The sequence below is a fragment of the Lactuca serriola genome, chromosome 9, assembly GCF_051521515.1.
Source record: "Lactuca serriola cultivar US96UC23 chromosome 9, Lser_US96UC23_V15, whole genome shotgun sequence".
Classification (NCBI taxonomy): domain Eukaryota; kingdom Viridiplantae; phylum Streptophyta; class Magnoliopsida; order Asterales; family Asteraceae; genus Lactuca; species Lactuca serriola.
Genome location: NC_136416.1, coordinates 52,015,597 through 52,087,685, shown reverse-complemented (window position 1 = coordinate 52,087,685; position 72,089 = coordinate 52,015,597). Strand labels below are relative to the sequence as shown.

The window sequence follows — 72,089 nt, the reverse complement described above, 5'->3', positions numbered from 1 at the left end:
GACTTTTCTCACTTTCTTGGTCTTAACTCGTTAAGACCTTAGCTCATATCACAGATGTGGACTCCCTAGAGGCTCTTACTCCATAAAGTTTGTGACTTTAGGCGTTTGCATGGCTGATAAAGTCACAAACACTCAAAACTCTCACTCTCTTATCTTAAAATGCTCATATCTCATGCATGGGTTGATTTAAACGTCCAAGTCTCTATTTTTATGACTCTACACCACTTAAGATACTCAAAGGAGCTGCTAATAAACTCTAGAGCTCAATATCTCATAAATTCTCCAACTTTGGGACTAAAACCCTATAATACACTAAAATGATGCACAAATCAAAAGAGTGAGAAAGCTTTGAGCTTTATACCTCAACATGAAGCTTCCAACTCAGATAAGCTCAGATCCAAAGCCTGGAATCCCACTCCTTCTTCTTCAAGGCTCCTTCTTCACTCCAAAGAAACACAGGATCACTCAATAGCTCACAAAGGGCACACAAGCTCAATGGACGAGTATTTAGGGTTTGAGAGGGTTGATTGCCTGAGGATGGTAGGTAGGAAACTACTAGGTTTTTCGGGTCTGGATTTCAGGTCCGGATTTCGGACCAAGTGGCTATTTAAAAAAAAGGTTATTATTTTTGAAATACCATTAAAAAGTGGTTAGATTACTTAATTTACTTTTTATTTTACTTAGGTTGTTTTTAGAGTTTTTATTAAGAAACTACTAATCTTTTAATTATTTTATAGGTTTTATCTATTTTGATTTTTACATTTCATGAAACTTTATTTTACAATTAGTTATATTTAGTTAATAAACTTTTTATGTTTCTAGGGATATTGATTAAATTAACCATTATAAATGATATTTTTAACAAAAAAAACCAAGATTTATGTGGTTTGTGTTTTGCAAACTGACCATCTTCTCTTAAATTGGTTATTTCAGAAATATTTTTGAAATTTCAGACCGATCAAAAATATATAAAATATCTTTGTTTTTTGTATATTCTTCTAAAAAATCTATATATTCATGTCCGAAATATCCATTCCGAATTTGTAGCATCCAAATTTTCAAACCAAAATTTTGATTTTTGATTAACTAAAAACATTGTTCATAAGAACTCATCTCAAAAAAACCACAAGCATCAAATACAAATTATCATCATAATATCAGAGTGTCCTAAAATATCCGGAATCGGAAACTATATGCGTATGTGTACAGTCAAGCCTTCGCCTTCCTGCGATCAACAGAAGTACCTGAAGCACATTTAATCAACAACCATAAGCACAAAGCTTAGTTAGTTCTCAAAATACCACATACAACACAAAACAAATAAATAGTTATGAGTTACTAGCAACCCTGGAGACTACCTGAAGTCTTAGGGGGCAAACAACACGCTTTGAGAATTATTAGCAATCCTGGAGACCACCTGAAGTCTCAACATAGATAGTAACACATATCACAGTAGCAACAAGTAAACCCAGCTGGTCAACACATATATTATACCACACATCTAAGTATAGTGAGAAGACTCACCTCACATCAAAGACTGATAAAACTCACACCCGAACTGCCAGAACTAGACTCTGCCTATTAATCCCACTAAATAACCCTAATTAATAATTAAGGAAATTATCCAAACTCAAATATTCCCAAGCCCAATATAATCTACAATTTGGGCAAAATACCATTTTTCCTTTTCCAAGACCAAAACCCTCATAGTTTGACCAAAAGTTACACTCCATCAAAAAGTCAAAGGTCAACACAATTGACCTTACACATGGCGTACCAAGGCTTTACGCTTGGCGTAGAGCACAAATCCTAAAAACGAGCTCCCATCTGGCTACGCTGGGCGTAGCCAGATTTACACTTGGCGTACTCAGCCTAAACTCAAGTCTTAACTTTTAAGCTCATAATCATTAAGACACTTCACCCCAAGCTTAGATCTGACCTTAAAAGGCCTTCTAATCCATAAAGTCTCTAACTTTATGACCTTTCACGGATAAAGAGAGCTCAATCCCAAAACCCTAACTTCTAACATCACCAAAAACTCCATAACTCATGCATGGATGAAAAGAAAGGACCAAGCTTGCATGTTTATGACACCATGCACTAAAAAATGTCTGAAAGGAAAGCTCAAATGGTTTGGAGTAGTCCAAATTCACAAAGACCAAGGTTTGGGGACCAAATGAACATAAACTTAAACCCTAACAAGATCTAGCAAAGCAAGCCTCAAGGTATGGACTTTATACCTTTTGTAGATGAACAATGAGGTGTAGATTCTGGATCCAAGAGCTTGAATGCACCACGATTTCTCCAATGATCTTCCTTCACCACCAAGAGCACCAAAAATCACTTAAAAGCTTCAAAAATCACTCTTAAGGGTTAGGGTTTTGATATCGGGGCTAAGAGGGATGGAGGCTGGTCATAAAAAGGTTCAAGAGTGTAACATCCGTTTTCCAGGATGAATCGAGTTAGGGTTTCAAGGAGTCAAAAGGTCGGATTTTAGAAGGAATGAAGCCTCACGACATGAGAGATAGAGGCTCACGATGTGAGATGGGCCAAGATGAAAAACTTTGTTCAAGACTGGTGTCACGGCGTCATACATAGAGGCTCACGACATGAGAACTAATGCAGCCCAAGCCCATGATCTTTTAGGGGTTCCTTCGTATTTAAGCACCTCTAAACCCATTTTAAGGTTCATTATCATCCTTTAAACCCTCTTTCACCTTAGAAAACCCTAGTCTTCATCACTTGCTTGATCTTTGGTCATTTTGGTGCCTTTCTTGGTTTGAAGAAGAAGAAGAAAATAAGAAGAAGAAGGTGATCTTTTGTAGAGGCTTTCAAGTAATCATCATCATCATCACCTTATATTGTTTATGGACCCTTGTAAGTGTCAAAGCTTCATCATTTATTGTTATTTGAGGCTAAATCTAAGTTTTGTCCCACTTTCCTCCTTGGTTGAGCAAGTTTGAATGAATGGAAACCATAAAGTTGGAAATTTTATGGGTCATAAGGGTCTTAAGAGTGTTATAGAGTTCAGATCTAGTGAATGATTGAGTTTTGGAACCTTGCATGAAAGTTGGATGTCTTTTTCTTCAACTTTTGACCCAAATGAGATCTAGACATGTATTGGACATATACGTCTTAAAAGCATTGACTTTCTAATGTATTATGGAGTTATAAGACCTTCAAGAAAGTTAAAGTTCAAGGCTTAATGGATTAAGGACTTAAAAGTTTGACTTTTGCCTTCAGACTGTTCTTACGACGTGAGACATGAGGTCTCACAACGTGAGGAGTGAAATAAGGTTGTTCATGTCGTGAGGTCAGATCATGTGTTTTTCCTTGGCTGAGTTGGCTAGGTTGAGTCGGGATGAGTTGGAATCGAATCGAGTGAGCTCTCACGACGTAACCAAGGGCTGATCACGATGTGAGAATGGATAGTTGACATTATGGGTAGTTGACTTTGACTTTAACCGTTGACTTTTGGTCAAATTCTATTTTTATAAGGTAGACTTAGGGTTTACCTTGTGTGGATTGACAGGAGGTGTTAAGCACCCATCATTTGGCAGGAGATCAGTTAGTTGTGGTCGGCACGGTTTGAGCTGAGTGTTAGTCGACTTTGTGATTTAGGTGAGTCTCCTCACTATATTCGGGGGTCGAAGGCACCAATGTCAGTTCATTGGCTTATGTTATATAGGAAAACCAAGGGGTGTCCCTTGGCATTTTTATGAAAGACCTGGAGGTGACTCCAGGAAAATTGTATGCAAGACCAAGGATCGGACCCTAGCAGATATATGTAGTAGGCTCGTTGTCTCTGTGATACTTGCATGGAAGACTAGGAGGTGGCTCTTGGAACTTTTATGTAAGAGCTAGGGTTTTGGCCCCTGGCCTGGCAAGGAAAGACCATGATATGTCTCATGGTATAGTGGAAAGACTAGCTGGCACATAACAATCTCTATTATATGTATGGTATGTAGTATTTTAGGGAACTCACTAAGCCTTGTGCTTATGGTTTCACATTTATTGTTTCAGGTACTTCCAGTTCGAAAGGGAAGGGCCTGACATGACTGCACGACATCCCCCAGATTTTTCCACATTGGCAATTAATGATATTACTCTGATGTTTAAATAATATAATCACTCGATCAGTTTTGGAACGGCTCGTTTGTACGATTTATTATTTTAAAAATGAAAATTTTACTATAAAATTGTGGGATGTTACAATTTGGTATCAGAGCCTTGGTTTGAAGGATTCAAACACACTTTCGAGTGTATCTGAACTTAAACTGAGGAACTGATAATATTTTTAAAGAAAATGGATTTTCTAAAAAGAAATTTAAGAAGAAAAGGGTGTGATGTGTGCATTTAGTCGAGCTCAAGTAAGTGATTCCCAGAATACCCATACATGTTTATTATTATTATATGAATTACATGCTAGATTAGGGCTAATGCATTAGGATTTATGTACTATAACACTCCTATGGTGTACATACAACCCTAATGCTTTGGATCTAAGTTCTCTCTAGTTATACATGCAATATTCATTTTCCAAATCATGAAACCTAACTAGCATGAAATTTTGATGCATGAAACATAAAAAATAGTTAGAAGAATACCTTTTATTTGTATCTTGTAGTTCTTGTCCTTTTAAGAGCTTAACACCCCAAATGTGATGCCTCAAACAAGTCACAAACACCATCACCAAATGGAGGAATATGAGAGAAAGGTCATGAAGCACTAAAATCGGCTAGGGTTCAACTAGGAATCATTAGACCAATTTTAGGTGCATTAGGGGTTACATTTATAGTGTGGAATTCATAGGGTTTCAACTTGTAAACCCTAATTCACTTCCTTGGGCCTAGTATCCAATAATCCATATGATAAGCCCTTTGGACTAACTCTTAGTCCATTGTTATCAACATGGATCATTAGCTCAAACTATATGTAATACCGATTTACCTAATCAGTCCCCGTTAATTTAATTATTTTCTTTTGATAACTAAATTAATTCCAAATTAATTCTTGTTCAATACCAATTAAATAATATGATTCCTCAATTAATATATTATACTTATACTATATTAATAAATCACAAATAACATCTATCTCAAATATCCATCCTATTAGATTGTTGTAACGACCCAAAAATCACGACTAAAATTTTCGTTAAAAACATTACTAAATCATATTTATAAAAACAATATCATAAATCATAACATAATTTTCGAGTATTAATTCAAAACATATTATCATTATCAGAGTCAAACATTCCCAGGTTAACTGACTATGGTGTGTGCACTGCAATCTTCCCGAGCTCCTCCTTTGAAAAACTGAGTACCTGAAACCAAAACTGAAAACCGTAAGCACGAAGCTTAGTGAGCTCCCCTAATCTACCACATACCATGCAATAACATATAAAGCACATACTGGGCCTTGCCCACTGCATCGGACCGAGGTCCGGACTAACTGGGGCCTTACCCCCTGCATCGGACCGAAGTCTGGAAACTGACTGGGACCTTGTCCCCTGCATCGGACCGAAGTTCGGACTAACTGACTGGGACCTTGTCCCCTGCATCGGACCGAAGTCCGGACTAACTGGGGCCTTGCCCCCTGCATCGGACCGAAGTTCGGGCTAACTGACTGGGACCTTGTCCCTTGCATCGGACCGAAGTCCGGGCTAACTGACTGGGACCTTGTCCCCTGCATCGGACCGAAGTCTGGACTAACTGAACAAAACATAACATAAACATATCAACTAGCATGAACACACATATACTGCATACTACATCGGGCCGTAGCCCGAAACACATAACACATAAATCCTGTCTGAGCCACAAAGGCATCAGACATACTATCTACTGCATCAGATCAAAATCCGGAAACTACTACTAGCTAAACGAGCCGACATTGTGGCCTTAGACCCGTTCCTACTGGAAGGAAACTCACCTGAGACTGCTGAACTGATGCTGCTAATCCTTTTGCCTGATACTTGACCTCTGACTCCGAACTGCTGCTCCACTAGCTCCTCGAGCTACCAATGTCAATATAACACTTAGTCCAACTGACCTCCAAAGGTCAACTAGGTCAACTCTGGTCAAGGTCAAAATCCTGGTCAAAGTCAACCTTCCAAGTCAACCCTACTCGCCGATTCCACCTAATAAATCGCTGAGTTCACATGCTCAGGGTCTTTCTGTTCGCGACTCGACTCGCCGAGTCAGTCCATGACTCGCCGAGTCAACTATTCCCGAGTCCTGACCTGTCCAACTCGCTGAGTCTCCACCCGACTCACTGATTCGAGTTTCAACCCGAAGGGTTTGGGGTTTCGCGACCTGACTCGCCGAGTCCAAGAATAGACTCGCCGAGTCCAAGGCAATCTTCAACCAACCCGTCGAGTTGTTCTTCCAACTCGCCGAGTTCATGCCTAACTTCATCCGACTCGACGAGCTGTTCATCCCACTCGTCGAGTTCCTCCTCCTCTTCAAGTTACTCACCGAGTTCACTCGAAGGACTGGCTGAGTCTATTCAATCCTTAATCCATGCAGGGGCTTTTCGAGCCAAACAGGGCTTCTAACTCATAGATCCATACTTCTAAGGCCTATCCCCCACGTAAAGTGACAAACTTTACGTGTAGATCAAGAGATCTAGGCTTAAAACAATCCAAACTAGGGTTTAAGACAAAGAGGCTTCACTATCAACCCAAGAACAGATGCTTTATGACTTTCTAGGCCCAAATACACACAGATCTGAAGTAGCAACTTCAGATCTAGGCTTCTAACTCGAAATAGTTCTTGAGCATGGCATAAAATCCCCAAATCACATAGCCAAGGTTGATCTATTAAACAAAAGAGGGAAGGTAACGATTTATTACCTTTAAATGCTCAGAAATGCTCCACCAACTCTGGATCCAAGGCCCCCTTCTTGCTCCACAATGACTATCTTCTCTCTCAAGCTCCAAAAGCTTCACCAAGGGTAGATCTTGCTCCAAAACGAATATGGCGGCTAGGGTTTAGTGTTCTATGGTAGAGAGGCAGTAAAGGAACCCTAGGGGAGAGAATGAGACGTTTAAATAAGCTCCAAGTCCCGGATTTAGGGTTTTCCTTGCTCAGACCAGACTCGCCGAGTCACCTTGGCCGAATCGCCGAGTTGGTCGCTTACACCTCAACCCGGATCCCGCTCGGACTCGCCGAGTCCCTCCTTGGACTCGCCGAGTCTCTTCTTAAACTTGGGGTTTTCTTTCTTTTCTTGGCTTTCCAAACTTTGGGTGTTATAATTGTTCTGGTGAAGGCAACCCGAAATGGACCACGCTACTCTCGGGTCAAGTACATACCAACTATAGTTATGGGCTTAGAAACCTAATCCAACAGTCTCTCACTTGGATAAGTCTGATAACTATAATTGCAGGTATGACTTCAAAACCCGACTAGCAATCATAGATATCAAAAAGCTACTGTTGAACTCTGACGCATCCATTAGACAAGGGATCATATATTCCTCCATTCTAGATATCGTATGGAAATGAGACATGAATTATAATCATTCTCTCTGTCCATGTGTTGTTTCCCGATTTCCGATTTATGACGACTGACTAATTGAACAAATCAAATCAGTCCAGGCTTGGCCAAGCACTTAGGGTGTAATCATTAAATCATCGAGGGGCCCACTGATATCGCTTTTATCCCTCTTATGGGTAAAAGGAACGGATAAAATTCGACTCATATGATTACTCTATTTACTCATCAAATCACACACAATAATATATTTTATAACACCAAGTTACCGGTATGTTTACATAATATCAATGTGCAACCGACTTGTCAACTGCAACTATATGTCTCCGTTTCAAGAATATAAGATATTATCGTCTCACTAATCACTCGTGATAAAATCCATGAAATGATTCAGATGAGCATGGGTTTAATCCAATACTCAAATCTTATTACAGGAGTACTCATGAACACTGCAACAAACTTTGCTATGTCTAAACACTTTAGAAAATTTACAGACGGATTCATGACAGTCTTACCTCAATACCTACTTCCAAAGTGTGATCGACTGTGGATAGTTTGAATAATCTTATTATTTGGGAAGTCAAAACATGCAAAGTGAAACACAAGAATAATTTAGTCCAATATGGTTTCAAAACTTTTGAATATAAACAAAACACTTATTATTTAATCACCATATTGATTATACATTATTCATTGTATAATGTTTCGATTAATCAAATTAATACTTGAATTAAAACAGCAGTTACCACATGCTCCAAGTATGTACACTATGTTTAGCTGTGGTCCTTTCTTTGTGAAATAGATCAATAAAAGTCTTTTTCAATGAAACTCATTTCACAATTCCAAATCTTTATCATAAGTGTACGATTCTAAACTATCATGCAATGATTCCTTTTGTAATATCGAGGTACAAATGTCACAGAGACTTTGCCAATGCTATCACAAAGTATTCCTTTAAAGATTGTCACAAGAACAATTCCATGGAAGTGAAGTCTCAAATTCAAAGTACATTCGTTTGAACATCCTTTTTGCATAAAAGTTTCTAACTTTCTCATAGATTCTTAATATCCATCTCCCATTATGAAAATTTCCATATATGCCATAGGACAACTCGTTATTAATAGAATCCTGTCTATTCATAATAATGTCAATATGGTCCATCCATTACTATACTTCCAATTACAAGCGATCAATCCTTAGCGAACCTCAGATCATCCTTCACAGTTGTTTAATGTGACAACCCGAAATTTCTATTTTTTACACTTATTCAAATCAATCAAGGTTAAACTCATTTTTACTATCTTCTAGCATTGTTTAGAGTTAGTTTGAATGTTCTAAGCCTAGTATAATCAATGTACGGGGATAGGGATGAGTGTATTTGAGTTCTACACCTTTCAATTGAGCCAAACACCCCATTCATGAGGTGTGTGCGGCCGTACACCCATCCCAAATGTACACTCTCATGTATAAATGAGATTCTTAGCCTTCGTTTACCCCTTTTCACACTCATAAGCCAAGAAATCAACTTCTCTCTCAAGTATCATCCGATTTTCTTCTAGATCCTCAAGTTGTAAGTGTTTATTCCTTAGAATTGATGATTCATTACATTATCTAGTAAGGATCTATCATTTCATCCATGAAATTACTCTTTTTGTTTAGATCTTCAAGTGTTCTCCAAGAACACCAAAAACACCTACTAAGTTTTTGGACCTCAAACACCCCTAAAGGCTTATATATTGTAATTATCACTCCTTATGACTTTTACTTACTAGTTATACTCCTTAGAAAACGTCCAAACCATGATCATTAGGGAGTGTACGGCCGTACATACCCCATGTGGCCGCACACCCCTTTATTTAGTGCATAATAGCGTCAAACTCATGTTCTATGCTAACACTTGATCAAGAACACTTAGGGGATGCAGGATAGAGACTTGGAATACACTTTTGACCATATTTACATGATCATCAAGGGTGTACGACCGTACACACCCTTTTTAAGGCCCAAAATAGCATCAAACTTCCAATAAGGCTAAGTATTGGTCAAAACACACTTCCTAGATGCTTAATATGACTTAAAATCACTCAATGGCATGTCATGAGTGTGCGGCCGCACACCCATTTGGGCCATACACTCTGGCCGTACACACACATGAAACACACCATTTGGCCGTACACTCCAAGGTGTGGCCATACACCCGTTATATGCAACCCTTGGTACTTCTAGCACTTGAATATAAGTGTTTCCTATGTCCTAGGGTGTCTTTCCTTACATGATTAGTTGTTTATACACTAATTATATACATATATGTGTCATCATATGCTTATTAGGATCCGTTGTGCTTAAGTATTGACTTGACACTTAACATCCTTCAAACCGATCTTTCATTCGTATCACTCACTGCAGGTGAGTTCGTACCCCTTAACTTATCTTTTAAATGATTTTAAATGCTTTTATGGGGGGGGGGAATACAAGTTGAAACATCATAGTTATTATATCAATCACATGTGATTAATAACTATCAAACAAACATATTTGTTATATTTCAAATCTGTGATATCAAACAAACTGCTTCAAATCGTTTTATAAACTCTTTTACACGTTAGATACATTATTTGAACTCTTTTAAACTTATACTTTATCAAATCATGTCTATATAGATATAGTTATATAAGTAGGATTGAAAAGACTTAGGACTGATAAATCGCCTTATTTTTCTGTTCCTTATTTGGTTGTGGACTTAGGGTATCGGTTGTATGTCTGAAGGTCGTTTGAATCTTTAGTTAAATATTATGTGTATGTATATAGATGTTAAAGTTCTTCATTCAGTTCAATACCTTTGGGTAGAAAAGGTGTGCAAGCATGTTCATTCATACAAACAACATTACTAGTAAACTATAATAGGTATAGTTTAGGAAGTCACTACTTACTATTACTAGAACAATGAAACATACAAGAGTCGGTTTATTCATGAGTCAATACAAACATACTATTATGAGAAACAAATAGAACATACTATGATGAGAAACAAAGAGAACATACTATGATGAGAAACAAGGAGAACATACACTACACTATACAAGAAAACATACAATACACTAGTACAGAGAGAACATACAATACACTAGAACATACTATACAAACACTAGAACACTATAACATTAATGTGAGCCAATTCTTCATGGCATGGCAATCTTCTGCTGTGTCACGTTTTGCAACCAGAGTCTCCTGGAGGGAGAGCGTGAATTGGTGTATAGATCTATACATGATTGACTATCTTACACCTTGCTGCTAGATATAGTAGGACCTGCAGGTCTACGGGTGACTAATGTCATACCATTTCGATGCCTTAGAGCGTCGTGTTATACTAGTCGATCAAGTATGGTTACAATCATATCACATTTTACCTTAATTAACAAACTAGTTTAAGGTAGTTAGTACATTGGTAGTTACTTACATACAATACTACTGTACACTATTATTTTCCCATTGCATTCACATTGTGATCTTCTCACATAAACGGTAATGTAAACTATATTTTGGTAATGATAGACATACTTGGGAAAGATAAAAACTTTTACAAACAACACAATACATAGAACATTTGGGCCTTGGTAGATGGCTACTATTTTGTAGAAAATATAGGATTTTCTAGGAGATACAAACAATTACTACAAACACTTACAAACATTTACTTCAAACATTTACAAACACTTTCATACAAGCAATGACACTAAAATACTTATGAACTCACCAACTTTAATGTTGATCTACGCTTTCAAAATAACTTGTATTCTCAGGTCACCAGTAGGCAGGTACCGATGATCAGGTTTTGAGAAGATGGAGCACGTTCAAGACTCATCTCTTATTTTGATTCATATTTTCTGTGTCTTATAAACTATACAGAACACACTTGTATTAAAATTATATTATTAATGCAATGGATGGTGTTGTTGCTTGTTTACTATTATGCATTATTGTGATACTGTACATGACATCCTCCGCCTCGGAACGTTTCCGCCGTTCAGGTTTTGGGGTGCGACATTTAACCACCTTAGTCATATTCGGTTCTAGTCCTTTTCCCCTTTTAATGCCCTCAACATTTGGAGAATTAGAACACGTGAATATTATAGCATATGCAATCGATCCTATATCTGAAGCATACGGGACACAATTCATATTGTCTTACATAAAGACATGATACTTGACCAATCTTTTCCTATAATATATCCATATATAGAATTTCCAGTGTTGAAATATTTCAACATGGTATTAATATATATATATATATATATATATATATATATATATATATATATATATATATATCCATTACTAAGTTTGATTAACACTTCAATCTAAACTTTTAGATTCGAAATAAAGTATAAGTATCCTCTCCCTTACTATAGCAAAACAAATTTTCAACCTTTGCAACTTTGCAAATTAGAACTTTGTTTCCTATAAATAGTATTGCTAACTCGCAACACTTACCATAATAATTATGCTCCCACTAGCATAACAATTATGTTGTTACTAGCATAACATTTATTCTTCCACTAGCTTTGACATGTTTTCGAAAATCTGTTGGACTTCCAGAAATCAATACTTATTGAATTTCTTTCCGAAGTTCAGATTTCCGACATGTGATGCTTCGACAAGCCTTTATACCAGTTCATACACCTTTTATAAGAAAGCTCATATGTGTGTCTAAACTATTCAAAACTTACAACAATAATTTCCGAATGTTCAAACTATTTGTCATTTCTCACAATTCGAACTATGAAGAGGGATGTCGTAATCATAATCGAATTCGAGAACGCAATTAACACAACTGCTATCTCCTTAACACCTACTTAGTGAAAGTGTTTCCTCACAATCATTTTCATGAATTGGAGAGACACCTTATGTCACTTAGATTTTATGGTGTATGTGTTCCTATCCATGTGAATTTTTGTTATTTCCAACCATTATCATAGGATAAGGTCTCTGACAAACTCAACCTCACATGGACTGAACTTGTTCAATCTTAATATCTTGCCACTTGGCAGCACAAGGGCCTACCATGTCTTCCAAGTTGTTAAGCAACTCACCTATACAGATCAATGAACTTTCACTGATCAAGGTTCTTCGCCTTGTGCAAACAATTGAGAACTCATAGAACTCACATTTACAGTCAACTTTAACTAGAATGGGCATAGAAACAAGAATATGTCAACACGATAGGTTATGAACCTCAAGTCGTGTGCTAGTAATAAACAATAGGTTTATTCTTGATTAGTTATTGAAGTTATTCAAGATCTTTTAAGACTCCCACTGACCTCTTGACATATAAGAATCTCTGAGAAGAAACATTCCTTGACAAACTAATATCCAAGAGTTAGGTGTTGTTTGTTTTTTTGAAGCCAAAATGTCTGCAGTCTGCGGACCACATCTACAAGCCTCTGCGGTAAAAAAGGTGGACCAAATGTCCGCAGTCTGCAATAAGAAGACTGTTTGTTTTTAATGTCTGCAGCTGTTGAAATAAATTGAACTTTCAAACTTAATTTCATGTCATAAACATTAAAAATGCATTTTCAGCAAAAATGAAAGAAAAAGAAAAAACTGGTGGCCTATGTTTTTTTTTGTTTATGTTAAAATGAGGTGTGAAGACCTTTGAAGATAGTGGCTCATGTCTACACCAGGAAGACCTCGTGCATACCTTTTCTGATCTGCGCACTTCCAAAAAACAAACACTCTGCGAGGGCATATGTCTACGCGTTGTCTGCGCGATGCAGAAAAAAGTGGTTGCGCAGATCTTCACAAAAAAATAAACAGCCCCTTAGTGTGGATTCTTATCAAGGAAAAACACTTCATACAATTGGTCTTAGTTGGTCTTTATTTTATCCAAAACATCACAACTACCAATTTGAAATATGCAAGAATTAAAAAACATTTCTATCCCATATTTCATGATGTGTTATATACCTTCGTAAGATATGTCACTCAAGTTGCAATCTTGGAGTATGACTCTAAGACTTGATTTTGGAACGAAGTGTGACTCACCTTAATTGATTTAACCTTTTCAAGAATTCCTGGTTCCTCTTCTTAGCCATACAAGTGTACTAAGGTGTCCTTAGAGGATCAATTTTGATATGGTTTTCATAATCATTAAGATTATCATAAAACATGATACTAAAGTACTCTCCTTTCCTTTCAGATGGGAGAAACTTTTATCTTTCTGCCTAATTGATTCTTCTGATCCGTTCTGCTATACATTGAACAATTTCAATGATTCATAATTACACTTAATCTTGTAAGCATAATCATATTTACTAAACTCTTAGTAAATCATGGCGAATAGTCTTATCATTCTTTGTGGTTGACCTGATCAGTGCACAATAATTTGTACTAGATCCCCTAGTCCTTCACTTGACTCACATCTTTATGTGAACAAGGAATTAGTCTTAATTCCCAAAGATGAAGGTTCTCATTCATCATACAATACAAGTTGCATGATTCCAAGTTTCTGTCCAATTGAAACTTGGTGATGAAATCTTTCCTTATTTGGTAAATCTGGACACTACCACAAACGAAAGAATCAAATCCATATTTCTAAAAATAGAAAATACAAACATCAATTTTCACAAATATCATTACAAGAAATATAAAATAAGATAAAATCAAAATTTTCTTTATTTATAAAATTACGAAAAATCTTGTCCTTACAATGCAAGTACATATGAAAACTATGTTTCTAAATCTTTCTAAGCAATCTATCATAACTCCTAAGAAGCAGATCAAAACACTGATCATCGAATCATGCAATCGAAATCCATCTCTTCGCGATCAGACTCAACCTAATCTTTCTTTAAGCTTCCTTTTCTCTTCTTCGATCCTACAAAACATCAAAACGTGATCTCATCACATCATGTATTAAGAATCTTCAAATAGGAACTTAATAGAGTTATATAGTGGACTTACCTGAAGTAGAGTCAAACACTTTGACGTTACCATCCTTGTGATCCTTCAGGTAAATAAGGTAGCTTCGCAACCAATGCCCCTTCTCTTGGCAGTAGTAACAAACAGATTCTTTTGGAATGACATACGGGACAATCTCAGACTTAGCCTTTCTCTTTACCATTTGGTCAAACTGTTTGACCTTGGCCAATCCCTTTCCATTGGGAAGAGAAAACTGTTCTGGACTTCCAATGTTTCCATTGTCAATGTCCATGGAAGTTTGGAAAGTAGATCTTCCAATCAAGTTTTCTTGACCAGTGCGCCAAATCGTTGCTGATACAGCAACAATAAGAAAATAAGTAAGATTGATACGGGTCACGTCGTGGTCTGTCACATAGTAGTCTTTAACAACCTCACTATATGACTTAGGAAGTGAATGAAGAACCAAGTCAACAACCAGCTTCCTTGGGAACACGACACCCAACATTCCCAGCCTATCAATATGCAGCTTTATGTCCAAGACGTGAGTACATATAAACTTTCCATCTTCATGTTTGATTGCCAATAAGGCTTGAGTGATCTTGAACTTTTCAAGTCGACGAATATGTGGGTCAGTGAGAATGATTGGAGGAGGTGGAGGAATTGAAGTATGATTTCCATTTTCATGATCGAAGCGTGGAACATCATCTTCATGTGGAAAGCTTTTTCCAAAAGATCCGGGAAGACCATAGTTTTCAGAACTAGACATCTAAAAGGTAGAAATTCAAGTTAATTGATTTAAGTCCTTAATATAACACCCAAATGAAATATTAAGGCTAGGACCCAACACAATATTCTACAATTTTGAAAGAGGGATTCTGTAATCCAATTGTAAAATATTTGAAGGTGGGTAAATGACGATTTACCCATTCCACCATGAAAACGAAAATTTTTAAACGAATTAAATTTTAAATGAAACTCCTAGATCTTTTCAGATTCATTGAACTTTTCAATGACATGTTTAATCTTGATTATGCTCTTCAAGTTTGTGACTGGGATACCGAGGATCACAAACAAGGTGTGAATAACCATGCAAATTAGCTTGGTACTCTCGAAGTCATTTATCACCTAATCAATGTATCGGTTAACCACACACACTCCATTGATCTATGATTAACATCAAGCTACCCTTTGGCACACATTGTCAGTCCCAGATTAGTGTGTCGGTTAACCAAACATGCTCCACTAATGACGTAACAAGGTGCAAAGTGCAATTTCATGGGTTAGCACCAAATTCACATTTTCCTAAGTAACTAAGATTGGAAATTTATAAGTGTTTAGTTACTTAGTGTTTATCATTATACTTTTAATGAAGGGAGAATTAATGTCCTGTCCTACCCGTTCGGCTAACAACCCTCCACCAGTCAAGGAAGCGGTGGGTGAGAGTGGACAACCATTAAACTGCCATTTTATAGGCAGTAACCTTATACCCCACTTATAGAACGACTTCGTGAATGAGGCCTACTAACGGTAAGACTGACTTACTTTTATACACACACACACACACACACACATATATATATACATACATATATATATATATATATATATATATATATATATATATATATATATATATATATTAAACCTATAGTATTATAATAGTATAAAGGTTGAATTTAAAACTTTTAAACTTCTATGGGTTTAACTTGGAATTAAAGTATTCATTGGGGGGGGGGGATTTACAAACTCCAAAACTTGAGGGCAAGTTTTGAACAATTCAAAAACTTTTGGTTTCTATAACTTATGAGTTTAATATGGTTTTTATGAAAGACTTTTCAAGTTCCATAGCTTGAGGACAAGTTATGGAAGACATAAAATCATTTTATGAAAGCATTAAAATTAAGAGACTCTTCCAATTTCATAACCTATGAAACTTAATGTGCTTTTAAATGAAAAACTCTTCATTTTCCATAGCTTGAGGACAAGTTATGGAGTTCATGAAAACCATTAAGATCAAATTACCAATTAACACAATAATCATGTAATTTTTTCTATGAACAAGATCAAACTAATAAGCAAAGATAATTCACATCAACAATTTTCAAGAACTTAGCTAATCACATAAACTAAAACAAGTCGTGAACTTTGACAATTATCCTTTATTTGGATGACAATAAACATTAGCATAACATCAAAATCAAATTTTATGAACAAAAACACTTTGTGGTAATGATTCTAATCCAAAACAGGTCCAAAAAACTTGAATTTATGCTGTCAGGGGCTCCAACTCGCCGAGTGCAAGAACCAACTCGACGAGTTGGATGAGTTTAGACATGGACTCGTCGAGTCCCCTGTCCAGGCAGCAAAAAAATGTTTTTTTTCCAGCTATTTCCAGCTATTTTCAACAAGTAGCATCAAGTATAATTTGAAAACAACTCATGGCTCCGATACCACTGTTGGGTTTTGTATACTACATCCTATGGTGCACATACAACCCTAAAAACGTTGGATCTATGTTTTCACTAATTATACATGCAATGATGTTTCCAAGGTATTAAGCCTATAACTAGCATGCAGTTGACATATACCATACAAAATACTAGTTAGAGTAACATACCTTTTATGTAGCTTAAAGTCTTGATGTATTTGGCCTTGAGTGCTTAGCCCCAATAGTGTGGAAGCCTTAAATGAAGTCACAACACATCATGAACAAAGGTGGCTCTTGAGAGAGAATCTCCATGCACTAAAAACACCTCCATGAACTCTAAGTACAAGTCTAGGCATTTTTGGCTATGAATGGACATATTTATATGTAGGATTCCAAGAGTCAAGGGTATAACCCAAATCCATACCCATGGGTGTTATGATCCATGGTTCATGTGGCCCAACTCTTTATGTATCCATACATAAACTTGGTCCAACATGGATCATAAGCCCAACACATATAAATACAACTAATTACCGTAATTTGTCCCAATAGATTTAATTAGTCTCCTTTGATCACTAAATTAATTCCAAATTAATTCTTGATCAATACTAATTAAAACATATGATTTCATATTAATATATTATAACTTATAACATATTAATAAATCATAGATAACCTTCTCTCAAGAGTCAATCCTAACAAATTGTCCTGATGATATGCAACCCAAATGGACCATGCTACTCTAGGGTTGAGTACATACCAATAATAGTTATGGGCTTAGACATCTAATCCAACGTTTCCTTCTGCAAGTTTCGTGCTTGTGGAGCTCCCAAGTTCTTTGGGGAGAAGGACCCCATTGATAGTAGGAGGTGGTTAGCGAATATAGTAAACAATTTTTGGACGAGTTTTTCACCCCAAGGGGTCGATGGTCAGATTTGAATCCTATCTTCTGAAAGACAGAGCTCGAGATTGGTGGGAGGAGGTAGATTTTGCTTTGGGAGGCGAATGCATTAAGACGATGACTGGGGATGATTTTGTGACTTGGTTTATGGCAGAGTTTGCACCATCTATTGAGGTGCAGAAGTTGTCACGGGAGTTTCAGGACCTTCGCTAGACGACTAAGACTATGGCGGAGATCACTGCAAAGTTTAAGGAGAGGGCTCTTTTAGTTCCACAATATGCCGCATATGAGGAGACGAAGAAGACAAGGTACCATGATATGTTGTGAGATGATATTAGGGAGTTTGTATGTAACACTGTAAATTTTCAAACAAGTTTTTCATTTTAAAAATCACGAAATTCACATAATATAGTTCACAAAACCCCCTAAATAATAATGTTTTCAAAAACACATATTCAGAAAATGTTTTAAACACAATCCAGGATCCTCAAAATGTAACTCCACCTCGTGTGTACAATCAAGCCGAGGCCTTCCTGTGATCCTGAGAAGTACCTGAAAGACATAACACACAATACGGTAAGCACGAAGCTTAGTGAGTTCCCCAAAATACCACACATAACTCATTAGCCTCTCATGTCTATACTCAAATAAGACCCTCCGGTCAATGTGTATCAGTGGAACACTCCGATGCCACAGCTCGGGTGGACCCTCCGGTCCTAACTTAGTAAGCTCAGAATAATACACAACATAAATCACGAAGACATAATGCAGGATATCACAATACTCAATATAAGCACATAAGACCCTCCGGTCACACGAAGATTACCACTCTAGGTATGTATAGTGAGAAGACTCACCTCGTAAGCAAGCAAGGAAACCGAATACCCCTCGAATAGTCTAATCCCCACCTACATGTAATAAACATCTCTAATTAACACTTAATGATCACAACTCTATATAAAATCATGATAGTCCCTCTTTAACTCTTAGGATGGGTAAAAGACCATTTTACCCCTCCATGACCTCTATCCCTCAAGTTTGACCAACCCTAAAGTCAACAGAAGTCAACACTCAAGTTAACAATCCATGTTGACCCAACTCGTCTAGTGCATCTATGCGACTCGTCGATTCCCTTCGGTTCCTCAGAACCCTCATGAAAGTCCAACTCAACTTGCCGAGTTGACCGGTCAACTTGCCGAGTTACCGTGTGCTCAGACTCATCGGGACAACCTCCAACCGACTCGTCGAGTTCCTTAAGTCGAATTCTCATTCAGAAGTTTTTAAGGTGGAACTAATACCTCATACTCTGGATCTATCTTCCTAAGGCTCGAATATCATGTAAAGTTGCAAGCTTTACGTGCATGCATGTCATATAAGGCTCATAATGCCAATACAAGCTCCAACAAGGGTTAGATGCACAAGAGCTTGCCTCTAGATCAATAAAGCTCGGGTCTTTGGACTCATAAGGCTCCCTACAGCCTAGATATGAGGTTTTAACCTCAATCCATGCTCAAATGACTTAATGGCACAAAATGGATGGGAGAAAATCCTATAAACTCCGTAAACCAAGATCTCATAAGAAAATGATCAAGTTAGCATCTTTTTACCTCCAACTGAAGTAAATCTATAAGGAATCTCTGGATTCAAAAGCCTCCTCTTGATCAAAGCTTTGATTCTCTCCACTTCTCCTCCAAAAGATCACAAAAATGCCCAAGATTAACTCTCTCTTCTCTCTTAGCTCACTCTAGGCGATTAGGGTTTCACACAAGGGAGTTGGGTGGCTAGTGAGGCAGAAATGAGGGCTTAAGGCCCTTTAAATAGGACACAAACCTGGGGCCCATCTTTCCCTACTTCCTGAATCGGATCTCCCCTTTCCACGGGGATACCTTCAAGAGGACAAAGTCTCCAACCTGGAACCCCAGCTCGGAACGTTGTCAGTCTGCGTAGCTCTTTTGGTGACTCTGGGCTGTTAGTAACCTCTATCTGACCTGCTGAATCTACTCATTCATCCTGAGCACTATCTCAGTGCTACCCATCACCCTCTGCCCTACCTCTCCTGTAACACTCTAAAAATTCCAACCAATTTGAACTTTTCAAAGACAACCCAATTTCATTTAGTTATGACAAAAAGGTTTTCAATACAACTATTATCAGAGTATTCCTAGAACCATATCATAAAACATAAACATGAGGAGAGGTACGATCACGCCTTTGCCTTGCCACAGTCTCCTGAAGTACCTGAAACATTTAAACCACAACTGTAAGCCCGAAATCTTAGTGAGATACCAGCAAAATACCAACCACATATACCATACACATAACATGTCATATCATAATAGAACAGAACAACCATGCACTTTGGGTCTACTGTGTGACTGGTCTGCCGCACCGAGCCTACAGTCCACCTGGTCCACCCTCCGAGTCTAGCCATATACATCGAGTCTACAGTGTGATTGGTCCGCCCGCACCGGGCCTTCAATCCACCTGGTCCACTCTCTGAGTGTACAATATGTCTAGTCCGCCCGCACCGGGCCTTCAGTCGGCCTGGTCCATTCTCCGAGGCTCGGCACGTTTGGCCCACCCTCTTGGGGCCTACAGTCTACCCGGACCGCTCGCTGGGCCTTCGGGATAACCGGTCCGCCTTGGGTATGTTGGCCTACAACACAAAGCAAGACTCGCCTCAACCCAACCCCAATCCAACAACCATGTGCACATAAACATATAATCATATACCAATTCGCAACTAATCAAACCGATCTTAACAGATCACATACATAACACATCCCTACCAGGATTCCAACCTAACCGGTCACTAGCATAGCATCATCCTATAAACCAGGATACCGACCCTAACCAGGTCTCTAACAAACACCATCCTAGCTACCAGGATGCAAACACAACAAAGCAATAACATAACAAACAACTACCCGGATTTCCATCCGATAAAGGGCCGGCCTTGGTGCCTTAGACCCTGTTGATATAGTGAGGATAACTCACCTCGCAACTGCTGACTGAAAAGATAAGATCACACTACTCCAACCTCCGACACGAACTCCACCACTGATAATACCAAAAGACTGAACTCAATAAATACCAATAATTACCAAAACACCCCTGGAAGTCAACTGGCCAACTCTTGGTCAAAGTCAAAGTCCTCAGTCAAAGTCAAACTTCCTGACTGACTATACTCGCCGACTCAACCCTCTGACTCGTCGAGTCTCTATGCTATGAGAACCCCCATACCACGACTCAACTCGCCGAGTCGCCCCAAGACTCGCCGAGTTCAAGGATCTTCGAGTCCTTTCCTGTTCAAGACACTGAGTCGTCCCTAGACTCACCGATTCGCGACTTAATCAGAAGAGGTTGGGGTTTCATGTCCAGACTCACCGAGTCCAAGAACAGACTCGCCGAGTCAAAGGCAATCTTCAACGGACTCGCCGAGTTGTTCTTCCCACTCGTCGAGTTTCTACCTATATTCATCCAACTCGTCGAGTTCACCCATGGAACTCGCCGAGCCTCTTAAGTTCTCATTCCATACAGAGGCTTTCCAAGCCAATCAAGGCTCCAAACCATAGATCCACTCCTCTACAGTCTTTCCCTCACGTAAAGTGGCAAACTTTACGTGAATCCATGGAGATCCAAGCCTAAAACACTCTAGGGTTAGGCTTTGAGACAAAGGGGCTTCACCAACCACTCTTGGGCATGAACTTTATGGCTTCTTGGATCCTTACAATCCTAGATCTGAGGTAGCATCCTCAGATCTAACTCCAAACTCAAGATTCCCTCCTCCAATCTTCTTGCTCTTCAATTTCCCTCCAAGATTCCCTCCTCCAAGGCTCTAATCTCTCACAAAGGAAATCTCACACGAATCTAGGGTTTCTGGAACTCAAAGGGAAGGTAAAATGGCTGGGGAAGAGGTGTTATGTTCTTTATATAGGGCAGAACCCCCGGGATTAGGGTTTTCTCTCCTCAGCACCAACTCGCCGAGTCCCAGCTACCGACTCGGCGAGTTGGTCACTTAATCCCGTGACCAATCCCGCTCCGACTCGGCGAGTCGGAAGACCTACTCGTCAAGTCCCCGCCTTAATTTACACTTTAGCCCTTCAACTAAGCTTTTGAATTTCCGGGATGTTACAATTCTCCCCACTTAAATTAGGCTTCATCCTCGAAGCCTGCTACAACACACAATTCCAGACACTACTCCCACAATGCACCTCCCGGTATTGACCGACCCAGGTTCCTCCAATCGCTGCTAACGAACCTCTTATAAAGTCCAACTCTTCTCTCCCAGAGTTTCGACAACTGATTCAAGTCGGCCACCGGCTTCTTTCTCTGATACAACCCTCATTAACTAATGATTGCCCGATGATACTTCCATCGCCCCAAATCACAACAATCGGTTGACCCTTACACAGCTAGACATCACCCTGGACCACCGGGTCCTGACCCGGTACCAAACTGCTATCCCTTTCCTTGACTAGCATAACCTTTATCGAATTCACATCTAGGACTAATCCCTCTTCCTTTCCGAATCCAACTCTTTTCTTTTCGCGCTGACAGGATGACACATCCTTCAGCTCCTGAGCAGCTCTCATGAGCTCTCCCCAGCAATCACATACACATGCTGAACCTGCTCTAACATCCTCGGGCTGGAAAACCCGACACACTGATGATACCTCTAAGCATCCCAAGGATAAATTACCAACCATACATCACCTCCTGATCACATCCATACAGAAAATCCAAGGCCCCATCCTTGCATCTCCTCTGAACTCTTCTGGTTCTACACTACCGGAAATCCTTCCGCAACCTCAACAGACACCCAACCCGAATGTGTTCCCATACCATTGGTACCATCCCAGTACTTACTACCAATAGCTGAAGTACTGCCGATAATCCACTTACTCCACTTCCTCCTCTGCTGGAGTACCCACACTCCTTCCGGAGCTACATGCCTTTCCTTTTCAGGAAATCCACTCAACAACCCTTATTGCACCTACACGTGTCACTGAGCTATACTTCACTCTATAGTATCCATGTAGAGTAACTGCTATCCTTGCACTTCCATATACTCTGAATCTGCTCACAAGGACTCCCGGGTCCATGCATTGCTTTCCATTAACACGATCAATACCTGGGGCCAGACCATATCAATCATCATTCCCTGGCGACGCATTTCCTCATTCTCCTCATACCGATCCACTAACACATACATAGTCTTCAGCATGACTAGACCGCCCTTCCAAGCATTCAGCCTATCTGGACCACTCTCGGAACCTTCAGCATGTCTGGACCGCCCTCCTGGGCCTTCAGCATGTCTGGACCATTCTCAGAACCTTCAGCATGTCTGGATCGCCTCTCTAGGCCTTCAGCCTGTCTGGACCGTTCTCCCGAGCCTTCGACCAGACTGGTACACCTTCCGGCCTTCATTCTTCCCGGTCTGCTCAACTATCATACATCATTCCAACTACCCTTCCAGGGAATCCTCCCCGTTCATGCTATTCTAGCCCCTTAGGGGTTTCGAACTCTTGTTCCGATCTTGGAATCCTTTCCATGGCCTAAACCCAGGCCTACCATCAAACACTATCTTTCCTGAATCCATGTTCTGCTCCCTGCCCCCACTAGTCTGCCACCTACTCATACCAGCCCACACTCTTGGCTGACTGAAACACTGCTAACTCCCAAACTTCTAATCAACCTCAAATACTTGTCGATTCTATTGAGAATTTTCCAATTCTCCCACTTAGAGCACTGACTACCAACCACCGGTGATCCAACCGGCATCACTTAAACATTCTTACTCAACAAATTCTCTTATACTTGAACTGATTCTAAACGAGCAACCTCCACAAAACCACATTCCGACATCGCGCATCTCGAACTCTAAGGGAGTTCGACTCCTCGCTGAATACTTCTCAAATCGCAATTGCTATACCCGGCAACAAGACCATACAACCAAATTCTAACCATCATTCCCTTGGATGCTAACCATTACAACTCCTTACTACTATCCCTTTCAAGCAACCCATGAAACACGCAGAACGGTGTATAAAAATACAACACCACAAAATAATAAGATAATCAGACAACAACAAAATGAAAACGTACCCGTAACTGCATCCGGCTCTGCCCTGACCTCCTCTGCCATAAGTTGAAAAGCACGCCCCTGAGCCCTCGGGGGCTCTGCTCCACCCTGACCTCCACCCGTAATCCTCAAAGTGGGTAGTGTTGGAGCATGCACCAGTCCTGCAATAAGCTGTGGACAGTTGGCCTTCATGTGACCAACCTGATGGCACTGATAACAAATCCTCATATCCTGAACTGGGGCTAACTGACGACAATCCCTCGCATAATGCCCCTCTCTCCCGCACTTAAGGCATGCACCACTGGACCTAAAAACTCGGGTGTGACCCCTCCCGCACTTCCCATAAGTGCGGCTGCTCTAATCTCCCAACCTAGAATCAACGGTCTTGGACCGTTTCGGCGCCGGCTGTGTGTAACACCCAAGATTTTGAAAGCCAAGAAAGTAAAGGAAACCCTAAATTTAAGAGGGACTCGACGAGTCAAAGGAAGGACTCGGCGAGTCGGAGCGGGATCCGGGTCGATAAGAAAGTGACCAACTCGACGAGTCGGCCAAGTGGACTCGGCGAGTCTGGTCTGTGCGAGGAAAACCCTAAATCCGGGGCTTGGAGCCTATTTAAGCATCTTAATCTTCTTCCTAGGGCTCCTTTACAGCCTCTTGCACCCAGAACGCCGCACCTTAAGCCCCCATTGTGTTCATTCAAGCTTTTAGCCATTTTTGAGTGGGTTTAAGGAAGAAGAAGGAGTGGGAATCCTTGAAGCATCAGGGAGTGGCTTTGGATCTGAAGTTTGGGAAGCATTTCAGAGCATTAGAAGGTATCAATTCGTTTATCTCCTCCAGATTTTCCCTTGGTTATGAGTTTTGGGGCTTTTAAGCCATGTTTAAGACCAATCTTGAGCTTGAGGTCTAGATCTGAGGTTGCTACCTCAGATCCATGTTTATTTTGGTTTGTAATCCCAGAAAGTATCAGCCATTGGGTGGAAGTTGGAGCCTCTTGGTCCTAAACCCTAGCTATGGGTGTATTTTGCCTAGATCTCACCCTCTACACGTAAAGTTTGCAACTTTACGTGGGAAATAGGCTTGGGGAGGGTAGATCTATAGTTTGGAGCTCATGCATGACTCGGAAGTCCTCTGCATGTAAGTGGATCTAAGTGGACTCGACGAGTCCTTCGAGTGGACTCGGCGAGTAGCTTGAAGATGAGGAGGAACTCGACGAGTGGGATGAACAGCTCGTCGAGTCGGATGAAGATGGGCATGAACTCGGCGAGTTGGATGAACAACTCGTCGAGTTGGATGAAGTTTGTCGTGTGCTCGGCGAGTCTGTTCTTAGACTCGGCGAATCAGGTCGCGTGGTCCCAAACCCTTCGAGTTAAGTCTCGAGTCAGCGAGTCGAGCCAGGACTCAGTAAGTCGGACAGGACAGGAATCGGGAATCAGTAGACTCGGCGAGTCAGGGGCTGACTCGGCGAGTAGAGTCGCGAGTGGAAGGACTCTGGAATTATGAACTCGACGAGTCAGTAGGGTGACTCGACGAGTAGGGTTGACCTGGAAGGTTGACTTTGACCAGGACGTTGACTTTGACCATAGTTGACTTGGTTGACTTTTGGAGGTCAGTTAGACTAAGTGTTATGTTGATATTGGTAGCTCGGGGAGCTAGCAGAGCAGCAGTTCAGAGTTAGCGGTCAGGCAGCGGTCAAAGGGGTTAGCAGCAGCAGTTCAGCAATATCAGGTGAGTTTCCCTTTGTATGAATGGGTCTACGGCCACAATGCCGGCCCATGTAGTTATGAGTAGAAGACCCGGGGGTTAGCCCTAGGCACAGTATGCTAGTATGATATTTGGACGAGGTCCAATGACAGAGGGCGGGTGCCCAAGGAGCGGTTTATGTGATAGTCTATACTTGTTATCTGTGTGATTCTTGTATGTGCCTGGTAGGGAGGTGAGAGAGGGCGAGGTCCCGTATCTCACCAATAGCAGAGTGTGGATGGTGTTCCACACCTCAGTAGCAGCAGAGCAGGGGCGAGGCCCAAGTTAGGAAAGGAGTGAGAGTGGGCTGGGCCCGAACCTCACTATCAGCAGGAGTATGGACGAGGTTCCATGACTCATCAGTAGCAGAACTCGGGCGGGGCCCAGAGATAGGCGAGGCCTCAGAGCAAGAGTTGTTAGTATATGTTTAGTTTATGTAATGTTATGTGATATGTTTATGTGCTATTATATGTTAGAGGGCGAGGCCCTGTGACAGGCGAGGCCTAAGTGAAACAGATCTGTAGCCGAGCGGGGCTCGAAGCCAGGCGGGGCCTGGAGCGGCGGGGCCGTTGTAGCGGGCGAGGCCCGAAGTAGGGGGCGAGGCCCCGGATAGCGGGCGTGGCCCAGTATGTGCAGTATGTGGTTTTGCATGGTATGTGGTAAGGTGGGGAACTCACTAAGCTTCGTGCTTACGGTTTTCAGTTTTGTTTTCAGGTACTTCCGGTAGCGGAGGGAGGAGCTCGGGGTGATCGCATGGCACACACCATAGATTAGTCAACCTGGGAATGTTTACTCTGATAATAAACATGTGTTTTGAAATCCTATACTCAGATTATGTTTTGGAATGATGTCTTTGGTTAAAGTAATGTTTTATTAAAAAGAAATTTTTGGTCTTAAATTTTGGGATGTTACACTGTGACTGCGCCGGGGCCTGCCTCTACTCTCTCAACTGTAGCTCAATCTCCAACTCACGCCGCCGAGCGGCCTCCTGCAACTCCAGTAAGGTCTCGCACCTCTGCGTAGACATAAAGTGCCTGATGTCCCTCTTGAGCATACTTAGGTATCGGGACATCTGAGCCTGCTCCGAAGCAAACTCAGGTCAAAACATCGCCCTCTCAGTGAACATCCTGGTGATCTCTGTCACCAACTCTGAATCATGCTTCAGCTCTAGGAACTCCTGAGCCAACCTCTCTCTCTCTCTCTCTCTCTCAACTCGAGGAACATAATGAGTGTTGAACATCTCCCGAAACTGATCCCAAGAAACTGCAGGCCGCTGCACATCCGAATATGACCCGTGGTCAATCTCCACCAATCCTTCGCCCCGAGCCTCAATAGGTTCAGAGCACACCTCACCCTCTGATCAACAGGGCATGAACATGTGAAGAAACACCCCTCCACATTTTATAACCATCTCATAGCAACAATCGGGTTCTGAACTCCGTCGAAGGTAGGGGGCTTCGTATTATCAAAAGCTCGATACTTAAAACCTCTACCGGCTCCTCCCCTGCCGCTGTAGCCGCCGCGGCAGCCGTCTCTGTAAGAGTTGCATAGCGCTCATAAAAATACTCAACCATGGCGGTCTTGATCGACCCAAACAGTTCCAGAAACTCGGCCCGGAACATAGCAGCAAACTCATCATGCAGGATCTCACAAATCCTAGCATCCAACTCGTCTGTGCTCATCTGACCGATAACCTCGGGTGGTGCTGATCCACCCTGACCGCCCCCTCCTGCTCCCGATCCTGACACAGATCCGCTCCCAGCATGCCTCGTAACCACCATACTAAAATTACCGCAAAACATCAGATGCTACTCACTAACCCGGGAACCAACTCCCAACCCAACCCTAAGGGTTGTGACTTCCTTGATACGCGTATGGGTCCTGTGCTTTCAGTAGTACGGGCCCATACTACCTTCCACACCTACCCATATTTATATCAAGTATCACCACAACACCCTAGTGATGAACATGCATAACGAGCACTCAACCCTCACTCGTAGAGGAACACTGGAAATCTCATACAGAAAGAAACCCTAGGCTAGCAGGCATCATAAATCAGGCACCTCTATCATGCAATTCCCGAAGATCCCTATCCTAGTACTAGCATGCTGTTTAATCATATCTTATAAACAAATAACTTGTATGGTATTTTGGTGTTACTTACTGGCTCCGGCTGATCATACCTCCGCGTCCTCCTTTAGTCATTTTGAAAACCATTTTAAATCCTCTTTTTGAAAACTCTCCTTGATTTGAGACTGAATGTTCCTCCAATTCACTCAAACCAAGGCTCTGATACCACCTTGTAAGACTCTAAAAATTCCAACCAATTTGAACTTTTCAAAAACAACCCAATTTCATTTAGTTATTACAAAAAGGTTTTCAATACAATTATTATCAGAGTATTCCCAGAACCATATCATAAAACATAAACATGAGGAGCGGTACGATCACGCATTTGCCTTGCCACGGTCTCCTGAAGTACCTGAAACATTTAAACCACAACTGTAAGCCCGAAAGCTTAGTGAGATACCCGCAAAATACCAACCACATATACCATACACATAATATGTCATATCATAATAGAACAGAACAGCCATGCACTTTGGGTCTACTGTGTGACTGGTCTGCCGCACCGAGCCTACAGTCCACCTAGTCCACCCTCCGAGTCTAGCCATATACATCGAGTCTACAGTGTGATTGGTCTGCCCGCACCGGGCCTTCAATCCACCTGGTCCACTCTCTGAGTGTACAGTATGTCTGGTGTGCCCGCACCGGGCCTTCAGTCGGCCTGGTCCACTCTCCGAGCCTCGGCACGTCTGGCTTGCCCTATTAGGGCCTACAGTCTATCCGGACCGCTCGCTGGGCCTTCGGGATAACCTGTCCGCCCTGGGGATGTTGGCCTACAGCACAAAACAGGACCCGCCTCAACCCAACCCCAATCCAACAACCATGTGCACATAAACATATAATCATATATCAATTCGCAACTAATCAAACCGATCTTAACAGATCACATACATAACACATCCCTACCAGGATTCCGACCTAATCGGTCACTAGCATAGCATCATCCTATAAACCAGGATACCGACCCTAACCAGGTCTCTAACATACACCATCCTAGCTACCAGGATGCAAACACAACAAAGCAATAACATAACAAAAAACTACCCGGATTTCCATCCGATAAAGGGCCGGCCTTGGTGCCTTAGACCCTGTTGATATAGTGAGGATAACTCACCTTGCAACTGCCGATTGAAAAGATAAGATCACGCTGCTCCAACCTCCGACACGAACTCCACCACTGATAATACCAAAAGACTAAACTCAATAAATACCAAAACACCCCTGGAAGTCAACTGGCCAACTCTTGGTCAAAGTCAAAGTCCTCAGTCAAAGTCAAACTTCCTGACTGACTATACTCGCCGACTCAACCCTCTGACTCGTCGAGTCTCTATGCTATGAGAACCCCCATACCACGACTCAACTCGCCGAGTCACCCCAAGACTCGCCGAGTTCAAGGATCTTCGAGTCCTTTCCTGTTCAAGACACTGAGTCGTCCCTAGACTCACCGATTCGCGACTTAATCAGAAGAGGTTGGGGTTTCATGTCCAGACTCACCGAGTCCAAGAACAGACTCGCCGAGTCAAAGGCAATCTTCAACGGACTCGCCGAGTTGTTCTTCCCACTCGTCGAGTTTCTACCTATATTCATCCAACTCGTCGAGTTCACCCATGGAACTCGCCGAGTCTCGTAAGTTCTCATTCCATACAGAGGCTTTCCAAGCCATGCAGGGCTCCAAACCATAGATCCACTCCTCTACTGTCTTTCCCTCACGTAAAGTGGCAAACTTTAAGTGAATCCATGGAGATCCAAGCCTAAAACACTCTAGGGTTAGGCTTTGAGACAAAGGGGCTTCACCAACCACTCTTGGGCATGCTCCAATCTTCTTGCTCTTCAATTTCCCTCCATGATTCCCTCCTCCAAGGCTCTAATCTCTCACAAAGTAAAGCTCACACGAATCTAGGGTTTCTGGAACTCAATGGGAAGGCAAAGAGGCTGGGGAAGAGGTGTTATGTTCTTTATATAGGGTACAACCCTCGGGATTAAGGTTTTCTCTCCTCAGCACCAACTCGTCGAGTCCCAGCTACCGACTCGGCGAGTTGGTCACTTAATCCCGCGACCAATCTCCAGGGCCGGCCTTATGTTATTATTTGTAAAGGGAGGGCTTAGGGCCCCAAATTGTAAGGGGCCCCATTTTCAAGTCCAGTTATACTATCCAGCAGCACAGCCTATACTATCCATTCCTCAACAAAAAAACGTCGGCTATCCAATTCCAAACAATCACCGAACAACGACGCTGTGACGATTCTTTTCTCTCGGACTAATCAACTTCCCTTCTTTTCTCTTGGACTCGATTCGACGATTCTTCATTCCATCATTCGATCGATTCTTCTCTGTGACGATTCTTCCATTCGGACCATTCCACAATCCACAGCGGCACAGCCTATCGATTCCAATCGTCAATCCATTACTGATCGCTCAAAAATCGATTCTTCTGTGACTGTTGGCAATTTGGCATTGAATTGAAACGGTAATTTGCTTGTATTTTCCCTTTTGATTTTTGATTTCCTATTGTCTGATTATAAGATTATATAATTGGGGATTTGGGGTAATGTCTTATGTGGTTAAATGTTAAATTGTTTATTGTTAATAGCTGATGATCAGGGCCGGCTTACATTATGTATCAGGTTAGGCCTTAATTATTTTAAACGATAGAAAATCTCAAAAAACTTGTAGATCTTCCAACCTTGGATTCAAAACAGGAGATTTGAATATGTGACAAAAAAATTTGTCAAGGGCAAATTACAGATTACTCTCCAAAAATTTGCTATTGGTCTAAAAATGTCAATCTATATTGTTGATTAATGGACTAGTTGGTTTTGATTTGCTTACACATGTTCATCTTTAGTTAAACGAAGTAGGGACCTTAGTATTTATCTTGCTGTTTGGCTTTTAGTTTGATTAATTGGCCCCAAACTCCAATGTTTTATTATTAAGTTATGTAATGTCTTATAATTAAAAACAATGTTTTATTATTAAGTTATGTAATTTGTATTCTATTTGTTTTTGGCTTTTTCCAAATGACATGAATGATCAAATTTGTTAATCTTTTCAATTCTCTGTTTTTTTTATTTCAGATTGGCAGATTCCATTGTTCACTGATTTCAGATTGGCAGATTCCGTTATTTTTGAGTTTTCCATTATCTTAAGGGCGGTATAATCCTAATCTATATCTTCTATACTATAGTTATTATTAATCAAATAATTAATAAACATGTCAAAGAGAAAATACGAATCAGGTGCTTCAAAAAGGAAACGAAAAATGCAAGAAGAAGCTTTTATAGATAAACAAAAAGGTTCATTTTTAAAATATTTAACTACAAACAAAAATGTTGATAATGAACAAGAAGAAATTAATGTTGATAATGAACCAGAACAAGCTAATGTTGATAATAATATTGAACAAACTAATATTGAAATTGATAACGAACAAATTAATAGTGAAAATAATAATGAACAAACTAATATTGAAATTAATAATGAACAAACTAATAGTGAAAATGATAACGAACAAACCAATATTGAAATTGATAACGAACAAACTAATAGTGAAAATAATAACACACCTTTAAACATATATGATCCAAGTAGATGGAATAATATTAGTACTAATTTAAGAGATTTAATTGTAGAAAAAGGTCCTATTAAAATTTATGATTTTAAATTTCCAAAAGATCAACACTTAAGAAGCTTTAGTACATCTCTTTATATGCAAAAAATACCAAATGGAGAAAAATACGAACGAACATGGTTGGTTTATTCCATAGATGTAGATAGAGTTTTTTGTTTTTGTTGTAAATTATTTAATGTGAATACATCTACATGTTCATTAGCACATAAAGGTAACAATGATTGGAATAATATTTCTAGTATACTAAAAAGACATGAAGCAAGTAACGGACACATTCTTAATATGAGGTCATGGATTGACTTACAAACTAGATTAACAAATAATAAAACAATTGACAAGCAAATCCAAGAACAAATAAATAAAGAAAAAGATCATTGGAAAAACGTGTTAATAAGAATCATTGCTGTAGTTAAAACTTTAGGAAAATGTAATTTAGCATTTCGTGGAACAAATGAAAAAATTTATGAAGAAAATAATGGTAATTTTTTAACTATAATTGAAATGATTGCTGAATTTGATCTTATTATGCAAGAACATATTAGGAGAATTAATGACAAAGAAATTCATAATCATTATCTTGGACATAATATGCAAAACGAACTTATTAGTTTATTAGGAGAAGAAGTTAAAACTAAAATTATTAAAAAAGTAAAAGAGGCTAAATATTTTTCAATAATACTTGATTGTACTCCTGATACAAGTCATAAGGAACAAATGTCAATTATCTTACGATGTTTAGATCTTTCAACCACTCCAATAGAAGTTAAGGAGTACTTTCTAGGATTTTTAGTTGTAGATAATACAACCGGTAAAGGCTTATATGATGCTATAGTTGATGAAATTAAAAATATAGGACTAGATATAAATGATGTTAGGGGTCAAGGTTACGAAAATGGTTCAAATATGAAAGGAAAACATCAAGGTGTACAGAAACGATTGTTAGATATTAACCCTAGAGCATTCTACACTCCTTGTGGTTGTCATAGTTTAAATTTAGTAATTTGTGATATGGCTAATTCGTGTGAAAAAGCTAGTGAATTTTTTGGAGTTATACAACGTATATATTCGATATTTGCTTCATCAACTCAAAGGTGGAAAATATTACAAGATAATATATCAAACCTAACACTTAAATCATTATCGCAAACTCGTTGGGAAAGTAGGGTAGAAAGTGTAAAAGCAATTAGATTTCAAGCACCACAATTAAGAAAAGCACTTTTACAATTATCTAAAAATTGTGGAGATCCAAAAATTAAAAGTGAGGCTAAATGTTTAGCTACATATGAACTTGAAAACTATGAATTTTTATTAGGAATGATTATTTGGTATGATGTTTTGTTTGCTATTAACACTGTTAGTAAAAGCTTGCAATCAAATGATATGTGTATCGATGATGCTATAGATCAACTAAATGGACTTTTGTGTTTCTTTGAAGAATATAGAGAAAACGGATTTGAAAAGGCTTTAGATTATGCAAAAGAATTGGCTTTAGAAATGAATGTAAAACCAGAATTTCGTGAAAAACGTATCATTCAAAGAAATAGACGATATGATGAAAATGTTGCTAATGAAACTATTAAAACTCCTATTCAGTTATTTAAAACTGATTACTTTTTATATATAGTAGATAAAGCCATTACTTCACTTAAAAGTAGATTTGAGCAATTTAATGAGTTCAAAAATATTTTTGGTTTTCTATTTAGTATAGAAAAATTAAAATCATTTGATGAAAATACTTTAAAAAAACATTGTTTAAATCTTGAAAAAACTTTAAAGCATGATAGCTTAGATATTAATGGTTTAGATTTATTTCATGAACTAACACTATTAAGACATATTGTACATTTAGAACGTGATACAATTATTAATATACTTAATTACATTAAAAAGTTTAGTTCTTTTCCAAATGCATATGTTGCCTATAGGATTATGTTAACTATTCCTGTAACCGTTGCCTCTGCCGAAAGAAGTTTTTCTAAATTAAAACTATTAAAAAATTATTTAAGATCTACAATGTCACAAGAAAGATTAAATGGATTAGCAATTTTATCAATTGAAAAACAGTTAGTAAAAGAAATTGATTATGAAAATTTCATTAAAGAATTTGCATCTAAAAAAGCTAGAAAAATTAACTTTACGTCATAAAATATATTCACAAAAAACATATACATAAAAAAATTTTTTTAACTCCGCCATTTGTAAACTTTTTAGTTTATTATTGCCGGTCCCAAGCCCGGATAAAGGAGGAGGGTTTATAACATGAAGTATAGTAAATGCCAAAGGGCCACAAATTTTTGGTTCGCTTAGAGCCCCCAAACTCGTTGAGCCGGCCCTGCCAATCTCACTCTGACTCGGCGAGTCGGAAGACCTACTCGTTGAGTCCCTACCTTAATTTACACTTTAGCCCTTCCACTAAGCTTCCGAATTTCCAAGATGTTACATCTCCCTAACATATGGGAGTATGACACCTCCTACCATATAAGAGCTCAAAGGGAGGCATGCCAATACTGGAATGATGGTTGTTGTTATACGAAAACTCAACCAAGGGAAAATAAGTATCCCAACTTCCTCCAAAGTCCATAACACATGCACGCAGCATGTCCTCCAACGTATGAATCGTCCACTCACCTGCCTGTCTGTCTGTGGGTGGTATGCGGTGCTGAAGTGCAATCGGGTACCCAACTCCTCATGAAACTTCTTCAAGAATCTGGAAGTAAAACAGACATCCCGATCTGACACTATCGATGCCGGCACTCCATGCCTAGCCACCACATCTCTCACATAAATCTTGACCAACTTCTCTGCGGAAGAGCTCTCACTGATAGCAAGGAAATTAACACTTTTTCAACTGATCCACAATCACCCATATCGCGTCGACATCTCGCGTGGTTCTCGGTAATTTGGTGATAAAATCCATGGAAATATGTTCCCACTTCCATTGGGGAACCTCTAGAGGCTGTAACGGGCCATGTGGATGCTGGTTCTCCGCCTTAACCTGACGGCAGGTCGAGATCTTCTCAACTACCCATGCCACATCCCTCGTCATACAGGGCCACCAGTAGTCTCTCTTCAGATCCAAATACATCTTAGTGGCTCCTGGATGGATCGAGAATCTTGATCTATGTGCCTCCTCCGTCAGTATATGTCGAGCTCCACCTGTATAAGGAAAATCCGCCCATAGAAAGTCATAATCCCCTGACTATCCGTCTCAAACTCAGAAACATGTCCGATTACCCACTCCCTATTGAGGTTCTTTGGCCTCACAGCCTCCACATGAGCCTCCCGGATGGTATCAAGGACTGGAGTCATCACCGTCATCCTCATACACACGTCTTAGATCGGTTCACTCTCTACTCTATGTCTCAATGGCTACCATATTAGCCTTGTGTGTGTGATATAAGATCTCGAAGTAGTAGTCCTTCACTACATCCAACCATCTCCTCTGTCTCATATTCAGGTTGGTCTGATCCATGAGGTATTTCAGACTCTTATGGTCCGTGTATGGGTGTACCGGACTCTATACAGATAGTGGCGCCAGATCTTGAGGGCGAACACCACCGCCCCCAGCTCAAAATCATGTGTGGGATACCTCACCTGATGATGCTTTGACTACCTCGATGCATACATTATCATATGCCCCCTCTGCATAAACACTGCACCCAGTCCTGATATAGATGCATCACAGTAGACTACAAACTCCTCCACTCCCTCGGGAAGGGTTAACACCGGGGCTTCGCATAATCTTTGGTGAAGAGTCTCAAATGAGGCCCGCTGCTTGGGCCCCCATGCAAAAGTAACACCCTTCCGGGTCAATCTGGTGAAAGGAACAACGATGTTGGAGAAATCTCTGATAAATATCCGATAGTAGCCGACCAAACCTAGAAAACTGCTAATCTCGGATGGGGTTCTTGCCACCTCCCATCTCATAACTGCCTCAATCTTGGCCGAGTCGACCAATATCGCATTCTGATTAATGAGGTGCCCCAGGAACTGGACCTCTCGTAACCAGATATCACACTTGGAGAATTTGGCATAAAGCCTCTCCGACCTCAATACTCTAAGAATCTCTCTAAGATTCTCCTCGTGCTGCTCCCTGGTTCTTGAATACACCAAAATATCGTCGATGAACACGATCACCGATTTATCCAACATAGGCCTGCGCAGCTGGTTCATGAGGTCCATGAACACCGCTGATGCATTGGTGAGCCCGAAAGGCATCACCAAAAACTCGTAGTGCCCATAATGAGTCCTAAAGGCCGTCTTCTAAATATCCTCCTCGCAAAATCTCATCTAATGATATCCAGAACTCAAATCAATCTTAGAGAACCAAGATGCCCTTACAACTGATTGAATAAATTGTCGATACTCGGAAGTGGATAACGGTTCTTGACCGTCAGCGTGTTCAACTCCTGGTAATCAATACACATCCGGTGTGAATCATCCTTTTTTTTTGACAAAAACGATCGGTGCTCCCCACGTTGAGCTGCTCAGTCTGCAGAAACCCTTCCCCAGCAGCTCCTGGAGTTATGAGGATAACTCATGCATCTCTAGTGGCACAAGGCGATAAGGTGCCTTGGCAATAGGCGTCGCACCCGAAACCAAATCAATCCAGAACTCCACCTGCCTCTCAGGAGGCACTCCCGGAAACTCCTCGGGAAAAACATCCAGAAAATCGCACACTATTGGAACCTTGGAGATAGAATTCGGCCTCCCCGTAGCAACCCGCATATCCATCACATATGCCAAAAAGCCCATACAACCCTGTTGTAGACTCTGTCTCGCTTTGGCGGCAGAGCAGAAAGCTGATCCAAATCTGGTACCCTCACCATACAACGTAAGTACTCTCCCACAAGGGTCTCGTATAGTCACCATCCGACGCTCACAGTCGATCATAGCTCCAAACCGACTTAACAAGTCCATGCCCATTATGATACAGACATCAACCATCGTGATAGGTACCAGGTCTATCGGGAATTTAGCACTAAAAAAATCTCTAGTACACATCCTCGGAATACATCAGTAGCGAAAACCGCATGCTCGTTGGCTATAAAAACCCTCAGAGGCCGACTCAACGCCTCATGTCGGATACATATGTGACGACTAAAAGCTAAAGACACAAAGGATCAACTCGCACCCAAGTCAAATAACACCAAAGCAGGTACAAAACTCACAAGCAAAGTACCAGCCACGGCATCAAGTGTTGCGCGGACCTCCTCCGTTGTCAGCTGAAAAGCTCTCCCATGAGCCCTCGGAGCCTCGGCCTTCACCGGCCGACTATCAGTAGCATGCAAAGAAACAGGAGAACCCTAAGCTGATCCCTGAATGAGATGAGGGCACCCGACCTTCCGATGGCCGGTCTGGTTGCAGTGAAAGAAAACTACAAAACCCTTAGGGCGATCCTTCGCCATGTGCCCCTCCTTTGACACATTTGTAGCAAATCCCTGCCCGACATGATCCCTCATGACTCTTGTTGCACTTACCACAAGTGTAGCCCTTCTAACCCCCATCTCTCGTATCAGTGGGTTTAGCCCACTTCGTCGCCGACTGCGACCGCACTGGTCTCCGGTCCCTCCCTCCTCCCTGGCCTACAACTCGAGCTTGGTCTCCCTCCGCCTGGAATTGGTCTGAAGCTCAACCAATGTCCTGTACAACGAGTTCACTATGAACTCTCGTATATCTCTCCTCAATATGCTCAGATATCGGCTCACATGTGCCTGCTCGGTAGACATGTGCTCAGGGCAAAACAGCGCTCTCTCATGGAACATCCTCGAAATCTCAGTCACAGTTTCTGTCTTTTGATTGAAAGACAGAAACTCCTGGGCTAACCGTTCCCTCTCCACCTGGGGAACATACTCGTCTTAAAACAACTGAGTAAACCTCTCCCACGTCACTGCAGCATGTTCTGCAGAAGTAAAACTGGCTGTCACAAACTTCCACCAGTCCTTCGCTCCCAAGTGAAGCTAGTTCAGTGAAAACCGAACTCTCAAATGTTCTGGGCACGAACACGTATAAAAGCATCCCTCAATTTCAGAGATCCATCTCAGAGCAGCAATCGGATCATGTGTCCCATCAAACTCTAGTGGCTTCGTGTAGCTGAACTCCCAAAACAACAACGAGTCACCCCCTATGGCCTGACAACGGCGACAACTGTGGTGACTGCGACAGCAGCGGCCTCAGTAGCAGCAGCATACCGCTCATCAAATGTATTGATCAGGGTGGTATTAATAGACCCAAACATCTCTGGTATCACCTCTGAAATAGTTGCGGCCACCTCCTCATGGTGGTCCTGCGGATCTCCTCGTCACTAGTCCCACTGCTCTCGGGGTTGTGGTGTGTACCCACCATGATGTCTCTGAAACACAACACAAAAATCATCAGATACTCGCTCGATCATACTCACACTCGATTTCCCGCCCCTACATGCTCCTTAGTCCCCTAAGTATTCTTACTTGGGTTGCATATATATCCGGTGTTTTCAGTAGTACGGGCCCAATACTACCTTACACACCAACCTACAGTCACCCCAAGTCCTCCTCCTAGGATCCCAATTCACATGTACTCTATCTCACAAATAACATACTACCCTCTCTCAGAAAACCCTCATATACTCATCTAGGCACCTCTCCTAGACTATTACTCGACTCAGAACTCTTTCTAAGTGATTCCTGCTAGATACTCCTACTCAACACATACTCAAGGAAACAACAGATAGCAGCAACACCTAGGCTAAGGCATCACAAATCAGGCAACACTAGCCCTAAATATGAAATACCTAGCCTATCATCTAGCATGCATCCCTAACTTCTCATAAATATCTCATATCACAAATAAGTAAGGGTATTTTGGGAAATCACCTTTCGGGCTCTGGATGATTGTACACACTGCTCCCACTCGTTTCCTCTTAAAATTCTTGCGCGTTTTTAGAAAAAAATCATTTCTTTTAAATTTTTTCTCAAATTCTCAGTTTGAGTCCAGACACACCTAAAAGTGTATCCAAATCCCTCAAACCAAGGCTCTGATACCAACTGGTAACACCGTAAATTTTCAAACAAGTTTTTCATATTTAAAATCACGAAATTATCATAACATAGTTCACAAAACCACCCAAATGACAATGTTTCTACAAACACATATTCATAAAATGTTTTAAACAAAATCCAGGATCCTCAACATGTAATTCTGCCTCGTGTGTACAATCAAGCCGGTGCCTTCCCGTGATCCTGAGAAGTACCTAAAACTCATAACACATAACACATAACACATAACATGGTAAGCACGAAGCTTAGTGAGTTCCCCAAAATACCACACATAACTCATTAGCCTCTCATGGCTATACTCAAATAAGACCCTCCGTTCAATGTGTCTCAATGGAACCCTCCGGCGCCACAGCTCGGGTGGACCCTCCGGTCCTAACTCAGTAAGCTCAAAATAATACATAAATCACAAAGACATAATGCAAGATATCAAAATTCTAAATATAAGCACATAAGACCCTCCAGTCACACAAAAATTACCACTCTAGGTAAGTATAGTGAGAAGACTCACCTCGTAAGCAAGCAAGGAAACTGAATACCCCTCGAACAGTCTACTCCCCGCCTACATGTAATAAACATCTCTAATTAACACATAAAGATCACAACTCTAAATAAACTCATGATAGTCCCTCTTTAACTCTTGGTTTGGGTAAAAGACCATTTTACCCCTCCTTGACCTCTATCCTACAAGTTTGACCAACCCTAAATTCAACATAATTCAACACTCGAGTCAACAGTCCGTGTTGACCCAACTCGTCGAGTGCATCTATGCGACTCGTCGAGTCCCTTCGCCAAGTTGACCCATCAACTCGCCGAGTTACCGCGTGCTCAAACTCATCAGGACAAACTCCAACCGACTCGTCAAGTCAGCTCATCAACTCATCGAGTCCCTTAAGTCGAATTCTCATTTAGATGTTTTAAGATAGAACCGATACCCCATACTCTGGATCTATCTTCCTAAGGCTCAAATATCATGTAAAGTTGCAAGCTTTACATACATGCATGACATATTAGGCTACATGCTCCAGCAAGGGTTAAATGCACAAGAGCTTGCCACCAACTCAATAAAGCTCGGGTCTTTGGACTCACAAGCTCCCTATAGTCTAGATCTGAGGTTTTAACCTCAAACCATGCTCAAATGACTTAATGACACAAGATGGATGGGATAAAACCCTAAAAACTCACTAAACCAAGATCTCATAAGGAAATGATCAAGTTAGCATCTTTTTACCTCCAACTTAAGCAAATCTCTAAGGAATCTTTTCATCCATAAGCCTCCTCTTGATCCATGCTTTGATGCTCTCCACTTCTCCTCCAAAGTATCACAAAAATGCCCAATATTTACTCTATCTTCTCTCTTAGCTCACTCTAGGCGATTAGGGTTTCACACAGGGGAGTTAGGTGGCTGGTGAGGCAGAAATAAGGGCTTATGAAAGACCCTAACTTTCGTATTTATGAAAGACCCAAACTTTCATACTCGACAATATAGTTACTCCAAAACATGCTACTTGCATATTCATAAAAACAATATTTTACATTGATAAAGAGGTTACAAACTACTGGATACAAACCGACTATTTTAAAGTGTTATATATTACATAACTTCCTAGGATTCTATAGGTTTATACATATGGGAGTGCAAAATACAATAGTTTCAAACTATTCATAAGCTTCTATCGATACAATAGTTTCAAACTATTCAAAAATCTTCTACCAGTATATAACTATACTGGATGCTTATCTCCTGCAATTTGTTAAACATTGAGAGGGTAAGCGGTGACGCTTAGTGAGTTCAATAATAGATACAATATAACGTTATGCCATATACATATATATATATATATATATATATATATATATATATATATATATATATATACACTTCAATATGGCAGAAGCAAAGAGAATCAAGGAACAACAAGGGCATATGTGAATCATGTGACCAACATTCCATATCAATCATTGACTTGATTTAATGATATACAATCAATGAGACATAACAATTTCCATGCTTGATATACATCAATAAAGCTTTGGCCCAAACGGCACAGATGATATACAACTTCGGATTAACATTTTGGTAGATTTCAGGCTTATAGCCCTGTCTAACCTTCTGCCAATACCATAGAATAGAATTCATTCTCTTACGGAGACATGTTCAACATGGCCAGAGGCTACATACCAGTACCAACGTGAATCTAAGTCCTTTCACTGATCACATGGTCAAAGGTATTTCTTTGCTATTAAAAATAGCAAATAAAAATAACCCGGGAAAATAACCCGAAATAATAACACTGAAAAGCACGTAACACATATAACACATAACATACAATTGTTCCTATATATTAAACTTACCGTGAAATAACCGGGGGCTAAAATATTAATCTGGGCAGTACTTCGGTTCTAAATATGACTTTCGTCGTTGAAAACCGGGAGTTTTCTTGAAAACCGGGCTCTGCGAAGGTAGAGCTTCAAAACCGAAAAGATAAATTTTTTTTCGGGCTTCTCGGGAGTCTCGGGGCGTGTTTCGGGCTTTGGAATCAGTACCGGGGTTACGGGGGAAGTGGAAGTAGAAGAAATATAAGTTTAGGGGTAAAAAGGGGCAAATTTCAAACATTTACCCGGGAGGTCTCGCACCTCTTATATAGGGTCGAGGTTCGGATCCGAAGCGAAGGGAAGAGGGCAGGTGGCTGCGAGGCTCTGACCAGATGGCAGCTTTGGCGAGGCTTGGATGCGAGGAGTCATCAGCTTCAGGTGCGTCATCGGCTGGGTCTTCGGCTCGGACGCGGTGTGGAGGCCGATGTGAGGCGCGTCGGATAGCCATTGGACCGCACCCCCGGTCGAATCAGCATGCGACACGCGAGTTGGGCACGAGGCAGGCATGCGAGAATCACGTGACGACTTCGGACTCCTGTGCGACATGCGTCGCTTCTCGGACGCTCCACACAGCAGCTTCGTACACGTGGTCAGCTTAGAGCGAGGGTGACGTGGCTGGCACTATTCATGCGAAAATTAAATGAAAAATGTGCCAAATCTTGTAAAATCCATAACTTGTGCATACGAGCTCCGTTTTTGACGTTCTTTATATGCACGCGTAGCTAAAATTATGCTCTACAACTTTCATTTAGACTTCGTCGGCTAATTTTGACTTTAATTTTAATATTATTATTTTTAACAGACCGGGACAGGAAAATCCGTTAAAAATTCATAACTTCTTCATCCGACGTCCGTTTTCGTCAGACTTTTTACCGTTGTATTACAAATGACAAGACCTTCAATTCTCGTTTAGGTTGTGTCGGCTAAAAATCACTCGATCTAAAATTCGAGTTTTTAACTGTCTACTGCTAAGCTGAAACTTCGAAAAATCATAACTTCCTAATACGGAGTCAGATTTTGGCGTTATTTTTATCGAACTTCTTGTTTTAACGAATACTACGACTTTCATTTAGATTACTAAGGCTAAAAAGTAGTCTATCAAAAACTCACTTTTTACGTCATTCGGCGCCGTGCCGGTTTTGTCGCGAATCTTCGATTGGTTATAACTCCTTCGTTATAACTCGGATTTCGATGAGGTTTTCGCCTAAATGTTTCTAACGAGACTATCTACAACTTTCAATAATAAAATTTTACTTATTCCAAATTTTATATTTTCGTTAAATTTCACTATTTGACATTTGATTGGAATCTCATAAGACTTCCAATACTTTCTGAATGATTCTAAGCATAGTTTTACTTCAATTCTAGTAAAAACTATCTGTTAGAACTCAACATTCAAATTCACATAATATTTCATAATATTATTTACTTAAAACACGATTTCAAAACGTGTATGTTACAAATACCTCCTCCTTTTGAGGATTTCGTCCCCGAAATTACGTTGAGTAAAATAAATGGGGATATTTTGCTCTTATCTCATTCTTATTTTCCCAAGTATAGTTTAGGCCTCGATGGTGTTTCCACTTGACAAGCACCAACTCCACTTCTTTATTACGTAGATTAGTTGTTCTTTCATTCACGATCTCTTCCGGCTCTTCTACATATCTTAACTTATTATCCAATTTCACCTCGGATAATGGAATTGTCTCATCATTGATGCTCAAGCATTTACGCAGATAGCTCACATGAAACACATCATGAATACCTGCCAAATCTTCAAGCAATTCTAAGCGGTATGCTTGCTTTCCAATTCTCTGGATGATTTTGAAAGGACCAACAAATCTAGGACTTAACTTTCCTTTCTTCCCAAATCTCATAAGGCCTTTCCATGGGGATACCTTCAGCATCACGAAATCACCCACTTGGAATTCTATGGGTCATCGTCTCTTTTCTGTATAGGACTTCTGTCGATCCTGGGCCGCTTTCATTCTTTCTCGTACGATTTGGATTTTGTCGGTGGTGTCTTGAATCATTTCAGGGCCTCCAAGGATCTTCTGTCCTATGTCACGCCAACATAATGGAGTACGACACTTGCGACCATATAATGCTTCAAATGGTGGCATTTTGATTGAAGCGTGGTAACTATTATTGTACGAGAATTCGACAAGAGGTAAGTATTTATCCCAATTACCACCGAACTCCAAGACACATGCACGAAGCATATCTTCTACTGTTTGGATTGTTCTCTCCGTCTGACCATCTGTCTGGGGGTGATAAGCTGTGTTGAGAGCAACTCGAGATCCTAATTCACGTTGTATACTCGCCCAAAAGTGAGAAGTGAAGCGAGTATCACGATCGGAAATGATCTTTAGTGGCACACCATGTCTTGCCACAATTTCATCCAAGTATACTTGTGCGTATTTCTCCATTGGTGCCGTTTCACGCATGGCAAGAAAATGAGCGCTTTTAGTCAGGCGGTCGACGACTACCCAAATACTATCATGCTGTCTAGCAGTATTTGGTAATTTGGTAATAAAATCCATGGACAGTTCTTCCCATTTCCATACAGGAACACTAAGACTTTCTGGGGTTCCATAAGGCTTTTGGTGCTCTGCTTTGACTTGTAAGCAGACTAAGCATTCCTGTACATATCTTCCAATGTCTCTCTATAATCCAGGCCACCAATAATCAGCTCTTACATCATAGTACATTTTACTTGTACCATGATGGATTGGCAGTTTAGATTTATGGGCTTCATTTAAAATCTTCTATGTCAATCCACCAATCCTTGGAATCCACAGCCGATTCTTGAATACTTTTAATCCTCGCGGATCATCAAGTAAAGTATCATTATAGTGTATCATTCTTTCTTTCTTCACATTTTCTGGCTTTAGGGCCTCTTCTTGCCATTTCTCTAATTCATCTAAAATGGTGAATTTTACTGTAGTATGAGTAATAGCATAACACATACTATTGAAATAAACCTTTATGCTAAGTGCATCAACAACTACGTTGGCTTTTCTAGGACGATATAGGATTTCACAATCATAATCTTTGATCAGCTCCATGGCTCGTTGTTGTCTCATATTCAAAGTTTGCTGACTGAATATGTACTTGAGACTTTTGTGGTCGGTAAATAATTGGCATTTTGTACCAAAAAGATAATGCCTCCAAAGTTTGAGGGCAAATACCACTGCAGCGAGTTCGAGATCATGAGTGGGATAATTCTTTTCATAATCTTTCAGTTGTCTTGAGGCATAGGCTATCACTTTGCCACGTTGCATCAACACATAACCGAGTCCCAATCTTGAAGCATCACTATACACGGAGAAAACATCATCACCCTCTGGGAGTGATAAGATTGGAGCATGAGTCAAAAGATCTTTTAGAGTTGAGAAGGCTTTTTCTTGGGCTTCACCCCATTCGAACTTCACTTCCTTCCGTGTAAGACTCGTGAGAGGTACAACTATACGAGAAAAGTCTTTAATGAATCTCCAGTAATATCGCGCGAGACCCAAGAAACTACGAATTTTGAAAGCATTACGGGGCACTTCCCAATTTTGAATGACTTCGATTTTGATAGGATCTACGGATACACCGTCACTAGAAATAACATGGCCGAGAAATTGAACTTGGCGAAGCCAAAATTCACATTTTGAGAATTTAGCATATAGTTTCTCCTTTCGAAGAAGTTCCAATACCGCACGAATATGAATGGCATGATCAGCTTCAGACTTAGAATATATTAGAATATCGTCAATGAATACGATGACTGATTTATCGAGCATTGGGCAGCATACCCGATTCATCATATCCATGAATATAGCAGGAGCATTTGTTAAACCAAACGACATAACAAGGAATTCATAATGCCCATATCGAGTACGAAAAGCAGTCTTCGGTACATCCTGCTTGTGAACTTTCAACTGATGATAGCCAGATTTTAAATCAATCTTTGAGAAATAGCTAACACCCTGAAGTTGATCGAATAAATCGTCGATGCGAGGTAGTGGGTACTTGTTCTTGATAGTCACCTTATTCAACTCACGATAATCAACGCACATCCGTATCGATCCATCTTTCTTCTTGACAAATAGTACCGGAGCACTCCAGGGAGAGGTACTCGGTCGAATGAAACCCTTGTCAAGTAGTTCTTGCAGTTGGATCATCATTTCTTTTATTCCAGCTAGCGCAAGACGATAAGGAGTCTTTGCAATTGGAGTAGCACCAGGCACAAGGTCAATTTGGAATTCTACTTGCCTATCCGGAGGAAGGCCAGACAAGTCATCGGGGAAAACATCAGGATATTCGTTAACAACGAGAACATCATTTACAGTTTTCTTCCCCTTATTTGAGACATCAAATGTGTAGGGCAGATAAATAGAACACCCTTTCGATATGAATTTACGAGCTTTAAGGAAAGAGATTATTTTTAAGAGTCTTTGTTCACCGTAGACATAGATAGGATTCTCCCCTTCAATAGGAATGTGTACTATCTTTTCATAGCACAAGAGTTCTACGTGGTTCTTTGATAACCAATCCATGCCGAGAATAATATCAAAGTTGGGCAAGGAGATAGGGATTAGGTTAGTAAGAAAAGCATAACCTTCAATTTCTATAACACAATCCCTATAGACTTTATCAGCAAGTAATGATATACTTCCCGTAGTATCTACGTGAAATGGTTGCGCGAGTACAAAGCAAGCAATTTGAAAGGAATGCGCAAATTCATAAGACACAACAGAATCTGAGGCACCAGAATCAAATAAGATGTGAGAAGGTCTAGAGTTGACAAGAAATGTACCCGTCACAACATTCGGGTCCTCGCGTGCCTCCTCTGAGGTAATCTGGAATGCACGACCCCTAGCTTTTGACACCTCCTCCTTTTTAGTTGGAGTACCATTTGATTGTTGAACAGGGACTTGACTTCTCGCTAGTTGTTGAACAGAAGCTTGACTTCCCGTTATCTGACTAGTAAGAGTAGGGCAAAAATGCTTCTTGTGGCCAGTAATACCACATGCATAGCAAGTAACATCCTTTCTTGGGGCAAGCTAGCTTTATATGACCCTTTTCTCCACATCCATAACAGACAATGGATTCCTTTTCTATTTTGCATTGGCCCGGATGATTCCTTCCACAAATACGATATGAAGGCGATTGCATAGAAAAAGATTGTGATCTGCCGCGTCCATGAGAGGCACTTTGAGTTTGAACTTGATTACCAGGTTCAGTCCGAATGGATTGAGCTGGTAGAAAAGAAGGAACAGTAACAGTTCTTTCAGTACGTGGATGCTTCGGAGTAGTAACAGTGGCACCACGTATTTCTAAGTCATGCTCACGTCTTCGAGCATATTCAATGGCTTTATTGAATGACATAACTTCTCGATTGGCAACGAAATCGTGGATTTCGTGTCGTAGTCCCTCCATGAATAACTGAATTTTCTTGTCTTCAGTTGGAATATACTTTGTAGCAAACCTTGCTCTTTGATTAAACTGAGTTTCATACTCATTCACAGTCATTCCTCCTTGTTTAAGCTCAAGGAATTCCTTCTCCAATCTCCTCCTCATGTCTAGAGGACAATACTTCTCTAGCAAACGAGTTTTAAACATTTCCCAGGCTAAATTCTCCTGGTCAAACCCGTTGAGAGCTTCATATGTTGCTTCCTACCAGACCAAGGATTCTCCGATGAGCATTGCGGAAGCATAATTAGCCTTATCTTCATTATCCACATGAGAAATACAAAACACTTTCTCTGTGTTTTGGATCCAAGTAAGAACAATAATGGGATTGAGAACACCGGAAAACTCTGTAGCACCACTACTCTTGAAATCTTTGAACGAGGGACGCTTCACCTCTCCTTTTGAAGATTCTCTAGTGGCTTTCTCTTTTCCCTTATCACCATTCTTTTTGTGTTCTTCGAGAGTCTGTCGAATAACACCGGTAAGTTTACCCAAGAGTCGCTCCTCACGAGGAGATACTAGAGTATTCACTTCCTCGGGTTGAGGAACTCCACCAACCTTAGGGGTATGGCTACTAACCTGTTCAGCCATTGCTCTGCAATACAGAGTAACATTGTATTTTAGAATATTAGGGTTTATTATTACCTAATACTTTTACTTATATATTTCCTATGGTTTGTATCCCTATACTTACAATGATTTAGTTCATATATTGAACTTCTAATAGTTTAAGTCTAAATACCAATCCGTGGAATTTAGTTCACTCAAACTACTGCTCTGAAACCATGATTGAAAGACCCTAACTTTCGTATTTATGAAAGACCCAAACTTTCATACTCGACAATATAGTTACTCCAAAACATGCTACTTGCATATTCATAAAAATAATATTTTACATTGATAAAGAGGTTACAAACTACTGGATACAAACCGACTATTTTAAAGTGTTATATATTACATAACTTCCCAGGATTCTATAGTTTTATACATATGGGAGTGCAAAATACAATAGTTTCAATCTATTCAAAAATCTTCTACCAGTATATAACTATACTGGATGCTTATCTCCTGCAATTTGTTAAACATTGAGAGGGTAAGCGGTGATGCTTAGTGAGTTCAATAATAGATACAATATAACGTTGTGCCATATATATATATATATATATATATATATATACACACACACACACACTTCAATATGGCAGAAGAAAAGAGAATCAGGGAACAACAAGGGCATATGTGAATCATGTGACCAACATTCCATATCAATCATTGACTTGATTTAAAGATATACAATCAATGAGACATAACAATTTCCATGCTTGATATACATCAATAAAGCTTTGGCCCAAACGGCACAGATGATATACAACTTCGGATTAACATTTTGGTAGATTTCAGGCTTATAGCCTTGTCTAACCTTCTGCCAATACCATAGAATAGAATTCATTCTCTTACGGAGACATGTTCTACATGGCCAGAGGCTACATACCAGTACCAACGTGAATCTAAGTCCTTTCACTGATCACATGGTCAAAGGTATTTCTTTGCTATTAAAAATAGCAAATAAAAATAACCCGGAATAATAACACTGAAAAGCACGTAGCACATATAACACATAACATACAATTGTTCCTATATATTAAACTCACCGTGAAATAATTGGGGACTAAAATATTAATTTGGGCAGTACTTCGGCTCTAAATATGACTTTCATCGTTGAAAACCGGGCTCTACGAAGGTAGAGCTTCAAAACCGAAAAGATAAATTTTTTTCGGGCTTCTCGGGGCGTGTTTCGGGCTTTGGAATCAGTACCGGGGCTTCGGGGGAAGTGGAAGTAGAAGAAATATAAGTTTAGGGGTAAAAAGGGGCAAATTTCAAACATTTACCCGGGTGGTCTCGCACCCCTTATATAGGGCCGAGGTTCGGATCCGAAGCGAAAGGAAGAGGGCAGGTGACTGCGAGGCTCGGACCAGATGGCAGCTTCGGCGAGGCTCGGATGCGAGGAGTCATCAGCTTCAGGCTCGTCATCGGCTGGGTCTTCGGCTCAGACGCGGGGTGGAGGCCGATGCGAGGCGTGTCGGATAGCCATTGGACCGCACCCTCGGTCGAATCAGCATGCGACACGCGAGTTGGGCACGAGGCAGGCATGCGAGAATCACGTGACGACTTCGGACTCCTGTGCGACATGCGTCGCTTCTCGGACGCTCCACATAGCAGCTTCGTACACGTGGTCAGCTTAGAGCGAGGGTGACGTGGCTGGCACTATTCATGCGAAAATTAAATGAAAAATGTGCCAAATCTTGTAAAATCCATAACTTGTGCATACGAGCTCCGTTTTTGACGTTCTTTATATGCACACGTAGCTAAAATTATGCTCTACAACTTTCGTTTAGACTTCGTCGGCTAATTTTGACTTTAATTTTAATATTATTATTTTTAACAGACCGGGACAGGAAAATCCGTTAAAAATTCATAACTTCTTCATCCGACGTCCGTTTTCGTCAAAATTTTTACTGTTGTATTACAAATGACGAGACCTTCAATTCTCGTTTAGGTTGTGTCAGCTAAAAATCACTCGATCTAAAATTTGAGTTTTTAGTTGTCTACTACTAAGCTGAAACTTCGAAAAATCATAACTTCCTCATACGGAGTCAGATTTTGGCTTTCTTTTTATCGAACTTCTTGTTTTAACGAATACTACGACTTTTATTTAGATTACTAAGGCTAAAAAGTAGTCTATCAAAAACTCACTTTTTACGTCATTCGGCGCCGTGCTGGTTTTGTCGCGAATCTTCGATTGGTTATAACTCCTTCGTTATTACTCGGATTTCGATGAGGTTTTCGACTAAATGTTTTTAACGAGATTATCTACAACTTTCAATAATAAAATTTTACTTATTCCAAATTTTATATTTTCGTTAAATTTCACTATTTGACATTTGATTGGAATCTCATAAGACTTCCAATACTTTATGAATGATTCTAAGCATAGTTTTACTTCAATTCTAGTAAAAACTATCTGTTAGAACTCAACATTCAAATTCACATAATATTTCATAATATTATTTACTTAAAACACGATTTCAAAACGTGTATGTTACAACTTAAGGCCCTTTAAATAGGACAAAAACCTAGAGATTTAGGGTTTCCTCACATAGCACTAATTCGGCGAGTCAGATCTCTGACTCGTCGAGTTGGTCATTAATCCCACATGACCAATTCGAATCTACTCGACGATTCGGGCTTACAACTCATCGAGTCACTCACTCAATCCCAAAAATAGATATATAATTATTATACCTGAGGGATGGGATGTTACATTGTGAGCTTTTCAGCTTGTCGGACTTTGGAGGATGTGATTGCTAGAGCCCGAGAGAGGGAGATTGATTTGGAGCACCTGGAGAAGTGGAAGCCAGAGTAGGTGCAGACAGTTAGGGGTCCTATGTAGAGACCCAAGGTTTCTGATCAACGGTCGAGGAGCCAGCAGGGTCGTGGTTAGTGGAGCATGTGCGGGAAGCAGCACGATAGGGTTTGTTGATCTAGGGGTATCGGTTGGTACAAGTGTGGCTGGGTTGGTCATGTCGGCAGAGATTGTACCTAGGGGACGAGCCCGTTATGTTTTCACTACAACCAAGTGGGCTACAAGAAGGTCGACTGTCTAGAGTTAATGAGGGGATTTGGTTCCACCAATGGACGTCGCACGTATGTGTTGTATTCACTTCCTTCCTGCTCTTATTAATTGTGTTTATCATTTCATGTTTGTGTGTGAGACACTATGTGTGGTTTATCTAAGTCTTCACCTAGAAATTAAAGTTTTCTTCATGATGGTCTAGACATTTTATCTTGAGAATCTTCATATGCCATTTTGCATACCGAGGGTCGTGTTTAGGGGATATTTGGGTGAGTCAGTTTTGGATTTAGATGTAGGAAGCATCGGTCATCATCAGAACAAGCATAAAGTGAGAAAATATCAACATTCACTTTGATCTTTAGTTGTATCAGCAAGAATTCAAGGAATCTGTGGGTTGGGCATGTGGGTTTGAATGCAGGATACGTAGGGGTTCTTCGTGGTTTTGAAGCAACGAGTAATTGGTTTGATCGTGGGTGTAAGATCGATAGTTGTCAACTTCATACCTTCGTATTGTGGTCAGTTGCATGTTTGCATGGGAAGTGCGCTAATTGCAAGTAGGTCGTAGAATCGGTTGCGTACTTGTTTTGATATTTGTGATGTTGTTCTTTGTCATCTGATAAGTCGCCAAAGACTTATAGTGGAGTCAATGGGAAGTACTTGGTCTTATTGAGCTCGTTGAGATTTCAGGAAGTATTCAGCTAGTTTTGGAATGCATGTAATCGCTAAGATTGGCTAGTAATGGAATGATAGTCATGGAAGCTTAGGTTGAATTGCAGGTTGTGAGGTGGATTGGAAATTCGTCAATTCTTAATGGATTGGAAGAGCATAGTCGAATCCAAGTGGTGGAGAATAGTTTGGACTAAGTTTTGCAAATGAATGGATATTCAAGTTACATTGTGCATCGGTAGTGATGCATGGTGGGTACGTGATCAGAAACAAATTAAGGGTTGTGTTAGAGCCTTTCTGCCTATTCTTGTCCGATTAAGGCTTTGGGGTTCGAAGCACGACCCAAACACCTGGTTGAATTGTCGAATGCGGGTTCGACTCATGATGATTATAGTTGGTATGGTAGATAAACGGAAAGACCATGGGTTGAGACCATGTCATATAGAAGTGTTTTAAGACTACGGGGGTGGTCTTAGCACTCACTAGGTTGGCATGCAGTATAGAAGTGTTGTAAGATTATGGGGGTTATCATAACATTCACTAGGTTGGCAGGTAGTATAGAGGTGTTGTAAGACCGCAGGGTAGCCGTAGCATTCACTATATTGGCAGATAGTGGTAGAAGTGTTGTAAGACTGCGGGGGTGGCCGTAGCATTCACTAGGTTGGCAGGTAGTATAGAAGCATTGTAAGATTGCGGGGATGGCCATAACATTCACTAGGTTAAGTAGTTTTGTAGTGTTATAAGACTGCGGGGTGGCCCATAGCATTCACCTAGTCCATGAGCAGCTTTGAGAGTGTGTTGGAACTTTGATTTGGCTCGTAATACCTCTAGGTGAGATTAGACCATGGTAGGACAGGGCGGAAGACTATGGGAGGGCCATAACATTTGTCGAATTAAGGAAGGTTGTGGGTCGCATGAGGCCGGTTGTGATATAACACTACAACCAGGCATGCAACATTCATTTATAGCAAAGTGGATTTTATTGCATCAGTGTAATGGTTGGTTATGTTATCCTTGGTTGGATTAGGAGGGTTGTTAGAGCCATTATGGCAAGCAAGCTAGGACAACTCTTGCCAGATAGACCTTCGTTCAGGAGTCGTGTGGTGCGATTGTGTGAGGCTATCAACCTCAATAATCAGTTGGAAATTTGGTATATCAGTTAATTCGTAGGCAAGTACGAGACCAGGGAGGTATCAATTGCATCAGAAATATAATTATGGGATAACAAGGTGATTCTAGGATGGTACCAAGGAATGAGAATCGTATTAGGAGTCGCCCTGTTATCGAGTGAAGGTTTTCAGCAACGATAAAAGGCCAGGAATTCTGTTTCCCTATGGAAACAACAAGATAATCCAGAGTTAGAAGGGTTCAGTTTGGATTACGAAGTGGAGTCGAATCGACAGTGATTTAGAATGGTCTGTATGTTGGGGAGTCAGACAAGATTTTGGGATTTCGGGTTTCAGGCAGAGGTTAATGCTAGTTGGGCAAGGATTCGTTTGTCGTCAGGGTATGAGAGCCTTGCTAAGGCTAGGTTCAGTTATAGTTTTGGAAGGCCGTTGTATGTATGAGTCGACTTCTCAGTCCGTATTGAGGTTGTGGGAGTATCTTCCAGGTTGTCTGGCGTATCTAAAAGGTGGTAAGGAGTGATTTCGAGGACGAAATATAATTTAAGTGGGGGAGAGTTTTAACACCCATTTTCCAGATGAATCGAATTTGGGTTTCAAGGAGTCAAGAGGTTGGATTTTGGAAGAAATGGAGCCTCACGACGTGAGATGGGACAAGATGAAAATCTTTGTTCGGGACTGGTCTCATGGTGTCAGACATAGAGGCTCACGACGTGAGAACTAATGCAGCCCAATCCCATGATCTTTTTAGGTTTCCTTTGTATTTAAGCTCCTCTAAACCCATTTTAAGGTTCACTATCAGCCTCCAAACCCTCTTTCACCTCAGAAAAATTTAGTCTTCATCCCTTGCTTGATCTTTGGTCATTTTGGAGCCTTTCTTGGCTTGAAGAAGAAGAAAAAAAGAAGAAGAATACGTTCTTTTGTAGCGGCTTGCAAGTAATCATCATCATCACCTTACATTGTTTATGGGCCCTTATAAGTGTCAAAGCTTCATCATTTATTGTTATTTGAGGCTAGATTCAAGTTTTTTTCCACTTTCCTCCTTGGTTGAGCAAGTTTGAATGAATGGAAACCATAAAGTTGGCAACTTTATGGGTTATAATGGTCTTAACAGTGTTATGGAGTTCAGATCTAGTGAATGATTTAGTTTTGGAACCTTGCATGAAAGTTATATGTCTTTTTCTTCACCTTTTGACCCGAATGAGATCTAGACATGTATTGGACATATATATCTTAAAAGCATCGACTTTCCAGTGTATTATGGAGTTATAAGACCTTCAAGAAAGTTAGAGTTCAAGGCTTAATGGATTAAGGACTTAAAAGTTGGACTTTTGGCTTCAGATTGTTCTTACGACGTGACACATAGGGTCTCATGATGTGAGGAGTGGTTGATCCTGTTCTGATGAGTTTCTTGGGGCTCACGATGTCAGATAAGGTTGTTCACGTCGTGAGGTTAACTCATGTCTTTTTCCTTGGCTGAGTTTGAGTCGAGATGAGTTGGAATCGGACCGAGTGAGCTCTCACGACGTAACCAAGGGTTGGTCACAACGTGAGGATGGATAATTTACATTATGGATTGTTGACTTTGACTTTAACCGTTAACTTTTGGCTTGAGTTGACTTTTGGTCAAATTCTATTTTTAGAAGGTAGACTTAGAGTTTACCTTGTGTGGATTGATAAGAGGTGTTAAGCACCCATCATTTGGCAGGAGAGTAGTTAGTTGTGGTCGACACGGTTTTGAGCTATGTGTTAGTCGGATTTGTGATTTAGGTGAGTCTCCTCACTGTACTCGGGGGTCGAAGGCACCAATGTCAGCTTATTGGCTTATGTTATATAGGAAGACCATGGGGTGTCCCTTGATATTTGTATGAAAGACCTCGAGGTGGCTCCTGGAAAATTGTATGCAAGACCATGGATCGAACCTTGGTAGATATATGTAGTAGGCTTGTTGTCTATGTGATACTTGCATGGAAGACCAGGAGGTGGCTCTTGACACTTGTCTGTAAGACCTAGGGTTTTGGCTTCGGGCCTGACAAGGAAAGACCATGACAAGACTATGGTTGGCACATAGCAATCTCTATTATATGTATGATATGTGATATTTTGTGGAACTCACTAAACTTTGTACTTACGATTTCATATTTATGGTTTCAGTATTTTTGGTTCGAAAGGGAAAGGTCCGGTGTGACTGCACAACATCCCCCTCAAAGTTTTCGGCATTGGCATTTATTGATACTACTCTGATGTTTAAATAATATAATCATTTGATCGATTTTGGAGCAACTTGGTTGTATTATTTACTGTTTTAAAAATAAAAATTTTACTATGAAATTTTGGGACGTTACAAAGAGGGAATATGATGTTTAAATAAGGTACACAACCCTAAAAATTTAGGGTTTTGGAACAGCACGAGTACGTCCAACATAATCAATGTGTACGCCCAGTGTACCCAACAAGGTTCGCGGTCAAATTAATGACTTACGCCCGACGTACACTTCATGTACGTCCTATTTGCAAGAAATGTCCTTTTTTAGGTTGAAAATGAAAATATTTTGCAAGAAATGTCATTTTTAGGTTGAAAATGAAAATATTTGGAAACGGGTGTTAGAGAACTAATGTATAACTATTAGTGGAAATTTGATGTGACATTTTTTTTGAGATATTAACCATTGAAGATGTCCTTAAAAAAGTTTAAATAAACCATTAAAAAAAAACAATTAAGCTAATTCACTTAAACTTGCTTTCGAAAAATAAACAATTTCCTAAAGTACTCGTAAAATCGCAGGACGAGCCTATGAAATATGTGTTAGTTGGCTTCTAAAAAAGACTAGTCGGCATACAAAATAGATCCTACCGACCTAAATGGTCCCCATATTTAAGGCAATTTTTATTGTTTTTCTTTTCAATCTTCAAGCTTTCAGTTCTGCGTTATACTACAAAATGCTTTAAACATCATGGTTAAAGAATAGGACAATGAGTTGAATCTACTAAGTTTTTCATGTGTTATAAGTTATATTCGTAGACTATAGGTTGTTGGTTTCAGTATAATAAAACATCGTACGAGCTCATCAAAATGTTTGACTTGATTAGCATGGGTTATACCAAAAGGCTTGTAGCCCAGCGGTATCAGGTGATGCTCTCTCTCTTTGAAGTTGAGGATTCAAGTCCCGTTGTGGACATAGGTGGAATAGGTGTTGTTAGCTTAATAGTAGATTAGATTTGTCGGTTCAAAAAAAAAGATTAGCATGGGTTATATTTTAGGTTTTTTTAATGCGTTTGAAATCATATGAATTTAGTTCTCAAATAATAATAATAATAATAATTTTTTTACAATAGAACATTTTATTTTTATTTAAAATCCATGTTCCTTTTTAACAAGAGTTTAAGAAAAGCTCAAGTATAAATGTTTGCAGACCTTTTTTTTTAATTTCTCTCAGGCTTCAAATATGTTTGAATCGGTCTTTTGACTATTGTTAAATTTTGATTGTTGTATCTTGATTTGTGATTGTGTTGTTATTATTAATTTAATTAGAAAATAAAAGACCTTTAATATTTTTTAAAATAAATATTCAAAATAAAAAAAGCAAAAACTTGTTTATTGCAATTTACAATCACATTTATTACAATTAATACTTTATATATATAACTATAAGGATTATATGACTTTTTAATTTTTAAAATTGAAAAAAAAAAAACAAAAATTAACATGTAGATATCATTTATTTCAAAAATACCACAAAATAAAAAATATCAAAATTAATGAAAAATTGATATGTGGCAAAATGAATTTTATTAGAGTAGAAAGATTAAATTCCATTTATGTATTTATGGGTAGGTAAACGACTAAACAGAAAGGAATGTAACATTTTAAACATTATTCATGCAAAGTTGTAAGGTGGAAAAAAACAATATCAACATCATCAAAACCCTTATAATCATGTGTTTTTGCTTCACTACTATGTTTTTTTTCATTATACTTGTTCTATATAATAAAAATGTCCCTAAAACATCTATCTGGGATATATTTTATACATTTAATAAATAATTAATTCTTTACTTATCTCTTAGTTTGTTAACTAAAATCTAAGAAATCAAAATGGAATAGTCTCAAAATGAAATTATAATAAAAGGTATTTTTAGTTATTTGTGGTATAACGTAAGATAATTTTTCATATTTATCAAAATTTAAAAAATATTTATATTACTGAAAATAAAACACACACACACACACACACACATATATATATATATATATATATATATATATATATATATATATATATATATATATATATATTACATGACAAGAAAAATGTTACATAAAACTATATGTACCTCTCATTCATATAAATCGTCAAATCATAAGGATACACAAACACTATTACATTCACATAAGGGTACATTAAACATTTTGGCGTGGTACATATAAAAATTCTCAAAAATATATAACATGATGAATTACACTCTTGAAAAATGTTTCATTTTGTTTGCACATAGCAAATAAATATAAGTGTAAAGAATAGAAGAGAGAAATGAGTTTCTTATATATATATATATATATATATATATATATATATATATATATATATATATATATATATTAGATGGTATATTTAAACAAATAATAAATAAATAAATAAAATAATAATAAAAATAATAAAAAAAGTTCTATAAGCTTGTTATATTTGGATTTATTGACATTATACATGACTCTTTGGGATGAAAACAATCAGGGTGTTCAGGGACGGATGCAAGAATGCATAGTAGGTGTTGTCGGAATGAATAGGTGTTGCCGATATATTAAAAATAGGTAAAAAAAAAAAACAAAAAAAAAATCAAAAAACAGAAAATTTTTCCACTGCGGCTACAAAAATTATGGGTTGCTGGTGCCACACCGGGAACCCCTTAAAACCGTCCCTAAGGGTGTTCAACGGTTTATGATTATGAGCATAACAAATGTGTTGCAATTATTTTTGGGTAATTAAAATGTTTGAGCATTACAGACAAGTGTTACCAAAAAAATGGAAATGGGCTATTAGTTCTTTTTTTATATTTAAATGTTCCTTTAAATTGTATCATCGGGTAAAATAATGTATCATTGCATAATTTGTATTTGAAACGCATGATAAAAACTATTTTAGTTAAACCGGTAGAGATGCATACATACATAGAGTTACTCACTAAAACTATTTTAGTTAAACTATATACGTCTGAATGCATGAACCCACAAAAGACGAAGAGTGGACAATATATGACCAAATATAACGCCGATGACAGATCTAAACGGGGATACACCTGAATTTATTAACACTCTAACACAACCAATGTCTAAAGGAGATGGTGATAATTGATCTTTTGATCTTAATTGAACCTTTGGCGACTCAAGTACTCAACAAGATGCAAGTGTCGACAGTTCCTTCTCACTTGAAATTGAAAACTGTGGAAGTGGGAAAGGAATTGGGTTTTGAAATTAATTCAAACCACTCGATTCTTCGAGAAATGATGGGTGAAAACGGAGAAAGTGCAACCCCCAAATGAATTTCTTAAGCTTGAATATAAGGGGAATATGCGAAGAACACAAATTCAATGGGTGAAAAGACTAAATGTCAAAATGGTATCACTTTTTTTGGGTCTTCAGGAAACACAATTAGCATATGTAAATGATATAAAGGTTGATGACTGCTGGGATTTAAATGACTTCGGTCACAATGCAATTCAAGCTTCAGGAAGTTTAGGTGGGATACTAAGCATGTGGGATTCTAGTTTATACAATGTAAAGTAGGTTATCAAGACTATACACTTCCTGATAACACTTGGAAAATGGGAAGGGATACAAGGAGATATATTTTTTTGAAAATGTATACGGACCACATGCACCAGTGGAAAAAAAGAAACTATGGGAGGAACTGCTCCAAATTAAAATCGAGAAACCAGGGACTTGGATCATGTTTGGAGACTTTAATATTATCAGAAGGCCAGAAGAAAGGTACAACTCCCAGTTTTGTTCTTCATTTGCCTTTTACTTCTATGGATTCATAGTGGAGGGTGGATTACATGATATTCGCATGGATGGACATCGATTCACTTTCTTTTGCCAAACCGAAATCAAACTTAGTAAGCTTGATCGATTCCTAGTATGCTCCAATTTCATTAACTCACTCCCATCTGTCTTGGTGACCGCCCACCCGAGGGAGCTCTCTGACCATTGCCTGGTGATACTCCAAACCTCTGCCCCTGACTTTGGGAAAACTTCATTTAGATTCTACAATTCTTGGATGAGTCGGGAAGGCTTTGATAACAGTATATTTTACGCATGTAAAAATTAAAGTTCAAGGGGTATTGTACCCCTGATATGTTCTTGGCTGCCAAACTTCGATTCCAAAAGAACAAACTAAAAATATGGAGAGCAAAAGAATACCCCAAAGAGATGGAAGACATGAAGCAAATAAAAAAAAGGGTTCAAGATATTGACTTGTGTGTCGAACAAAGACCCTTCACAGATTTGGAGATAAATGATAGGAGAACAACTTTTCAAAAGATTGTTGAGATGGACAAAATGGCGATTTTAGATATGAAGCAAAAGTCACGAATAAAGTAGACAATTAACGGGGATGAAAACTTAGCATTCTTCCACGAATATTTCAACAACAAAAAATACAGGAATCATATCATGGGGCTATTAATTAATGGATCATCGATCACAGAAACGTAGACAATAAAAAAGGAAGTATTCAACTTCTATTAGAAGAAGTTCCAGGAAAAGTGGCAGTTAAGACCAAAACTCACCGGTCCTAATTTCAAGATACTAGAGCCAGCTGAACAACAATACTTGGAAGACCCGTTCATAACTCAGGAAATAAAAGATGTTGTTTGGGCTTGTGGAAATGAAAAAGCACCGTGACCGGACGAGTTTTACCTTCAAGTTCATCAAAAAATTTGGGGACAGTCTGCAATGTGATATTGTACAATACGTGCAATACTTTGAAAAATACGGGAAGTGGATATGGAGTGAAACTCGTCTTTCATTACCTTAGCTCCAAAAATAAAGGACCAAATTACTCTTGGAGACTACCGTCCGATAAGTCTCATTGAAAGCATGTACAAGATAATTGCAAAATTCCTTTCCAACATATTAAAAGTAGTTATTGGAAAAAATACTGGTGAGGCACAATCAGCATTCGTAGAAGGAAGAAACATCCTTGATGGGCCTTTAAATAATAATGAATTATGTGCACGGTCCGAAAACGCTAAAAAAAGAATGCTACTCTTCAAACTGGACTTCGAGAAAGTCTTCGACTCAATAAATTGGGAATACTTGGACTCTATCTTGATGCAGCTAGGATATGGAGAGAAATAGAGGAGGTGGATACAAGGATGTCTCAAATCGGATGGGGCATCCGTTCTTGTAAACGGTTCACCTACAGAAGAGTTTGTAATGCAAAGGGGTAAGGCAAGGGGATTCCCTTTCTCTATTCATGTTCATAATTTCCATGGAGGCCTAAATATTACATTGAAAACGGCTTGTGAGAAAAGCATTTTCTTAGGGTTAAAAATACCACATAGCAATTTAACTATCTCACACCTATTTTATGAGACCCCTTTTTGTAGGTGAATGGAGTATGGAAAACATAAAAAAAATCTTGCGAAAATTCCAAGATGTTTTCACTTATCACCAGGTCTTAAATTCATTTTTCACAAGTCGCGTGTGTTTGGAATTGGAGTAGATATACAGGAAGTTATTAGAGGCGCAAGAACTCTTGGTTGTGAATCGGTAAAACTTTCATTCATATACCTCGGTGTCCCGGTTGGGGAAAATATGAATCTAAAGAAACATTGGAGACCTATGATCGAAAAATTTCAATCTAAACTTACTTCTTGGAAGGCAAAGCCACTCTCCTTCGGTGGTCGATTGACCCTAACCGAAGTTGTTCTTGGAAGCCTTCCCTCTTATTATTTTTCTTTGTTTGTTGCTCTAATTGGGATCATTGACACATTAGAAAAAATCATAACACAGTTTTTATGGGGTGAATCAGATGAAAAGTACAAAACAAATTGGGTAGCATGGGAAAAAGTAATTGCAACAAAATATATAGGGGGCTTGGATTGGAATCACTACGATCTCTAAACCTATCGTTGATTGTAAAAGGGCTACCTTATGGAGTATGACTATTAAAGTTCTACATAACCTGGATAATAAACCATGAGAATATATGGCAAAAAAAGACTCGCACATGAGTATAGAAAAACATGGCAAATGTCAAAGATGATCTTTAAAAAATGGGGATTAACTCAAATAACATGATTATGAAGCATGTCGGGGAAGGAGACAACACCCTATTCTAGAAAGATAGATGGTTTGGAGATAAAATTTTCAAAGTATGACTTCCCAAAATGGTACAAGCTTGTTACATTTAGTTCAAGTGAGAATTTATCAAGTTTAATTTTCAAGGATTTGACCTTACTCACGACATAAGGAATGTATGTCACGTCGTGAGGAGTTTAATGAACACATGCATAATCTTCGAGGCTCACGACGTGAGCATAGGGTGTCACGACGTGATGCCTTCCTGAGAGGAAACCCTAATTTTGGGGATTTTATTTCCATATTTAAAGGAAGTGAGGGCTAGCGTTAGCCCACCCTCAGCCTCTATCACCTCTTTGCACTCCCCCTTGACATCCTAGCATCCATATTGACTTTAAGCTTATTTGTGGTGATTTTAGCCAAGGAAAAGAAGAGGAAGAGTATCTAGTCAGTTGTTTCTGCATTCAAGTCTCACCATTAAGCGTTTGCACACCTTCTGGACCTTTTGTGAGTTTCAAGTTCATTGCTTTATAAGCTTATAAGCCTAGATCTAAATTTTCACGCTTTATCCTTCATGTACAAGATGATGTAGAGGTTGGAATCCATAAACTTGCCAACTTTATGGATCTCCAGTGTCCCTTGAGTAGTATAGATTCTAGATCTGGTAGATGGCCGAGTTTTACGGTTCATGCATGACATTTGGTGTCATTTTCCCTTTTTGTGCCCTAGCTAGTGTTCGGTAGATGCATTGGACATGCAAGTCCAAAAAGCCACGATTTTTATGATGTTCTGAAGTGAATAAGACACTATGGGGGAGTTGGTTGCTTAGGAAAAAAGAGATTAAGATTTTCATTAAGAACTTCTGGTCAGAGCATTCTCACGACGTGAGCACAGGGTGTCACGACATGAGGATGGCTTTCCTTGACTGTTTTGGACTTATTAGCTCACGACATGACCATTAGGGGTCACAACATGACTAGTGGATTATGGGAATTTTGAATATGGATTGATTTTGACTTTGGCTAAGGTTTGACCAAGTTTGACATAAGGGTATTTTGAGTTGTATTTGAGAATTGGTCGCTAATTGTTGGATAGTTGACTGGTAGAGTTGATATTTGGAGTTGTGTCCTGTTCAACGATCATTTCAAACTAAGAGATGAGTTTTCCCCATTGTACTTATGGGTCGAAGGCACCAATGCCGACCCATTAGATTATGTATCCTGGTATAAAGGATGTTGATATGTTATAATGATTTGTTAGATTGGTATCCTAGTAAATAGGATTAGTATGCAATAGTGATCTGTAGATCTGCTTGTTTGTCTCATAACTAGTTATATATTTATCTGTTGCTGGATATATGTTGTATGTTATGTATATGTCGACATGGTATGGTTGGGTTGAGGTAGTACTGCTTTATATGGTAGCCAACAAACCCGGGAGCAAGCCAAAGATAAGTCGTGGGACTGTAGGGAAAGGCATACTTATGTTGTGGGATCGAGAGCAAACCAGATTTAAGTTGTGGGCCTAAAGGGAAAGCAAAACTCGTATTGTGGGCTCATAGGTAATTCAGTTTGTTAGTTGTGGACCCAGTATATGATGTTATATGTTGTCTGTTGGTACTTTGGGGGAACTCACTAAGCTTTGACTTACAGTTTCAGTTTATTGTTCTAGGTACTTCAGATGATTGTGGCAAGGAGAAGGTGTGACCGTGCACATCCTTTGGTTTTTATGTTGTTTGGATTTTGGGATACTCTGATTACGAAAATACACTTTTGAAACAATGATTTTGTAAACATTTATGGTTATGGGTTGTTTTCGAAAAAATTAAAATTTATTGTGTTTTTTGGGATGTTACAATGTAACACCCTGACTCCCAGGTATAAGTATTAAAGCTTTATATACATGTCCATGGACCTACTCGATGAGTTGCCCCAACTCGTCATCTAGAGGCGGGTTAGCCCGCATGGATTATTGGACCTACTCGACGAGTAGGAGCTGGAAAATGAAACCCTAATTTCCAGGGTTCTGCACCCTATTTAAAGGGTCATTACCCTCCAACAGCCTCCCTTACCGCCCCCTTGAGCTCAGAAAACCCTAATCACGATTTTACTCTGTCTTTGTGTGTTAAGAAGCTTGGAAAGTGGTGTTTGTGAAGAAGGCTCGAAGTCTAAGGAGCTTGGAGCAACGAAGAGCTTGTAGATCTAACTCTACTTCATCTTGGCATCATTTCGAAGGTAAAAAGTCGTTACCTTGACTTTTCTCTAAGCTATATCTCTTCATTCTAGGTTTAGGGCTATTTCTAGATTATTATAGAGTTATTTCAGGTATTGGCCATGATCTGAAGTTGAAACTGCAGATCTGGACTCCTCTAGGTCCCAAATTCATAAAGTTGTCAACTTTACCTTGTATTGCCCTCTCACCATGCCCTAAACCTCATTCTAGACTTGGTTTTGGTGTTCTAAGCCTTTAAGACCTTTCATGCACGTAAAGTTTGCAACTTTACATGGAATCTATACCTTAGGAAGCTAGATCTACAATTTGGAGCTTTGGGTAGCTTAAAAACGTCTGAATGGGAAATAGACTGAAGGGACTTGACGAGTTGCATGGTCAAATCGACGAGTCCGATGAAGATTGGCCGTTGTTGGTTTCTGCATGAACTCGGCGAGTCAATGAGAGGACTCGACGAATCAGATAGGGTTTTTCCGACTTTTAGACACGCATGGACTCGACGAGTTGTTTGGAAACTCGGCGAGTCAACTAGGGTTTTCATGGTTTCTCGAGTTCTGGAAGGACTCGACGAGTTGGATCAACATGGAATGTTGACCTTGATCGTTGACTTTGACTTTGATCAAGGGTTAACCAGTTGACTTCTAGGGGTATTTTAGTAAATTGGGAATTTATGGAAGTGGTCCTATGGTGAATATAGGTGGTGGAGTTCGTGGTTGTGATTCAAGAGTTTGATCTTAGCACTACAGTTTGACATTGTGAGGTGAGTCCTTCTCATTATATCAACAGGGTCTAAGGCATCGATGCCGGACCTTTTCGGATTTGTATCCGGGTTATTGCATGATATGCTTATTGATTTACATCCTGGTAGTTAGGATGGTGATACGCTTAGTGACCTGATTGGGTTGGTATTCTGGTATATAGGATGATGCTATATAGTGACGGTTAGGTCTGTATCCTGGATATAGGATGTTGCTATGATTAGTGATCTGTTAGATTGGTTTGACTTTTATATATGCTAGCATATGATATTTATGTACACATGATTGTTTGTTCAGGGGTTGGGATGAGGCGGTCTTGCTTTGTGTTGAAGGCCAACATACCCAGAGCAGTCCGGATAGACTATAGGCCTTGAAAGGCAGTCCAGTCAGGATGAAGGCCCGACTAGCGGCCCAGATAGGTTGTAGGCCCTGTGAGGTGGTCCAGACATGTCGCAAGCTCGGAGAGCGGTCCAGATAGGATAATGGCCTGCGAGGCGGTCCATTCAGGCTGAAGACTCATTATGCATGTTGTTTGCTTATATGTTATTGATATGTTTGTATGGTGTTGGTAATTTAGGAGAACTCAGTAAGTTCCGGGCTTACAGTTGTTGATTGTTTTTGGGTACATCTGATGATCGCGGAAAGAGAAAGGCGTGATCGTACACCTCCTTATGTTTTCATGTTTTGATATCGGATACTCTGACACTATACTATTTTGAAAACAACTTTTGTACTAATCATTTGGTTTTGAAGTGTTTTAGAAAGTTTGAAACTGGCATGATTTTTATGGATGTTACAAGTAAGTTGGTATCAGAGCCTTGTTTTGAGAGAATTAGATGAACATTTGTGTGAACCTAGACACAAACTAGGGAACTGTACAAGTTTTTAAAATGGTTTTCAAAATTGTTTTCAAAAGTAACCAAGGAAGGATGCAATGTGTATGATCAGTCGGAGCAAGAAAGTATAGCCCAAGTTACTACACTGTTATTTTATATGATGTTTATGATAGAACAACAGGCTAGTGATAGGTTAGGGATCTTCAGGAATTAAAATTGCCTGATGTATGATGCTTATTAGCTTAGGGTTACTTCTTGTATGGAATTGACATCATTACTATAGTTGCCTAGCGTGTGCATCATAGTTGTACATAACTAAGATTTTATAGCATGAGAATGTTTAGTTTAGCCTTTTTTGCTTGTTTTTGTCTGATGAAGGTCTTAGATTAGAATCAAGTATTCAAATTTCTATATGATCAAGTGTTATGTATGCTTAGCATACACGAGTGCTACATGGTTGGTGGAAGTTTCATGGATGAGTATATGTGTGAGCAACTGACCAGATGAGGAATGTTTAGCCACTATAGAGAGAGAGAGAGAGAGAGAGTGAGGAAAGGATGTATGCATATCCTTGTTGTTGTAATTATGTTTAGCAGTTATAATGATCATTGGGACAAATATGGGTAGGTGTGGAAGGTAGTATAGGCCCATACTACTGAAAGTACATGACCCATACACGTAACAAGGAAGTCACAAACCCCAACGGTTAGATTTATATCGTGATTATATCTATGTGGATCATGGCATTTCTGATATATTTTGGTTTATTTTTAGTATGGTGTTTATGAGCGGATCAAGTTTTGAGTCTGGAGCGAGTGGCCAAGATAGGATGGGTTTGACTGATGACCAGATTCTGGAGATCATCGCCATTGAGGTGGCTGTTGCTATCCAGAGGTCTATGCCAGAGACATTTGGGTTTATCAAGACCATTGTGATGGAGGTCTTTGATGATTGTTACACTGCTCTTACTAAGGCTATTGCTATTGCAGCCACCGCGGCTGTTGCTGCCGCAGGGATTCGTGGGGAGAGAGTTTTTTTTAGTATCAGAACTTTGACAATACGAAGCCCCTAGTGTTTGATGGGTTCAGGATCTGATTGTGGCAATGAGGTGGCTATATAATGTAGAGGGTTGTTTCTTCACATACTCCTTCCCTGTTGACCAGAAGGTCTAATGTGCCCGGAACCTTCTCCGGTCAGGGGCGAAAGATTGGTGGAGATTGGTGACTGGCTCGTACAATGTTGAGTAGAAGGCTGCTGTGAATTGGGAGTAGTTCTTTGAGATGTTCTCATGAGGTATGTTATGTTGGTTGAGAGAGAGAGAGGCTGACTTAGGAGTATCTGGATCTGAGGCAGGGGACTGAGACGGTAACTGAGATCTCCAGGATGTTTACTGAGAGGCCTCTTTTCTGCCCTGAGTTTGCTGCTTCTAAGCAGGCTCAGATGAATCGGTACTTGAGCATGCTTAAGACGAATATCCACTCGTTTGTTTCCACCTAGCTCTATGGTACTCTCATTGAGGTAGAGGAGGCCGCGGGAATGTATGAGATTGAGATAGAGCTCCAGAAGAGGGAGTTGAGGCAGACTCATGTTCAGTCTCAGCCTGCAGTGAAGTGGTTTAAGCCTGCTGATTCAAGCAAGATCTAGGGGATAGAGGGGCCGCACTTGTGGAAAGTGCGGCAAGGTCATGATGGTTCTTGTTGATTTTCTTCGGGATGCCACAAATATGGAAATGAGGGGCATTATGCCAAGGGTTGTCGTCAGCGGGTCCCAGTACCGAGCACCCAAATATGTTATCACTGTGAGCAGTTTGGCCATGTGAAGGCCAACTCTCCCTTGATTTCTGCGAGGTCGACGCATGCCCCAACGCCAACTACTCCGAGGATCATGGATGGACGCCAAGGTAAGGCGGAGCCCTTGAGGGCTCAAGGTTGTGCTTTCCATCTCACTGCAGAGGAGTCCAGGGTAGCACCAGACGTCGTTAGTTGTATGTTTATATTTATTATTCTATCATTTTTTATGGTGTGCTTACGTTTATGATATGGTAGGTACCTTTTTAGTGAACTCCTTGGCTGCTCTTATACTTTTTGACTCAGGTGCGAGTCGGTCTTTTGTATCTCGGTCTTTTAGTAAAGGTTTCGATATGCTTCTTGGAGAGTTGGAGTATCCGTTGCGTGTTTCTATCCCCAACAAACATGGGGTTTTTGCATCGAGGGTTTATCAAAGTTGTGTCCTGGAGATTTTTGGGGTGCCGTATCCGATTGATTTGATTCCTATCCCCATGAGGGATGTGTGTGATAGTAGGGGTGCTTAGCTGAGCAGATTTGGGGCCATAATTTACTATGAGAGTCAGCGAGTGATATTTCAAACCCTAAGTGGGGGAATACTGGTTATCTATGGAGAAGGTACCAGGACTGTATCAACCTTTTGTTCTGCCTCCAAGGATCAATAGTATCTGCAACATGGGTGTATGGGTTATCTTGCATATGTGGTTGACACCCAGGTCGGGACAGAGGTTTCAGTTTTGGATGTACCAGTGGGTAGAGAGTTTGGTGATGTGTTTCTAGAGGAGTTACCCGGTGTGCCCCCTGAGAGGCAGGTTAATTTTAGGATCGATTTGGTTCCAAGTGCGACCCCGATTGATAAGGTGCCATACCGATTGGCACCACCGGAGATGCAGGAGTTGTCTTCTCAGCTTCAGGAGCTGTTGGGCAAGCAGTTTATTAGACCGTGCAGTTTGCTATGGGGAGCATCGATTCTATATGTAAAGAAAAAGGATGGTTCACATCGGATGTGCATTGATTGACGGGAGTTGAACAAGTTGACGGTGAAGAACTGTTATCCACTTCTGCGGATTAATGACTTTTTCGATCGGTTGTAGGGTGCATCTTGGTTCTCCAAGATCGATTTGAGGTTAGGGTATCATTGGATGAGGGTTAGAGATGAGGACGTAGAGAAGACTGTGTTTCAGACTTGTCATGGTCATTATGAGTTCATGGTGATGTCATTCAGGCTCACCAATGTGCCTGAGGCATTTATGGATTTGATGAATTGGGTATGCAGGCCGATGTTCGATCGATCATTCATTGTTTTCATTGATGATATCTTGGTGTACTCCAAGACCAGGGAGCAACATGAGGAGAAACTTCGAGATATTCTAGGAGTTTTAAGGTGAGAACGATTGTATGTCACGTTCTTGAAGTGTGGGTTTTGGTTACGAGTGGTCCAATTCTTGGGACATCTCGTCAACCAAAACAGGATTTTGGTTGACCTGGCCAAGATTGAGGTCGTGATGCAGTGGGAGGTTCCAATGTCTCCCTCGAAGATAGGGAGTTTCATGGGTTTGGCAAGGTATTATCAGAGATTTATTCAGGACTTCTCCAAGATTGCGGTACCCCTCATTCGTCTGAAGAGGAAGGGCGTGTATTTTTGCTAGGGGCCTAAGCAGAAGGCTGCGTTCCAGACATTGAGACAAAAGTTGTGTGAGGCCCAACTTTTGACTCTCCCTGAGGGCTTTGAGGATTTTGTGATATTTTGTGATGCATCCATTACTGACCCGGGGACAACTCTTATGCATCGAGGGAGGGTTAATGCTTATGCTTCTCGGCAGTTGAAGCCGCATGAGGCTCGCTATCCAACTCATGATTTGGAGCTGGGAGTAGTGGTGTTTTCCTTCAAGATTTGGCGACATTATTTGTATGGGGTCCAGTGTACCATCTACACAGATCACAAGAGTTTGAGATATCTCATGGATCAGTCGAATCTGAAAATGAGGCAGTGTAGGTGGGTTGACGTAGTCAAGGATTATGATTGTGGGAGTCAAGAAAGAAAATTAGAAGCAAGAGAGGCCTAGGGGTAAGGTTGACATGTTTGCTAGTGACAGTCGTGGATTATTGACCCGGTATGGATGGGTTTGGGTGCTAGATTTTGGTGGGATTAGACAAACTGTATTAGAGGAGGCATACAAGTCCATGTTTTTGATACACCTTAGAGCAACCAAGATGTACTGGGATTTGAGGCTTAGCTACTGGTGGTCGTGCATAAAGAGGGAGATAGCATGGTATGTTGAGAGGTGCTTGACTTATCAGATGGTCAAGGCCGAAGACTAGAGACCGCATGGCAAGTTGCAGCCACTAGAGGTTCCCATATGGAAATGGGAACATATTACTATGGATTTCATCACCAAGCTACCTCAGACGGCTAAGGGGCTCGATGCAATTTGCGTGATAGTATGTGCACGATATCGTTTCTCGATAGTGTATTCTAGTCTCCATTGTATCTAATCAGTTCATTCAGTTCACATCTCTTTTTTAGTGTAAGTTCCATGAGGAACTGGGTACGAGGTTGCACCTTAGCATTGCTTATAATCCGTAGACTGGCGGTCAAAGTGAGTAGACCATTCAGACACTTGAGGACATGTTGAGAGCTTGTGTCATAGACTTCGATGGGAGTTGGGACTCACTACTAGAAAAAAGGCTTTTAATGACACGCAATTTATGACGCACACGAATTTACGATACGCAAAAGTGTGTGACGTAAAAATAATGTCACCTCTCTAGAATTTTGAAGGATTTAGGATGCGCATTTTTGCGTGCCCTAAAATTTGTGCCAGAAAAAAATAAAAATAAAAACACGGAGGGCACCCATCATAAAAGGCGTGTCGTGTAAGTATGTCACTTTATAATTCTTGAACGTGCCTCCAGACTATTTATTTTATCAAAAAATTGAAGTGATCATTCTAGGGTTCTTTTCAAGATGGGAGTGCTCTCTACAACGTTCACTACCTTGGCTTACCTCATCTACCAACGATCTCGACTCATCTATTTTAGCCGGCGAGCTTGGGCTAACCTTACCTCGACAGATACCGCCACAGATGCTCAAGTTTACAAGACCTAGGTCTGGTTTAATTACCATTAGATATTCTTTGTGATCTATCTCGCACAACAAGCCTCCCTCTCAATAACTTCGTCTTCATTGTGTTGATCAGAAGTCGCAGGGTTTGATTCCGAGAGTTCAACGACTAGATCTTATTTCACCCCTCTCTCTGCGCCTTCTGTAAATTCCTCTCTAAATCCTCTCTTTGATGTAGATATTTTTATCGAGCCGAGAGAACAAAAGAGAAACATAAATGCTTTTTTTGTTGCTCCTTATATGATTCTTATCTAAATAAACTGCTATTGGTTTGTAGGATGCGTGTGCATGACGTGGTGGCTGTTGTTGTATCTATACAATGTGATGTCTGCCTCTTTCCCGCAGTTTGTGACGGAGGCAATCATCAGACCTTTTTTGGATCCTCCCGGTGTTAAATGTTTGAAAGAAGGTTTGAAGGTGAAGCATCCGGTGGTCTTTGTGCCGGGGATTGTAACCGGTGGATTTGAGCTATGGGAAGGGCATCAGTGTATGGATGGATTGTTCCAAAGGCAACAGGGTGGGACATTTGGCGAAGTCTATAAGAGGTATTACCTACCTCACCATCGTTTTTGTTTCTTTTCTAATGATTTGATTGATTGCTGAAGATTTAATTTCTTTAACGTACGAAATTACCAAAAAAAGGGAAATCAGAGTAAGATTTGACTTCTAATCTATGAATATTTGACACTTTTGGCCTTTTGGGTTTCAATTGCTTGCAAGACGTATACACTATCATCATCATCATCTACATGTTATCTAGCAAATTCTGGCATATTTTACACTGCTGGAAATTGAAATTGAAATTGAAATCAACCTCAATCGATTGAATAGGAATAATCTTTGTTTTGATATGAATGGGTTCTTGTAATGATTATCTTGCAGACTGTAACGCCTGTGTTTCCGGGCTTGCCATATTTAGCAATATAATAGTCTAGGTTAACCTTTGTAACCCGTTTTGAAATAATAAGAATGTATTATTTGAGTATTATGTGTTTTGTGCTTAATTGCTTAATTATGTGGTCTGATTAATTAAGAATAAAAATAAGCGTCAAAATTTAAGTGTAAAATAAACTTAATATCTTTGGTTAATGTTGTAGTAGTCGAAACGAGGTTTCTGAATATATATAAAACGCCCAAATCTGACTTCGTATGAGGAAGTTATGATTTATCGAAGTTCCGGCTTAGCGGTATACAGCCTGAAATACTCGAATTGAGATCGAGCGGTTGTTAGCCGAAGCAATCTAAATGAGAATCGAAGATCTCGTTGTTGGTATCGAAGCGATAAAAAGTTAGGCGAGAACGGACGTCAAACGAAGAAGTTATGAATTTATAACGAAGTTTTTCTGTCCCGGCCTTCTAAAAATAAATAATAAAAATAAAAGTCAAAATTAGCCGACGGAGTCTAAATGTAAGTTGTAGAGTATGGTCTGACCTTCGCGTGGATATAAAGAACGTCGAAAACGGAGCTCGTATGCGAAAGTTACGCAATTTAGAAGTTCGACGAGTCAATTACGCCCCGCGTAATTGAGTACGCCCCGCGTACTCAGTCGGATGCAACTTGTCTGACCAATACTCGAGTGCCACAGATTGACGCATGAAGTGACGTCAAAGTACGCCCCGCGTAACCGAGTACGCCCCGCGTACTGAGTACGCCCTGCGTAATTTGAGATTACGCCCCGCGTAATCCCAGACCCTCAGCCTATAAATAGAAGTCGAATTCAGCCATTTTCTCTTGTTCAAACTCTTCTCTCTCTCTAAGTTTTGCCTCGATTTGCGTGCCAATCATATCCCGAAGTCCCGGTATCATACTCTAGCCTCGAGGCAAGTCCCGAGATCCCGAAGATCCCGAGAAGCGCGGTTCCCGAGTCGAAGCTCTGCCCGCGAGAAGTTCGATTTTCGAGGAGATCTTCCAGATCTGCTGTGGATTACTACTTCTATAAGTCGTAGTGCTGTCGGATCGTCTTCTGATCAAGTGAGTGTGTAGTTATTTCTTCTAATACAATAATACGAAGTATTTTATATAAAAATACGTGCTATGTGTATATATTTGGTTGTGTTATGTGTGAATGAGTATTCACTCTCTTCTATCTTATAGATCTGCTTATTTCTTTATGAGATATGTGTTATGTGTGTGTGTGCCTCATCTGTTAAGTGATATATGTGTTGATTAAAGCATGCTATACATGTTTTCTTTAAACTACGTATGAAAATATATATTTTATCTACTAATATGTTGGGTAGAACATGGGTATATAGTTGGTGTGTAATAAACAGATGAGAGGCCTCGATGTTGTTGTTGTTGTTGATCTAGTTATTCAGCGGAGTATGGATAACGACCACGGACTCTTTCTAGACAGTCCAGTGGAACGCTAGCAGGTTCATAACCTGTAGGTGTTGTGAACGATGTGTTCACCGGTGTACTCTATCCCCCTCATGGTTGCCTTTAGGATATCTATTGTTGAGGAAACCCCTTCGCAGTGATGTCCGTCCCGATGAAAATCCTAGATTAGGTCCCTTGAGATAGTTGTTTTAGGGACGTAAAGTGAGGATAACGGGAATGGGTAATCGGGATAGTGTTTGGTTGGTGAAATTAAATATAACTTATTTATTGTGGGTTGAAACCCTATATGCTCACCAGGCTCCCAAGCCTGACCCACTCAGTTTTATTTGTATTACAGGAAGTGGCACAAGGGCGTAAGATGGATGGATCATCTTGTTGTTTTGTTTACAAGTCTGTATATGTATATATTTGTTGAATGACTTGTAATGTTTATCGTTTATGCTTTATGGTCTGTATCGGAACATGACATCCCGAGTTTTGATTATATAATGAAATGCATCTCTTGATGAAATGCTTTGATAAATATTATTTTATCATGTTTTGTTTTGGGAACAAATTCCGCAACTCTTTCAAATCAAAAGGATTTACTCTGAAAATATTTAAAAGCATAAATGAAAATCGGTCTTTTCTGGCCGAGATTTTGGGGATGTCACAGTTGGTATCAGAGCATTAGTTTAAGCGAACTAGGAATTTGTAGGATTTCTAGACTTAAACTTAGTATGCTAAGTGGAGATTGTGAGATATGTGTCTGATAAATTTTAGACACGAGCACTAGTTTATTTTAGGAAAGTTGCCTAAAATGCTTTTATGTGCTAAATGTTATATGTTGCCATATATGATATTGTTTTTTCGGATCTACGGTTTGTTGCCAACCGGATCTGAAGGTTTATGTGTTTAGGATTCTAAGCGTATGTATACGATATTAGAACTAGCATGTAATCGTTTGGAGTAATAAGGTGAAATTATTCGGTGTGTAGATCAAAAAAAAATGGTGAGAACGAGGAGTGGCGTTAGAAACGCGGATGAAAACAGGAATCAACCGCCAGTGATTGAGCAGATACCTGTTGTAGCATCAGCACCAGAACCAATAACAAT

At 39.9% G+C, this 72,089-nt stretch overlaps 1 protein-coding gene across 1 annotated transcript; it reads left to right on the top strand.

The window, feature by feature from the left end:
• The first annotated feature begins 29,772 nt into the window (after positions 1 to 29,772).
• Positions 29,773 to 33,471, top strand: LOC145075690 (uncharacterized). The gene is made up of 2 exons (XM_079021837.1): positions 29,773 to 30,165; positions 30,773 to 33,471. Exon 2 carries the CDS (start codon positions 30,910 to 30,912, stop codon positions 33,469 to 33,471), a length of 2,562 nt encoding a protein of 853 aa, XP_078877963.1. The 5' UTR covers positions 29,773 to 30,165; positions 30,773 to 30,909.
• Positions 33,472 to 72,089: the final 38,618 nt, after the last annotated feature.

Excerpts from the sequence above, each read along its gene's own strand:
- LOC145075690 (XM_079021837.1), top strand. The coding sequence starts at position 30,910 with ATGTCAAAGAGAAAATACGAATCAGGTGCTTCAAAAAGGAAACGAAAA.